General features: G+C 37.0%; 3 protein-coding genes across 4 annotated transcripts; 1 reads left to right on the forward strand and 2 right to left on the reverse strand.

Moving 5' to 3' along the window:
• Nucleotides 1-8,920: 8,920 nt before the first annotated feature.
• On the reverse strand, nucleotides 8,921-13,426 carry DNAJB9 (DnaJ heat shock protein family (Hsp40) member B9). 2 transcript variants are annotated; one of them, XM_057550498.1, is made up of 3 exons: nucleotides 13,276-13,426; nucleotides 11,379-11,605; nucleotides 8,921-10,430 (listed from the first exon to the last, which is right to left on the reverse strand). In XM_057550498.1, exons 2-3 carry the CDS (start codon nucleotides 11,593-11,595, stop codon nucleotides 9,976-9,978), a joined length of 672 nt encoding a protein of 223 aa, XP_057406481.1. In that variant the 5' UTR covers nucleotides 11,596-11,605; nucleotides 13,276-13,426; the 3' UTR covers nucleotides 8,921-9,975. The 2 variants fall into 2 exon arrangements, with proteins under 2 accessions (XP_057406481.1, XP_057406482.1); XM_057550499.1 differs by lacking the exon at nucleotides 13,276-13,426 and adding an exon at nucleotides 13,129-13,269.
• A 145-nt stretch (nucleotides 13,427-13,571) lies between these two features.
• THAP5 (THAP domain containing 5) lies at nucleotides 13,572-21,301 on the forward strand. The gene is made up of 3 exons (XM_007195086.2): nucleotides 13,572-13,746; nucleotides 17,254-17,446; nucleotides 17,970-21,301. The coding sequence occupies exons 1-3, from the start codon at nucleotides 13,667-13,669 to the stop codon at nucleotides 18,882-18,884; spliced, it is 1,188 nt and encodes a 395-aa protein (XP_007195148.2). The 5' UTR covers nucleotides 13,572-13,666; the 3' UTR covers nucleotides 18,885-21,301.
• Nucleotides 21,302-53,708: 32,407 nt separating this feature from the next.
• GPR141 (G protein-coupled receptor 141) lies at nucleotides 53,709-54,620 on the reverse strand. Its single transcript, XM_007195133.1, has one exon. It carries the CDS (start codon nucleotides 54,618-54,620, stop codon nucleotides 53,709-53,711), a length of 912 nt encoding a protein of 303 aa, XP_007195195.1.
• Between the last annotated feature and the right edge of the window lie 17,469 nt (nucleotides 54,621-72,089).

Here is a 72,089-nt window from a genome sequence, read left to right on the forward strand (position 1 = left end):
CCCAAATAGTTGAAACCATAAACATTAAGCCTACCAATGCCAAGATTCTAGAATATTTAAGGTGGGGTTGGTTCCTAACTGAAACAAAAACTCAGCTATCATTTAGGGGTACAAAGAGAAAAGCCCAATCCTCTTTAAAAACATCTAATGGTGAAGAATAAATTATAAAGGAAGTAAAAACATTCAAGACCACTGAAGTCTTTTTTTTAAGTTTAAATATTCAATTGCTTGTAATATATACATCCTTCCCGTCCATCCTCTTAAGTCCTCTCTAATAAAGCACCTTTTTCTCCAGGTATCAATACTTTTCCAGGAGACCATGAGTTGTAGGGGAGAATATCTGCAGCCCCAGCATGTGGTCTTGACTAGCCCAAACCAAGCATGGTGGTCATATTCTCCTTGTTAACAACCGGCTTAGGTGTGAACATGTAACAGTATGGAACATTTCTGGCCAATAAGATGGGAGGGAAAATTTTTTTGAGGGCATTCAAGAGAAGGTTGCATGGCTCATAACAGCCATCAGGATGAAGCCAACACAGAGATCAGAGCCCAGACAGCTATGAAAAAGCAAAACCAGATTCCTGCAGCTGCCTGACCCCTGGACTCCTTGTTAAAGAAGAGAATAAGCTTTGTATTGCTTGAGTAAATTTAATTTAGGGGTTTCCTGTTAGTTGCAGGCATCCTGATACACCAGGCTTTTTTTCTTTAAAAATATACTAATGTAGAAAAAAATGCATTCACAAACAATTGAAACACAACAGGTTGATATAAAATGCAAAGTAAGTCTTCCCTGACCTCCCAGTACTACTCCTCAGAAATTATCACGTAACCAGTGTCTATTAGCAGATCTTTTGGTGGTTGTCATTTCAAATTGAAAATAATATACCTAATCATGGTCTTTATCAACTTTAGAGAGAATCAACCACCTACCGTGAAAGATTATAGAATTAGTACACTAAGCCTTTTCCCCTCCTTTTTTCTTCTATTCCCCAATGTGAGGTACATTTTACATCATTAACCAATAAATGTAATTAAATCTTTTGTGTACTGTTTATAGATTGATTGAAAAACATTTATATTATATAAACAAATTCGTTGTAATTTGAGTAATAAAAGAAACAATATCAGTTTTCCAAATGAGAAATTCCCAAGTGTCAAATTCTAATGTATGCTCTCAATTTCTTTTTAGCTTTATTTTTTCATGAGTGTATATCCTCAGCCACATTGTCTAGTTTCCCATGTTGTAACCCTTCTTGTACATTGTAATTCAGAGTAAAAAACCAGTAGTTTTTTTCATAAAGGGTATGTGGATGGTAATCTTTGAGTTCTTGCATTTCTAAAATGTCTTTATTTTGGGTTCACCCTCTATTAATATTTATTTGGTTACAAAGTTCAAAAGCATTTTTCCCTCAGATATTTGGAGACACTACTCCATTCCACTTCAGCATCTATTATTTTCCCCCATGTCTGTGAAGCGAATTCTTGCTACTTTGTAGGAAACTTCTTTTCACTCCACTTTCCCCACCAATTACTGCCCATTTCTCTGCAACTCTTCCCCAAAAAACTCTACACACTGCTTTTCTAGACTTGGTATCTTCAGCTCCTCCCCTTCCATTCTCCTTCTCTCTCTCCCTCCCTGTCGACCTTTTGTAATAATTTATTTTTTGGTGTGGTCGGGGTTGGGCGAGAAAAGGATGCTTTATGGCCCCCCACAAGATGAGACCATCTCACCAGAAGTTTACCGTAGAAGTTTACATTAGGAATAAGACCAGTAATTTTTTAAATTTAGGCATATTTGCAGAGTAAAAAAGAATAGATGATTCTTGAAAGACTGTGACAAACTACTCACTTATATTAGTATTTTGATCTGTTTCCATGTACCCCATTATTTTGCAGACATAATACTAGTCCAAAAGTAAACAGATGAGACTATAAGAATCATTCGCTCTTTATCCACTTTGACTCTTCTGTCCTCAAATACTGTCTTATTTTTAAAATACAATATAGAAACAATAATGACTAGTTTTTACTTTCTTGGAAGAATAATAAAGGAGCTTTTCATTTACATAAATTGACCTGTCATTATTTGCTTGATGACGGCTTTTGTAGGTATAAAATAGTTCTGAATAAACAATGTTATTCTGAGTGGTGATCAAAAGAAGAAAAGCATGTTGATGAAATGTAAGCTACACTAAATAAAATCATAATGGGTTTGATGGATAATCTTTTTCAGGTCATATTTAGTTCAAACAGATGAGACAGAAAGAGAAAGGGAGGGGGAGAATGGGAGCACAAGCATAATATATGCTATCATCCTTGCTCTACTTGAAGTACTATTTAATACGTGTTCATGCACATGTTCTAAAAATTCATTATGATTTGTTATTCAGTTTTATTTAGGCCAGTATTCACCAAACTTTTGCTGTGGCACACTTGGATTTGGTACTCAATAAAAATGATTCTACGGTCCAAACAATACTTATTATCTCTACTGGAGATTCACAATATAGGTTAGCTTACTAAAAACTCTGAGAAGCCCAATAAATGGGTATTCAAGGACCCAAGTTTCCAACATGTTTTAGGGAGGTTTTCCCCCCACACCACCAAGTAATGCTCCTAACACCAGGTGGGTGTGCTACAATTCAACTCAATTTTGACACTGTCTGGAGACAGGGTCAGATCCCACAGGTTAAGGGCTCAGTCCTACAAGACTATTTTTCACTTCAGATGCCAACCGCAAGCCCAGATTGTCACCTGTGCTTCTGACCAACTGGCCACAGACTGGAGGTTCCCCGGACTCCTTCCTCAGGTTCTATTAATTTGCTAGAGAGGCTCACAGAACTCAGAGAAACACTTTACTTACTTTATTATAAAAGTATATGACTAAGAACAGCCAAATGGAAGGGGTGAATAGAGCATGATATGTGGAAAGGGCACCAAGTTTCCACACCCTCTCCAGGTGCACCACTCTCCCTAATCTCCATGTGTTCACCAATTTGGAAGCTCTCCAAACCCTTTCCTTTTTTTTTTTTTGGTTTTTATAGAGGCTTCATTACAGAGGCAGGATTGATTAAATCATTGGTTACCAATTCAATCTTCAGCTCCTCTCCCTTCCCAAAAGCCTAGGGGTGGGACTGAAAGTTCCAACCCTCTAACCACTTCTAGCAACCAGCCCCCATCCTTAGGTATGGTCCAAAAGTCACATTGTTAGTATAACAAGAGACACTGCTTTGCTGTCATCACAGGAAATTCCAAAGGTTTTGGGAACTGGGAACTGAATGAAAGCCAAGTTGCTAACCCTTCAACAACACGGGTGTTAGGGGCACTGACCTCATGCAGTGGAAGATCTGAGTATAACTTTATAGTCAGCCTGTTTTATCCACAGTTCCAAAACCACAGATTCAACCAACAACAGATTGTGTAGTACTTAAAATAAATTTTAAGTATTTATTGAAAAAAATCTGGGTATAAGTGGACCTGTGTAGTTCAAACTTGTATTGTTTGAGGGTCAACTGTATACATGAAAAATGTATTCTGATCATCTAAATGACCAAGCATATATTTCTTATAAATCACAATACTGAACGCCCTTATAAAGAAACACTTAACAAGATTCAAAGCTTAATCTGTATTTCACAAATCTATTTGAATATGATTTTTTTTTCACAGCATATTTATTATCATCCTGTAGAACCTCATTCTGAAGAGCAAGCTATTTGCTACACGTATGGAGTCATAATTGAAACTCTAGTAAAATATCCATGTTAAAAATTCTGTCCAAAAATGTATTCAGTATAAATTCTTTTCCAAATTTCTTTAAAAGCACTTAGTTTTGCTGCCATTCTCTCTAAACCTGCTCCAATGAGGCACACCCCCACCACTTGATAAAAATTAGTCTTGCCAAGTTCATTTCTGAGCTCTATATTGCTAGAAAGAACAATGGCTACTTCTCAGGCATCTTCTTACTGGACTCAGTGGCAGCATTTTACAAAGTTGACTACTTTCTACTTCTTGATAAACTTTGTTTCACTTTCTCTCAAGACACAAAACTCCTAACTCATTGGCTGCTTCTTCTCAGATACCTTTGTGGGTTCCTCATTTTCTCCTTGTACTTTTAGAGCACCTGAGGGTTCAGTTCTTGGATTGTTTCTTTTTATATCTATAAATATTCCCTTGGTGATTTCATTTACACTCATGGTTTAAAATATTCCCTCTATTTTGACAATTCCAAAATACATATCTTCAGCTCCACTCTCTCCAAATTCCAGGCCTATCTCCAACCCTCTACACATTGTCGCTAAGTTGGTATGTCCAAACTGAATTTCCCATCTTCCCTCTTAAATGTCTTCTGGCAACTTTCCCCATCTTAGTTAACGGCAACTATCCTTCTGGTTCTCTATAAACGCTAAACTTGGAATCATCCTTTTCTCCTCTTTCACGTCTATATCCAATCAGTAAGCAATTCCTACTGGCAACCACTTCCCACCATTGCCACCGCTACCCTCCTGGTGTAATGTGTGAGCTGCATCAATTTCTCATCCTGGAATACTGAAATAGACTAACTGGCCTCTCTATTCCACTGCTGCCCCTCTGTAGTCTATTAACAACACAGCAGCCAGTATGATCCTTTTAAAACGTATAGAAGATAAAGTCATTTATTTGCTCGAAACTCAGCTATCACATCACATTCCAATGCCAAACCCTTTACAAAAGCTGACAAAGCCCTACATGATCTGTCCTGCCCCTTACCCCACTATCTTTATAAACTCATCTCCAACTACTCCCCCCGTGTCACTGACCTCCAGCTACACTGGCTTCTTTGCTTTTCCTAGAACTTGTCACACATTTCCATCTTCCATACAAATAACTCAAGCCTGCAAATTCACCTTCTCAATGAAGCCTACACAGACCATCCGGTTGAAAATTGCAACATGTTTTTGACCTGCCTGCCCTGACAATATCCTTCCCCTGTATTACACTTTCTTTTGTAGAGTGTATCACCTTACATAGTAAAGTAAAAAATTAATAAACAGAAATCTCAATTATTTAAATAGAGTTGGTAGACCAGAATGGGAGCTCTCACACCTTACCACCATAGCAGAGCCCGACAGGAAGAAGAAAGACTTCCTCTCTTTCCTGACAAGAGCTGGGCTGAGACTGTCACAACTCAGCCAATGAAAAGCCATGGACTCTTTACTATAACCCTCTCGGCTTCCTTTTCCCCTCTATGAAATAATTCTCCTCTCCATTTTTGCTGGGGAATTGGATGTGGTTTGCCATGGTTACAGACCCTGAAAGGCAACTCTTTGTTGATCCCAAATAAACCCATTTTTGCTGGAGAAATTACTGGCAGTCTATTTAAGTCAATGGTAATTATTTTATTATGGTTATTACCGATCTCCTTTCAAGAGAATGTAAGCACCTGCACCCCATACTCCTTACATTATGAATGACAATAAATAAAATTGCATAGCAAGTTATCTAGTGTAGAGGAGTAAAAATTATTTTTCCTCTACCCTCCTAGAGGGTCCTCCTCTTTGCTGAGGAACCCCCCCACCTCCGCCCAGGTAATAAAAGACAGATTAGCAAGAGAAAAACAAAAAGAAGTTTAATAACGTGTACCTCCTGTATATATGGGAGATAGACAGGAAAACTGAGTAACACTCAGGAATGGCCCAAGCCTTCACCTACGGAAAGACACAAAAAGATGAAAAAGATGATTGGAGTCGGGGGCAGTTATGGGAGATTTTCAGGCAAAGCACAATAAGCAAGGATATGGTTGTTGTGTCGATTTAAGCCCATGCCTTCCCCACTGCTAAGAGTTCCTAGAGATTTAGTCATCCTCCTCTTCCCTGTCCAGAGAAGGAGACACACTTAAAAATGAAGATTTCCTTATAAATGTAAACGTCTCTTATAGAAGGGTACCATTTACTTGGTTTTCTGAGCTTCTCCTACGATTTTGTTTGTTTACAATAATCAGTGTAAGATAATCCTTATGCCAAAGAGGCATATTTTTGGGGTGGCAAATTCTGCTCCCCTTCACTGGGTAGTTCAACCACAGGGCAAGGAATGAAGAGAAGTTGGAGACTGGTTTGAGTAGCAAAGTTGAGCTAAGAGGAAGAATCTGAATTTCGCAGAAGATAGTCAAAATAAGGCCTGCATGGTAGCGTGAAAAATAAGACAAGAGGCCCAAAACGGAGTTGTTTCTGCTAAGCCCCGCAACATCTAACCAAGGCTTAAGTACTGTTTCAGCTCTCCCAGAAATGGAATCTTAACCCAATAAGGAACTACCTGATGGGCACTAGTGACGTAATCTGCCTGATAGACCCCTGCCATCCCCTAAAGGAAAGTGACCTTGCGACAACTTTTTGCTGGTATAACTTCCTTGTCCTGCTTCTTCCTGCCTGTAAGTCTTTCATGTTGTTTAGTTCCTCAGAGCTCCTTTCTATCAGCTAGGTGGAAAGCTGCCTGACACATGAATCGTTGAATAAAGCCAGTAAGATCTTTAAAATTTACTCATGTGAATTTTGTTTTTTAACAATAGGGAACATACACACTGCACATCTGCTGTTATCTTCCACTGACTTTGGCTGTGGTTGATGTAAATGTAAACTAAATGTGGATTCATACTGTTTCATCTAATCCTGTCTGACACCATCACCACATGGAAGGAAACCTTGGTGTAAGCAGGTTAGGTAAGATAAGGACCTATGCCTGATTCATTGATGCATGTCAGTAAATACAGGGTTGGATGTTAGGGTTTCTCTTCCTTACTGTTGGTTTTCCTTAAATGTCTGAATTCCTTGGGCATCTGTTATGTGTTTATGAAGGACTTACATCAACTTGCACAGATAGATGAGAAAAGCAGTTTCTTCAGCAGTTACGTATGCCCGTGTTAAAGCTCCTTTTTGAATAGGAGCTATGGTTTCTTGTAAGTTGTCAGGGTATTTCAACCTGCAGGCAACTGCAGGTGAGTATGTGGTCAGCACGCAGAAGTTACTATTCCCTACACATGCCAAAGTAAGACGGCTTTATTTACTCTGGGAGTGGAGGGCTGCTATTACTCACCAGCACCCACTCCATCACCAAGTGAAAATTCACTTCACCTCTTCTCTTTTTTTGGCATCTCATTACCCTCAAATGGGGAGCCTGCCCAGGGATAATCTCTTTCTTCGAAGAGTTATCCTAAGTTCCTGACCTGAAGAAAAAGCTGTCAACAGTTTACCTGAAGGGGAGAGAAAAGGGCAAGGGTTCCCCATGAAGTTCTACTTTGGCCCATTCTTTCACTTTGCTTCCCCCTGCCCCAACCCCCTAAAAATCTGAGACTTAAAAGCTTCTCCAGGACACCTTGACTGTGGTTCTCTGATTTCCCTCTCAATTCAATTTTTTCTGTTTTATACCTTTTCCTTTATATCATGCCTCAAAACTTCTGTATGTTGTTTTACAGCATGTTTACAACTTCATTATTATATTTTCTGTCATTGGGACCAAAAGGGGAAACAATCATGACTGATTTTATTCAAACTGTCACCTGGAACTAAAGATGCCAGCATTAACATGAAAAATTAAAACCTTAGAGACCTACTGCTGATACCAATCTCTTCTTTATTCTGTTTGGCAATGGTCTCATTTTCCTCTAGTGTGTTTTTATTTGCTTTTACTTCAAAAAAATTAGAATAACTACCCCAGGATTGTACAAATTCTTAATTGACCTTGGGCAACCTAAATTTTCACGGAACTAATCTCAGAATTGGACCTGAAATTTAGAGCACGAAACTACCTACCAATCTGCAGCACCAAAAGAATTTCATGCCTACCCCATGCACTATAGCATCCAATGCAAGACATACTCAATCCAGAAAACTTGAATAATTACAGAAATTAGTTCAAGAAAAAGATTAAGTCATGTTATGAATATTACTATTTTACACCGAAGAAAAGAAGTGATAAATTTCATGTGTTGACTTGTGTAGGGAGTGTAGATTAAGCTACTGTCTTGGTCATTTCATAACTACAGGAGTTTACCATTCTCCCTGTGCATTCAACCTGTATAAACTATAAAGAAGAAAAATTTTAAATTACTGAGCAAACTTTCATGTTGATTACTGGTCTAATTTCTAGTTGCTTATATAACTAACTACTCACACACACATACCTGTAGATTACCTAAGCGTCTTTATATTTAGTTTGTATCATAAGAGTTATGATTCATGGCACATTTTTCCTTGCAAAAAGTATGCCAAAGAGCCAAATGGGAGGTTAAAAAAAAAGAAGGGGTTCAAATAAATGTTTAAAATGGGAAAAACAAGAAAGATAATCAAGGGTACAGATGCTAACAATATTAAAATAATCCTTGAAGTTCATCGTCATTTGAAAAAAAAATTTTTTTTTTTGCTTCATTTGTTCTGTTTAATAGGCCACAGATAATCCTCAGACCAAAATACAACGTATGGCTATTTTCTTATTATCAAACAAAATTAGTAGATATAACTTTCAGGAAATAATTAAGGTACATAAATATAATAGAATAAATTCATTTTCTTCACAGATTTCAAATGAAAGATGATCACTAACAAATACAGCTTCATGCAAAGTCTGCTTTTTCCCAACCAGGCCTAAAAAGGAAAGCAGCAGGGGCAAGAATACTTGCTCCTAGCAAGCAAATACACCAAAATTATAATTAACAAAATCTTCAAGCTACCAAAATCTGTGAGGGAAGGAGGATGGACGACGCTAAGAAAGCAAGAGAAGTTACTAAACGGCAATCTAACAAGGTCACCTCAGGGTTTCAGGTTAGTGAAAAGTAACTTCTAGAATATGGTCTACAATCAGTATAAGCAGCCCAATTGCTTATATACCCTCCCTGTCTCCAGAATTGCTGAATAAACTTTTAACAATAAAATGACAACAGAGAACATCATATTGTAAATATTATATTTCTCTCACTCACAAAGGTGTATGAGATATTTACTAGTTTTAATATGTATCCATAGGATTAATACTCATGTGGAGTATAACACGGAAAAGTGCGGAACTAAAGAAATAAGTCTATCTGAAAACAAAAGCACACATTTCTTAGGATTTAAAAATATTGCACATAATAAGGTTGCACAGAAATTACTGGCTGTTTTTATAAACAGAATGAGGTATTAGTCAATCTCTAAAGATGAGGGCAAAGAAGAAAAACCACACACACACAAAAATACGTAAATCCATACTAAGACCTAAAGCGTCAACAATTAAGAAAGAAATGTGAAAAGATGTGTAAAATAGCTATGATTTCAACGCTACAAAATCATTCGCCAGGGACCAAACACGTAACAAACTCTGGGCAATGTTAAGTTTTCAACTTTCTTTGAGTCTAAATGACTATGAGCAATACAATCATTTCCTTTACTCAAATTCTTCTGCATGGTTCTCTGATAAATATTAAACCATACCTTTCTGAAGCTTTCAGTGGAAATTAACCAAGATACTGCTTGCTGTCCTTTGCTGAACGACTCAATTATACAGTTTCACATACATTTTGCGACCCAAGTCAGAGATGCTACAGAGCATGCAATTTTAAATTAGCAAAGGTTTCACTGCAAAAAAATCATTCAAGTTCACACAATTTAAATCTACAATAACTTTTAAAATTTAACCTTTAAATATTTATCAGGCAAATTCATTTTTTCCTTGGTAATAAAACTGGTCATGTTAATAAGCCCAAGGGCAGGTAGAGAAAAAAGACCAGGCAGAATTATAATATTTTTTAAAGAACCTTGCCTAATCAGGGAAATTAATAATTAGCTATTTCTCTACTAACTGAATGTTGCTGAATTTCTCAAAAACAGTTTAAATATATTTGATAGCTATATCAAGTTAAGTGAAATCATGCACTTGTCAAAATAGTTCACAAAAAATTGGTTCTGCATCAAAGATATTGAAGAAGAGTCAACTAGTTGGGTTTAAAGAGAACAGAAAAAGGACAAACTACTGCCCTGAACAGTCAGTGTATGTAGTAACCATATTTCCTTTTCGTTGAGTGACAGTCCTACAGTGCTTGCTAGATCCATGGAAGCTATTTTCAGTCTGTACTGTATGTCGATTGGTGGTGGTGTCAAAACCACTAAAAGAAAACATTTTCTCCATATCTTCAAACATGTCATCAAACAACCCACCTCCAAAAGAAAACTCCTGGAAATGGTGCCTTTGTCTACTGGAACCATCCTGGTGTGCCTGGAAGTGATTTTCAAAATGCTTCTTGGACCGAGTGTTTTGGTTTTGACCAAAAAAACCAAAGTCTTTAAATAAGTCATCAAAATTGAAGTTAAACGACTGCTCAAAAGGACTTCCACTAGCTCTTTGTCCTTTACCATTAGTAAAAGCACTATGTCCAAGCGTATCATATTCTTTTCGCCTATTAGCATCTGAGAGTGTTTCATATGCTGAAAGAAATAAAAATATTTTAGTAACTGAAAGTAATCAAAATTACATATACCCAAACCTCTTAAATTTATTTTATGAAAGTATTTCACATCACAAATAAAACCAAATGCTACTAACCTAAGAGAAAAGTTATAAGTCACAAAAGGCAGAGACTTTGTCTTATCCACTGCATACTATTAGCAGTTAGCACAATGCCTGCCTCTAGTAAATAACCAATAAATATTTGTTAAATAAATGCTACTATTGATACAAATAAATATGGGGCAACAATTTCAGAGTTATTCTTATTATTTGCGCAAAATCATCACTTGTATGAAAGAATTTAATGAACAAATTCAGAGGAATTCACATTTTTCACTTACTAGTTGAAGTAAATGTTTAACTCCAACTCCCTACTCAGTTACCTCCACCCACGATTAATTACTAAATGCTCAGGAGATGCAATTTGTTTTAGAATTAGTCTTAAGTCAAAACTTGTTTCGTACTTTTCCTTTAAAGACAAATGTGGCTTTCAGATGTAGACCAAGTGAGGAAGAAAAAAAACCAAGGCATTTTAGAGTCTATTTAATTTTTTTATGCTTAATATTTTTATATTTAATCTCCATAATTCATAAAAACTTTCTTCAATTAATTCATAAGTTTTGGGTATCTAAAATTCCTTTTGACATAGAAACAATAACCAACTTTATAAATAACAAAAGAATGAAATAATACATTTTCAACATTTTCAGATCTGAATGCCAATGAAAGTATATACTTCCACACATCCAGGATCAAAATATGTTATAAGAGAAGAGCCTTGAGAATCTCACTCTCACTATATTCATGTGTAGATCCCACTCTCCCTCCCACCTCCACAAAACCTTCAAATGCATACAAACTTCTTAGGTATCATTCTCCTTTACTAGTTAATACCTGTGAGACCTTGGAGATAGTCATTTACGTACCTTCTGCAATCTCTCTGAATTTTGCTTCAGCATCAGGACTCTTATTTTTATCAGGATGGTACTTCATGGCCAACTTGTGAAAGGCCTTCTTGATTTGGCGCTCTGATGCTGACTTTGGCACACCTAAGATATCATAGTAACTTTTTGAGGCCAAAATTAATTCGGTTATCATTAAAATGCAGATTGCAAAGATGAAAACTGACTGGGGAGTAGCCATTTCTAATATCCTAAAAAAGAAAAGAAAAAAAAAATATTATCCATGGAACTAATCTTAAGATTTTTCTTTTAAAAGAAACTGAATGAGCTTTTAGGATTCAAAGTATACTAATGCAGTATCAAAATGTTAAGCATATACAGTGCATCTTGTATCTATTTCCATGTTATTTCATTTATACAGGCCGCACTACCCCTAAATTGGTTGTAATCTTCTTGAGAGCAAATATAATTCAACCAAATTAAGAAAAATCTTTCTTGGCTTTGCCTTTCCACTAATACTCTGGCCATAAACACAGTAGTTACAAAAATATAGCTTAAAATGATCTCAGTATCTCAATCTTCCCTTCTAGAATTCATATTCTAAAGGGATTTTTAAAAAATTTTAACTTATTGGGAAAAAAGTACATTACCAAGGTAATCATCCCAGTATGTCTAAATTAGCAGTAATCTTCCCTCCCTAAGAAACTTTCAGTTTTCATTTCAGCAAGGTGAGCCAAGGATTGCACACAGAGAATCTCAATATCACATAATACTGACAACGCAACACAACAGAACGTAATCTCTTTTTTAAAAAAACTGTAAGATCCCAAATATTTAACAAAAAAGCATGGATAAACGAGTTTTGTTAAAAACTCATAATTAATAGAATTTAAGATTTCTGCGAAGGCTGCCAGACAAATGAACTTCCATAGTTTGTACTTTAGATAAGGTAAATTCTTACTTTCTAGCTTCTCAGAAGTCGTTAAAATGTTTCTCTAACCTTAAAGAAGTTTGAACCTAGAATTCAACTTAGAATTCTTGAGAGCACAGATTAAATGACTTGGGATTCAAGCGACCCTGTTTGTTGAACACCGTACCACAGGAGTCCTTAAGAACCTAGGATGACATAACACAGCGGACGAAAGACGCTCTGGTTTGTGCAAAGTGCCTGCGCTCCTCTCCTGCTTGCCCGTTCGGAGCGTAATTAGCAGATGGATTACTTCTTCCCAGAGAGTTACCCACAATCACGGGAACCAAGGATCAAGTACGAACTCTTGGTTTAAAGAACACAAACCGAGCGCGTACTGTGACGGATCCCTAGTCAAAGGGCGGGTCTAAAACTGACAGGGAGGCATCTTCCCAGTTTCATAAACCGTACTCCACAGTTTCAAGTTGAATATACCATACTCTCCTAAAAGACGGACTTTTGCGTTATACTGACTCCTCATTCCCAAAAGAGACCCGGCGGACGGCAAGCCTGGGCCTTACTCCCCAGAGCCAGGGGCTGGTTGGGCTGGACTCGCCCTGTCAGACCTTGCGCCGCCGTCCGGTTGTCCGCGGCTCGAGGTCCGGCCCTGGGAGGAGCTGCCCGACACCCGAGAAAGCCAGCGGCAGAACCCCCCAAAACACCGCACTACACCGTGCTTCGACCATCTCCTTTCTCCTATTCTCTTCCTCAAGAACACCAGGCAGCCCGAAGCCCTAGCGGCGACCGTGGCGGACACCGAGGCCTAAACCCCCTCCCGGAGACCTCGGCCTCATCCCTCATTCGCACCCTCCAGCTGCAGCTGCTCCTTCAGAGACCGGAGGCGCCGGCGATGCTGACCAGCTACTCCACAAGGCTGCGCGTCTCGGCCCCCCTAACCCCGGCCTCCGTGGCCTCCGGGAGCTGGTGCGCACCCACTGCCGCCTGTCCACCGACCTCACACTCCTGCCGTCGCCGCCGCGTCCCCTCACAGCCAGCTCCCCACAGGCGGGCCGGCCGCTGCTCGCGCCACCACCTCAGGAGAAGACCTACACGAAACGCTTTCCTATTGGCTCCCGCCTTCCCACCTGACCCTGGCGCCCTACGCGCACGTGGAAAACTGTTGTTGCTGCTCGGCCTGTGCGTCACTTCCGGCCCCAACCCCCGAAAGGGCCGTACTGAAGCCGGCAGAAGCGGAAGTGAGTCGAGGGTTGCACCGTCTTTCCGTTCCGCCCAGCCTGGCGCAGGCGCGGTGGCCCCGGCGGCCTGGATCTGCGGCCCCGCCTCAGCGAGGAAGGCCCGCCTGCGCCCCTCGGCGGCCTGGGTCTCCTGTGTCCTCGCCGCAGTGATGCCCCGCTATTGCGCAGCGATTTGCTGTAAGAACCGCCGGGGACGAAACAGTAAAGACCGGAAGCTGAGTTTTTACCCGTAAGTTGTCCCTAACGCAGAAGCGTCAGCTTGCCTTTGGGTCGCAGTCCTGTGGCGTTTGGGGTTGGGGTTTGGCGTATCTCCTGTCAGCTCTATAAATTCGTCCTTGGTTCTGCGGCCGTGTTCGGCTCCTCCGCGGGAGGAGGGCGCGAAGGCTCGAGTTCAGTTTACCTGGAAATGTTCTGACATTTCTAGGGAGGTCGCTGGGCGTGTGGCGAGGCGTTGGGGCCTGTTGGAGTGTTCATAGGGTGCCTAAAGCAGTCACGTTTGCGCGATGCTCCGTGGTTTTCAGAGCGTTTCCCCACCTCCCCGGGCCTCATTTCATTGACGACCTTAACCACCACTTCAGGTGCATCAAATGTGCCAAGTGGGAAGGTGCACTTAAAGTTAACGTACACTTGCAGTGAGTTAGGTCGCATAGTTGTTATTTAATTCCACTTTCTCCTGACGAAACTGAGGCCTTTGAGAAAGGTTAGGTAAGTGACCTTGAAAGTTTTGTGGCAGAGCCAGAATTACAACCTGTCTCCTGCTCAGGGCTCTAGATACTCTCCATTCGTTCGGAGAGCAGGGTAAGTAAGGGCTAACAGGTTTTCCCCGCTCTCCCAACGTAGAGCGTTACTCTGAAACCTTTCCTAAGCGAGGAAGCAGTTGCTTTTTTTTTTTTTTTTTTTCTCCTCTCTGTAAAAGCGAAAATCTTGTTCGGGCATCAGTACCTGTTAGACCTAACTCTCCTAAAAGTGAAGTGGCAGAAAGCGAACTTTGGAGACGTGGGGAATACCTGTATTCCAAATTACTGCGGCCACGAAATATTTTCGTGGAACCCGAGAAGTACCCATTTTTATCTGGAAGAATAGTGAAGCAGTATTGTATAATAAGTAAGAGGCCAGACTCCAAAGCCAGACTTAGGTTCAAATACTGGCTCCACTACTTTGTAGCTGAATAACCTTACGTAAATTATTTAACCTTTCTAGCTAAGACCTCCCATCTGTAAAGTGGAGGCACTAATAATACCTAATTCACACGTAGTGTGTGAAGACGTAAAATGGCGTTTGGCACTCATAACGTGCTTAGTGTTTATGAAAGTCAACGTATTTAGAATATTCTATTTCCTGTATTTAAAAATAATTAATTTAGCCCTAACCTGGTTGTCTTTAACTTTCTTTGAATTTTCACTAGCTATTTTGTGAAGCTTATTTGACTTTAGACCTAAAGCTTTCTGTTCACTAATAACTCAGCTGCTTTCCATTATCTTAACTAATGAAAAAAACTGATAAGTCCAAATAAATCACACCATGTGGCAATATTTCCAGGATTATCTTTATCGAAGCCCTTCCACAAGTTGCAAAGAGAGATTTTAGGGGGAGAAATATATGCTAGTATATTAATGGCTTTGGCTCTGAGGAGGTTTGTAGCAAAGGATCATGTTGAGCTTGATTTAACCCCATATTTTCCATATTTACTTGGCCTTGGATTTGGGGGTGTCATAACCTCAGACTAAAAATTCTTTAATCTTTGTGGACTGCATAGTTACTATTTTTAAGGAGGGAAAAATAATAATGCCAGAGGAAGTCAATTATAAAGAATTTTTTCCTCAAAATGAATTTACTGAAAGTGGAGTTTTTAAATGAGTTTTTGAAATTTCATGTGTAATCAGCGAACTAAAAATTGAATTAGTTTTATTCCTCTAATAGCACCAAACTTGAAGAATTGAATTTTCTCATACTAACACTATAGCAAGCTGCAAAATAAATTTATACTAATTTGAGAATTAAGTGAATATATACATATGGTGACCAGTTTATACCAGTGATTATTTTATGTTTTGGGGAGAATTAATAAGACAGAGAAACAAAATTACCAGTCAAACAAACTGAACCAATGTAGAGATACTAAGTTGTTCCAGAAACATATTCTAGGAGAGTTCTTAGAGATTTACCTGTTAAGAAAGCATTGCAATACAATTACCAATAAAGATATTCACAAAGTGTATTTTTTTAATTGTTTGATAACTCAGCATATAGGTACAATAGAAATAATTTACAAAGGGCATCCGTATACATGAAATAACATTTAAAAAAAATTTTTGTAAAAGGCATATTCTCATTTTAGCTATAACAGAAAAGGTATAAACTTATCTGTGGCTAGTAGAGTTCCAAGTCCTCTGAAAAGAAAATTCTTTTTGCCATTAAATGCCTTTTCTCGTTAGGCCTATCATACTTATAACCTAAGTCATTTATATATGTAAGGTTAAAAATTTTTCAAACCATGTATGAATATTATATCTATGGTAAAAACTTCCAAAGGCAGATAATCTGAGTTTTCCACGGAAGGATATCAGGGTTAAAAATTATTTCCTACAAAGTACCCAGACTCTTTTCATCTAACATCTTACAAAGTTATCAATATTTATTTTAAAAAATCGTGCTACTACGAAGCATAAATGGTTGTGATTGGGAGGAATGTATAACAGCTGCTTTTTGTATGAGAACCTTCTATGTTACTGTTTTTTAAAAATAGGAAATTATTATGTAGTATATGTGTCTTGGACTGTGTTCTTGTAAAATCTTCAAAAGAAGTATAAATCACTGTTGTTTAATACAGTTTAACTCAAACCTGATTAGACTGGTAGAATAAAGTTTTCTGTCAAATTCTGCCATTAGTCCAGTTTTACCCATAAAACACATTGTAGTACGTTAGAGCCAACTCTAAAAATCCAGGCTACTCAGTACAGGAACAACACGTATAAAGAGCTGTTTTACCTTTCTCTATCTTTTCTATTTGTTTCATATTATAAAATATCTGAGTCTGTCCTTTAACATGTTTAGTTCTTGTGTCAATTTCTCTTTCAGAACTTGAATACTTGAATTTTAGAGTTCCCAATCTACCCAAGCTGTAGAAGACTAGAAATATTGGACTAAGTTACAAATGGGTAGAATTGAGGCTGATTCCAGTGAAGAGAATGGAGGATTAGAAGTTTTATAAGATTGAGTACTCATTTTATGTCAGCTAAACCATTTGTTTGAATTAATGTCTCCATATTTTAAAAATACTAATGTAAGAGCTTGAAGTTTAATACTTCTTGAATTATAGACAAGAAACCGTTTGACTTGTTATATTACTATGAAATATATTTGAATAGGACTTTGTAGTTACAAAACTCTTCACTAGTTCTAGGCAAACTACACAACAGAATGAAAAAGAAATGTAATCCATAGCAAATATGAATAGATTTTATCCTCTGTAGTAGCATAGGTTTTACTTGAAGGGACTCTGAGTTATGTTCTACAAGCCACTCTTCTCAGACAAAAGCTTTGGCTACACATCTCATATCTTAGTCCTCTTTGCTGCAGAGATGATATGGTAGTAGTTGTCATGAAGATGCTATTGTATGGTAGGAGTGGTTGTCTTGCTTTTGTGGCACTTGACCCATAGGTTACCTATATGTGCAGGCCTGGAATCTGGCAAACTTGTTAAAATATAGCAAAGTTTTCCTTTTTTTACTTTCAGGTTTCCTCTACATGACAAAGAAAGACTTGAAAAATGGTTAAAGAATATGAAACGAGATTCATGGGTTCCCAGTAAATACCAGTTCCTGTGTAGTGACCATTTTACTCCTGACTCTCTTGACATCAGATGGGGTATTCGCTATTTGAAACAAACTGCAATTCCAACAATATTTTCTTTGCCTGAAGACAATCAGGTATTGGAGGCAGGGAGTAGGGGAGAAGGGGATAATGCTGAGCATGGTGGCAGATTGCAGGGTGGCAGGTAATCAGGTAGAGGGGATGAGAGGGAAAGATAACTGCTGGGAAAACACATATTTGAGAAAGAAAAACTAATTTGTGCTTTTACTGAATGTGTAATAATTTTTTAAAGATTTAAACCGTTTTGAAGCATAGCTTCAGAGGAGCCAAGGATAACACATACATAAATTATCAGGTTAAGTTATTAATGTAAATTAATGATCTAGATTTTTTACTGGTCTTGTGAGTGATCTCAGATTTTTCCCCATTATATTGATATATTGATTATGCGTAATGTTTTTTAAAAAATGCTTTCAAGTATATTTTGAGCTGTTATATACTGGAAACATTTTTTTAACTGAATAAAATTGCTTGGCCAGTATACTGCTCATAGTTGTACTGAAATAGTCAGCACTAACTAATAAGGGAACAAGCCTAGTGAGGACATCTTTATTAGAATTTGAAAATATTATTTTATAGGAGAAAGACCCTTCCAAAAAAAAATCTCAGAAGAAAAAATTGAAAGATGATAAAGAAATATGCCTAAAAGCCAAGTCAGAAGAGTCATTTTCATCAAATGAGCCAAAGAAGAATACAGTTGACACAGATGTCGTCCCTGAACATGCAGAATTACTTGATTCATCTGCCTTGGTAAAGCCACCAGATCCAAAAACAGAAAGTGTACAAAATAATGTATTAACTTTTAATCTGCTTAAACAAGATGCCAGAAAATCAGAACCTACCTTGGAAACATCAGTTAATCAAGACATAGGTATAGGTGGTTTTCACACATCTTTTGAGAATCTAAATTCTACAACTATTACTTTGACAACTTCAAATTCAGAAGGTATTCAGCAGTCTTTGGAAGCCCAAGAAGTGCTTGAAATAACTACCAATCATCTTGCTAACCCACATTTTACAAATAATTCTGTGGAAATTAAGTCAGCACAGGAAAATCCATTCTTGTTCAGCACAATTACTCAAAGAGTTGAAGAATTAAACACAAATAAAGAATCTGTTATTGCCATTTTTGTACCTACAGAAAATTCCAAACCTACAATTAATTCTTTTATACCTGCCCCCAAAGAAAAGGTGGAAATGGAAGAAGACATAGATGTTGAAGACTCATATAAGGATGTAGACTATGAGATGGAAGTTTTACAGATTGAGCATTCTTACTGCAGACAAGATGTAAGTAAGGAACATCTTTGGCAGAAAGTCTCTAAACTACATTCAAAGATAACTCTCCTTGAGTTACAAGAACAACAAACTCTAGGAAGATTGAAGTCTTTGGAAGCTCTTATAAGGCAGCTAAAACAGGAAAACCGGCTATCTGAAGAAAATGTCAAGATTATAGAAAACCATTTCACAACGTATGAAGTTACTATGATATAGATTAAAGAGGTTTTAAAGCTGTCACTTTTATGTAAGCTTTTTGTTTTTGCCAAACCAAATTATATGTAAAGCGAACCTTTTCCTGTGTAAAGTTCTTACCTTAATGAAGCTAAGCAAGTGCTCTAATGTTATGAACTGCATCCTGTTCTTATAATGCTCATTTTTGAGAAAAACTAGAGAGTTGTTGGGTAGAAGAAGTTTCATTACTTGTTACTTTTCCAAATTTGAAGTTAAAATGTAGTGAATAAATAATATGATTAAGTCGTAAAATGAGAGAACACGGATATGGTAAACAAGAGCCCAGAATAGAAATCAGGCTCAGGAATCAGTCTTGGTTCTACCGTTGACATGTGACTTGGACAACTTACTTATCAAGATTCTCAGTCTCTAATCTGTAAAAAGAGGGCACTTAACTAGATCTCTAACATAGTCTGTTTCTTTATAATTTCTTCCCTTTCTAGTTAGATACTTTTAATAGAACAAGTTTTCTATATGATAATCTTATACTTACATAAAACTAGATGCTGGCTAGCATTTGATATTATTAACTGTTGGATTCTTCTCAATATTTATTAAATTATGTGTTGCTTGGCCTTTGGGCTATAGTTTTCTATGTTATAAAGGAAAATACTCCAGTTACAGTTTTATTCCAATTGAACTAAAATAAGGAATCAACCATTAGCCCAGTTCTTAGGAGAGGTACTTTAAACTTGAAAGAATATGTACCTTATATGTGGCAGACCATCATAATACACAGTCATTTAAGTTTCTTGACACCTTGTATTTAAGGTTATATTTATAAACCAAAAATTTCAATGGGGTTAATTTTTTTAATACTTTTTAAAAATTATGGTTTTTATCTATTTAATATGTGTAACTTTTTAAAATGTGTGCATATGTCATTTTAAAATTCCAGAATGATAGAGTAATACTTAATGTTACACCTTCCCACTTACATGTATTTTAGTAAAAGAAATTATAGATAGGTGGTGATGACCTTGGAGAGACAAGTAGGAAAGAGAAATAATGGTGATAGAAATAAAATGAAACGTAAAAGTGGAGACATAGTCGTAACAACACAAATGTGAAAAATAGATGATCCCTTAGAATTGGCAGTTAATATAATTAAATATGTTACTCTTTATGGTGTTAAGCAAATTCCTGTCAGCCTGATTCTTAGTTTTCTCATCTGTTATATAAAAAATACTGTTACCTATCTTGAAGGATGGTTTTTTGAATTCTGTAAGGTAGTAAATGTGTTTTTGGTGCCAGAAAATAGGAGGTGCTCAATAAATATTAGTTGACTACACAGCAAATAGTATTTTGTAAATAGTGTTTTGTAAATGGATGATTATTTGGGGCCATATGTCACTTAGTTTTTTTAGGCTAATAAAATTAATTAGTATTATATGAATGTGTGTCAGCTAATTATAAAAAGTTGATTAGAGGTGTCCTTATTGTGTGACTGGGGGGCAAAAATCCTTAAAAATTTTGCATAAATAATGTGTATATAATTGGTAAAGTTGATGTGATGTTATTTTTAAGTTGCATTTTGCTGGTATTTAAAATAAATAATATAGATGTAAATAGCCTTTTTAAGTCATTATAAAATATGTTGTACGTTGTAGTTATTTTCTATTTAAAGTTATAGTTTACTCAGGAATAATTTAAACTAGTTGTGTTTCTTTAAACTACTAAATTATAAGTATTTAAGATACTTTCTTGGCTTTTCTATATTCAGTTCAGAATGTTCCCAGTCTAACTCAGTTCACCAATAAATTTTATTTGGGGGTTCTGACCAACTTTATTTCTTTCTTATATTCTTGCAGGAGCCTCTTAACTAATAGTACCTATATTTTCAATCTCCTGCTTCCATATCTTCCTGGACTCTGCTATCAGCTTTTTACCTAACCTATAGATCTAGCTGTATCACCTGCACACCACCTAACTTTCCTAGCTCAGAAATCTGTAATCACTCTTTAATACCTACAGAGTAAAGCAAAACTTGTTACTATCATGTATATGATCCATCCGTGATTCTGTTCATCCTGTGTTCTAGCCACACTGGACTTCTTAGCATTTCTCAAACATGCTAGACAGGTACTTGTTTTTGTGTCTTCTTATTTTATTCCCTAAATTCAACCAGTCTGTTAAAATTGTATTTCGGTTTTGTTGGAATGTCATCCCTTCTTACCAGTCAAAATTGTTTTTTCTCTGTTCCTACAGGGCTTTGTCTTATAACACTGAGCTTTGTTTTATAACACTGTAACAGTGTTTATACTGTTTGTATATCATGATGTTATCCATGGCTTTCTCTTCGACTGGACTGTATGCTTTTTGAAAGCAGAATTTTTATTCACTTTGTTTCTTTGACAATGTAATATTAACTCAATAAATGTTTGGATGAATATTTTGAATTTGCCTACTTAGAATTTCTTGGTTCTGGTCACCTAAAATCAAGAACCTTCTTAACAAATATATCCTTGATACCTTGAGAATGATTAGGGAAGGATATAGATCTTCATATAATCTTCAAAACATTCCATGTTTCCAATGGACAGTACCATTTACCAGTTATCTTCTATGCCACCTATTAACTGATTTTTGTTGTAGAAGGCTATCCCCACCACAGACTATTTCCTACTTTCTATCTGATAGTTAAAAAGGAAATAAGTCTAAGGAAGCTGTTTATGCCTACATGTTAGGGAGATTGGTTAAGTCAAATTTAGAAAGACTTCATCATATAAATAATATGTGACGTTGATCTAAACATCAAGCAGGTTTTGGCAAGGGGCAGTGGTGGTTTTTGGTTTTTTGGCTATGCATTTCAAAAATTTTGACGTTTTAAGGATGCTTATACATAAGGCATGAATACCACTTTGTTCTTGGTTTGTAAATTAACTTTTATAAACTTTCTTTTTTATACATAAAACCAAGGGTTTTTTTGTTTTCGTTTATTTATTTATTTATTTTAGGCTGTGTTGGGTCTTCTTTTCTGTGCGAGGGCTTTCTCTAGTTGTGGCAAGCAGGGGCTACTCTTCATTGCAGTGCACGGGCCTCTCACTGTCGCGGCCTCTCTTGTTGTGGAGCACAGGCTCCAGACGCGCAGGCTCAGTAGTTGTGGCTCACGGGCCTAGTTGCTCCGCGGCATGTGGGATCTTCCCAGACCAGGGCTCGAACCCGTGTCCCCTGCACTGGCAGGTGGATTCTCAACCACTGCGCCACCAGGGAAGCCCCAAAACCAAGTTTCTTAAGGCTACCTTTGTATTCTCTCCTGTACCTCTTGAGCCTTGAACTTTGACCCCTGCAGCAATAAAGCAGCACTTCTGTGACACACACAAGGTCATTTTTTTTTAAGAAAAAGAATGCACAGAGTTGTTACATTTTTAAGTGCTGCATTCAAAAGATACAGTTACTCAGAATTCTCTAGTTTGAATACATTCTTGCAGAGTATCCCTACTGTAATTTGTGATATGATGCTGTGCCCTAAAATGTATTTCCTTTACTAATGGACAGTTTATTATGGCACATCAGCACGATTTCTTTGGATGATACACCACTACATTCTGTTAATCATTAGGTGTGACTGAATTTCTTTTGCAGTTATTAAAAAAAAAAATCTCAACTTTCTAAATATGCAGAATAAATCTTTTTAAAATAAATAAAAACATCAAGCAGGGAACTTTTCTACATATTTTCGATCTTGAAAAAAAATCAGCCATGTATTAAGAGTTGGAATATTAATGTGCAGATAAATTTTTCTGTTTCTAGCTAAATTGAACAGTTCTGCCAACTAATTTGGTGTTCAGGTACATCTTTCTTTTTTAGATTATGCTATTTTGTATTTTTGTGGGTGAGGTGGGTGGGTAGAAACACTCGTTCACAATTGTCAGAGGGAAAAAGCTACAGAGAAGGTTGGGGGGTGGGGGTGGGAGACAAGATGTATCTGTATAAGACATAAGTTCCTTCAAGGAAGGGTCTTTGTTTCATTTATCATTTTAACCAATTCTCCACCCTCTGGCTTTTTGGTTACTTGACCACCTTATCTCCAGTGAACTTTTCCTCCATTCCTCTTCAGCCACCTCATTTCTGTGGTCAGTGGTAGACCTTTGTCATCACCAGTACTTGCATCCCATTGAAAAATGTCAACTTCAAGCTCCTCATTCTGACCACCACCTTCTATTGTTTAGCACAGTTATGGGAACAACTCACACTGCAACCAACCACTCTTCCACAGTCTATCATCCCTGTAGTAGGTTCTATTTTCCAAATAATGGCTACAAAATATATCTCATCCTGTATTCTCTTCCGCAGTGTATGACCTTGCCACTCCCTTATCAAGAGGTGGAGTTTATTTCTCTACCTTTTTTTTTTTTAGTAAATATTTTATTTACTTTTGGCTGTGTTGGGTCTCTGTTGCTGCACGTGGGCTTTCTCTAGTTGAGGCAAGCGGGGCTACTCTTCGTTGTGGTGCGCGGGCTTCTCATTGCAGTGGTTTCTCTTGTTGCAGAGCACAGGCTCTAGGCACGCAAGCTTCAGTAGTTGCGGCATGTGGGCTCAGTAGTTGTGGCTCTCGGGCTGTAGAACACAGGCTCAGTAGTTGTGGTGCATAGGCTTAGTTGCTCCATGGCATGTGGGATCTTCCCGGACCAGGGCTCGAACCCATGTCCCCTGCATTGGCAGGTGGATTCTTAACCACTGCGCCACCAGGGAAGCTCTCTCTACCTTTTTTTAATCTGGAGGAGCGTGTGACTGCTTTGATCAGTAGAATACAGTGAAAGTGACACTGCCAGTTCCAGACTCAGCCCTTAATGGGCGTGGCAGCTTTCACATCCTCTTTGGAGCTTTTGCTTCCTCTTGGAATGCCAGGTGCCATGTAAGATGTGTGATTACCCTGAGATCATGCTGGAAAAGCAAAGTCACATGGAGAAACTCTGGAGAATGAGATATCAGACGCACGAAGAAGCCACCTTGGAAATTGATTCTCCAGCCCCAGTGACTGGAGACTCAAAATGCAGCAAATGCAGCCACCTAGCTAAGCTCTTCCTGAATTCCTTAATCACAAAATTGTAAGCAAAATGTTTCTTTTGGGGTGGATTTTTAGGCAGTGTTTAGGCTGTGTTTTCCAGAGAAACACGCTGTTGTTCATGCTGAGATATTCCAAGGTCTGCAGTTGGCAAGCTAGGGACCCAGGAGAGCCATTGGTGTAGTTGTAGTCCAAGTCTGAAAGCCTAAGAACCAGGAGAGCTGATTGTGTAGTTCTAGTTCTATCTCCAGTTCAGTTCTCCCTTGTGCTGCTCCCTTCCCCTCCTACTACCCCTTCCTCCTCCCCCAAGCTAAGGATCTCATCACATGATTCACTGAAAAAAAAAAAATTATAAACACCTCTATAAACCAAAACAATAGAATATTATACAGTAGTTAACATGAATGAACTAGATTTACATGCATCAACATGAATAAATACCCAAACTATGTGAAAAAAGGTAAGTTACAAAAGGTTTGGTAACAGTCTACTACTTAATTAAAATTTTAAAATACACCAAACAGTAATACATGTTGCTTATATTTACATTCCTATGTAAAGGATAAAAACACACCAACTTCAGGATAATGATTACCTCAGGAGGCAAGAAGGGGTGACGGTGGAGAGATTTTATGTGTCACTTCTTTAAAAAAAAAAGTGAGCTAAATAAAGATTACAAAATATTATCTATTTAATAGGTAGAGGTTTGCTTTACTATTTTTAAAATGTTTCAGAATTTAAAATTACATATTTTAGTTGAAATGACAAAAGAGCGTGTTAGGCTTATTAAAGTCACTCTAAAGGTCAACTCTGATTAGACATCATTCTTATAGTTTTTTTTTTTTAAATTTTTATTTATTTATTTATTTTTGGCTGTGTTGGGTCTTCGTTTCTGTGCGAGGGCTTTCTCTAGTTGCGGCAAGTGGGGGCCACTCCTCATCGCGGCGCGCGGGCCTCTCACCATCGCGGCCTCTCCCGTTGTGGAGCACAGGCTCCAGACGCACAGGCTCAGCAACCGTGGCCCACGGGCCTAGCTGCTCCGTGGCACGCGGGATCCTCCCAGACCAGGGCTCGAACCCATGTCCCCTGCATTGGCAGGCAGATTCTCAACCACTGCGCCACCAGGGAAGCCCCTATAGTTTTGTTTTGATTGCTCTTTGTTTTAAGAACATTTGAGGGGGAGTGGGGATTTACAGTGAAAGACTTGATGATTTGGATTCAATAAACTTGGGTTTGAAGTTAGGCACTATGGTAGGCAGAAGAATGCTCCTCTAACTCACTAAAACTCTGAAAAGGGGCAATTTCCCTTTTAATAAGTGGTTGAAGTGGCGTGGAGTGGGGTGCGGGCAGGCAGAGCAGCTAACTGACTTCTTTAGTTCTCTGCAGCAGTAAAATGTGAGCCAAATGAGGATGACATTTTGCATATCATTTTCCCACTTGCTAGCAAATTCTAGTTTCATCTCTCTCCTCTGAGCTTGTAATGACGCACTGGCCCACTTCTCTACTCCCAGAGAAAATAAGAACCAGGCAGTACTGGAGAGGATAACATAAAACCTTTACAGGCGTGAGAGTAAGTTTAACTCTAATATGAACTAATCAACTAAATTGTTCTAATATAAATTTAGAGCTATTTCCATCCCCAATTTTGAAATAACCTAGGTTTAATTAATATATATATTTAATACTTTAATAAAAGAAGCTTTAACATAATAATCTCACTTTACTCACAATCTCAGGGAAACCCTAAGGACAGCCCATCATTAATCATCATTAATCTGTCACCAGCACCTCAGTGGTTTTGTTCCAAGGTTCAGGTTTTTGATAGTCTTCTCTATGGCATGTATATAAATAGTATGCATTGTGTAATTAAATATGGTGACCTATTCTGCATCACTAGTAAACTTAATCACCTATTCCCTCTCTGTAAATTCTACACCTTCTGGATAATGGAAAAGAAACATTTTCTTATATTTTATACTAGAGAGAATTCATTCCCTCAAATGGACATTCCTTTTCAGACTCTCCTTCTGTCTCCCACACTCTAATATGTACTAATCAACTAAATTGTTTTAATATAAATTTAAAGCTATTTCCATCCCCAATTTTGAAATAAATAACCTAGGTTATTAATTAATATGACATTATACAAATTTAATACTTTAATAAAAGAAGCTTTAAAATAGTCTCACTTTACTCACAATCTCAGAGAAACCCTAAGGACAACCCATCATTAATCTGTCACCAACACCTCAGTGGTTTTGTTCCAAGGTTCAGGTTTTTAATAGTCTTCTCTATGGCATGTATATAAATAGTATGCAGTGTCTAATTAAATATGGTGACCTATTGTTCTGCATCACTAGTGAACTTAATCACCTGTTCCCTCTCTGTAAATTCTACACCTTCTAGATAATGGAAAAGAAACATTTTCTTATATTTTCATACTAGAGAGAATTCATTCCCTCAAATGGACATTCCTTTTCAGACTCCCCCTCTGTGTCCCCCACACTTATGCCAAGGGCTCCAGATTGCCCTGGATCCCAGAGTCTTGGGCCATGGTATCGACGATCTCATGTATCTGTGCCATTAGTTTTATTAGTGTTAGCTTTTCCATTCACGACTGTGTTTTGTCTTCTCTTCAGGCATTGTAATATAGTGTTGTATTTTTGTCAGGTGTAAGATCATTGAATGACCCTATGTTTTAGAAAGGCTTGATTACATACATTCAGGTAATGGAAATGTGATGAATATTCACTATTGGAACTGGAACCTACAGATTCTAAAATATATGAGATTTTTTTTTAATTTTATTTATTTATTTTTGGGCCACACCATGTGGCATGCGGGATCTTAGTTCCCCAACCAGGGATTGAACCCATGCCCCCTGCAGTGGAAGCGTGGAGTCCTAACCACTGGACTGCCAGGGAATTCCCAGAAATGTATTTTAAATGTTCTTATAGATGTCTTTTAAATTAAGAAATTTTAACTTAAATAGTCTAACAAATTAGCAAAATATCTTATGTTGGGTGAACTATTAACGTATTCTTCTCTTGAGTTATTTTTAGTAAAATATATTACCTAAGGGGATAAAAATATTAAAACTACTTTTTAATTCTCTGATAATCACACAGGGATGCTATATTAATAAACACATATTTAGATTTTTCTGTATATTTGAAATGTATGCTTTATTTGATATTTAAGAGAAAATATATGATAAATAATTTTATTGATTATTATATATTGATTATAAAGTGGATTTTTCACAATGTGCTGGATTAAGAGTGATGTGGATTTTGCCCCCAAAACAACATTCTGCCCTTAGAAATGACTTAAATGTGATTATTTTCATCTTAGGCGTTAAAATGTATGCCACTTTTTCCTTTGAAAGAAGATGTTAAAGAATCTGTTGTTCCTAAATAATCAATAAATTTGACTGTTTTTAATGGTCACTGATTAGCATTTTGGTACTATAACTCAGGTAGTCATGCTTTAACAATGCCAGTATTATATGTACCAATAATCCAATAAAATCTATAGTGAAAATTTCTAAATGATGAATGAATGTATATGTGGATTAAAGGTAAAAATAAAGCCTGGAGAAGTTATGGAGCAAAAATGAAATGGAATTTCATCATGTATTAAGTATTAAGTTCAAAGCAATTTATTATTTTTGAATCTTTCTATTCCACTTTGTCTTGATAAATATAGCTAAAGAGTAAAAGGAAAGTTCTGAAAGGGAGGATATATACTAGGAACAGACTAGGATGGTCAAGAATGAGGAGGTTAGGTATGGAAATAAAGAGAAAAAGAAGTTGATTTCTGTGAATCACAAATGAAAAAGTGACAGTAAACTTCAAATAAACAAGTCCAGTGTTATGGGCTAAATTGTGTCCCCTACCCCTGAATTCAGATGTTGAAGCATTAAAAAACAGTACCTTAGACTGGGACTGTATTTGGAGATAGGGCCTTTAAAGAGGTGATTTAGTTAAATAAAATGAGGCCATTAGATTGGGCCCTAATCCAATCTGACTGGAGTCTTTATAGGAAGAGGAAATTTCAACACACACAGAAACACCAGGAATTTGAGAGCACAGAAAGACCACGTGAGTTACACAGTGAGAAGGCAGTCTGCTGCAAACGAAGAGGAGAAGCCTCAGGAGAAACCAAACCTGCTGATACCTTGGTCATGCCTCCAAAACTGTGAGAAAATAAATTTCTGTTGTTTAAGCCACTCAGTCTCTGGTATTTTATCATGGCAGTCCTAGAAAACTAATACATATAGGAAGTTGGTTATCCAAATAATAGTCATTTAAAAAATTCATAACAAAGGAAATAGTAAAAGAAATAGTACAAGAAAATCTTCTAGAATTGAACATGTATTTCCAGATAGAAAGACCCGTCATGTGCTGAAAACAGTGGATGAAAATAGATACACCAAGGCAGATTATTTGTAAAGGTCAGAACTTTAGACACAAAATGAGGACTTTCAGCAAGAAAGCACATGCAACACAAAAGTTCAAGAATAGAACAGCTTCAAACCCCTGAATGGCTACCCTGGAAGCAAGAAGACAAGAGATCAATGATTTGAAAACTATGAGGAAAAAAGTTCTAAGATCAAATTCTATATCCAAATTCTCAAAATATTGCCTCCTCTGTACCCTTTCCAAGGACGCTATTGGAAAATATGTCCTAGGGAAATAAGGCCATAAAAGAAAATCAAGAGAATGGTTAATCTAGAATGATTTAATTTATCATTAAACTGATCAAGAGATTAAAAGTAGGAAAAAGGAAATTCAAATCAAGAAAGAAACAAAGGAAATCCCGAGTTGGTGGTGAAGGGCAGTCCCAACATGACAGCTGGACTACAGATCTAGAGAGCCAGCAGTCCAAATTGTAGTAGATCAGATAGCTCAGGGATAGAGTTCTTCAAGAAGATGAACATTGATAGAATGACTAATGTGTTGAACATCTTCAGAGGAAACTTACATATCTAGGGTAGAATTTAGAGTTGAGTTAATATTAAGTACAGAGAAAACTATCCAGACAGACAAATATTGAGGCAAAATGTATAGGAAAGTTCAAGCCATCATATCTTAGTACATAACTGCATTTACATGGTCAAAATATTGTAAATACAACATAAGCACTGACAGAATGGGAAGATGAGGTATGGCATGGGAGGGATGTGTGTATGTGTGCATATGTTTATGCTAAGGCCAGGAACAAGGGGTTGGAAGATGAGGTAATTAAAGAGAGCAAAATCCTCATCGACCATAGTAGGATATCAAAAGATAATGCCTGAATGCAAAAACTTTAAAATGCAAATTAAGTGTGTTATTTTGAGGTAATACACAAAGAATCTGCATTTATCATTGGAAGGGGTTGACTCCAGGGAGCAGGTAATGAAGGACAGCAGTTTTTGTAACAAGACTCATAGAATGCTGACATTTTAAGCACATGTGTAAGAGATATGGGCTAGCTCCTATTCATCCTTCAGGACTGACCTGTTCATTATTTTATTTAGAAAGCCTTCATTTGCCCTTCCAGATGCCCTTCTTATTTACTCTATTTGCTGCCTTTACTTACCCTGTCATAATACCTATCATCTAGTATCATTATTGCTCTTTACTTGTTTTCATACCCCCAATGTAAGTTTTCATACCCTTAACGTGTGTTTATTTTACAAGCTTTTTACCTTCATTGCCTAGCACAATTCTTAGTACGTAATAGGAGTTCCATAAATATTTGTCAAGTGAATAATAGCACCTACTAAACCGTATTTCAGGAACTATTTGCTGGGTCTAATTCTGGCTCCACATTGAGACAGCCACCAAATAAATTAACCAATTTGCAGCTCCATGAGTATATTATTGCCCCATTATTCAGGTAGGCTCTGTTAAATCATTAACGTGAATTGTAATGTAAATAATGCTACTTTAAATCTTTTATGGCATGCCATAAACAGTACCTAGTAAAGGTGAAGTAGCATTCCTTCTAGACTAGTGTTTTGTAACTTGGAGGTCTTTGGGAAGCCTCTAGGAATGTCACTGGATGCCCTAAAATTTAATGCAAAATTTTGTGTGCAGGAATTTTTCTGGAAAGAGAACCCATAATTTCTGTTAAATTAGGAAAGGGACAAATGATTCCAAAAAATTTAAACAGCACTGGTCAGGGCAATATTGCCTTACATTTCACATTGTGCCATTTTTTAGAGAGGCATAGAGCTCTTTACCTATTTTATTCTCTAAAAACCTTGAAACATAGAGAGGGGAAAGCTACTATCCTAGATTTGAGTACACAAAAACCACCAATTCAGTTTTGTGATTTTTATTCATCGGGAGTAAAACTAGGACTGAAAAAAAATTGACCCATATCCAAAAGCAGGCTGGGTAAATTCTACACGAGAATTCTTATGAGTTTTAGACCAGTGTTGTTTCACATTTTATGGAAAATAAATTTTTATGTTCAAATTACTATATAGAATGTCAGAAAATTTATTTCAGATATTAAATATTATTTTTAATTATTAGAAAATACTGTGTAAGTTCAATTCATTTGTTTCTTGGTTGCTGAAATATAATTCGAAATGAGAAGCAATGGAGCAGGAGCCAAATTCAGAGCAAGCCTAATTTTTTTTTTTTTTCAGTGCATGGTTTAGGATTTCCATTAATAAAAAGGCATGGTGTTTAAATATGCACAGTGGACTAGAACATCATAAATGTGAAATGAGGTTAATTTTATTGAGATTTCAACCTTGCTTAGTCTAGGTAAAAATGAATTCACTGTTATGAGACTAGAACATATCTAAACCACAGATGAAAAAGAAGTCAGTCAGTTCAATGATGTGGTATTAAACTATGAGAAGAAATTTTTGAGAGAGTGAGGAGGGAAGGGCAAAAAGACACCATTCCAATTATTCAAATAATTCCCAGAAGGTCATTAAATAAGAAAGCATGCATCTATTTCTCTTTGGAACATCAAGTAATATGTTAAAGAGATGTTTATTTTGCCGTGTTAAAATTTGGTGATTTGGAGGTTTGAAACATCCTTCAGCATATCAACTTTCAGTTCACCTGATTAGTTTCATTAATTTGGGAAATGATAAAATGCAAAGGGAAATAATGTAGTGGGATATAGGAGAGGCACAGAGGTAGGACTCAGAAGACCTGAAAAATCCAGTTTCCTGAGTAATAAAATTCTAGTCTTCTTTGTCAGTAGGCAGAAGCGCATTAGTGGAAAAACCACGGAAATGCATTTCTGAAAAAAAGAAGTACTGTAAACAAAGCCTTTTAATGAGGGAAAAAAAGACAAAAAGCCAGTCCAAGGCACAATGAGGTAAACTGCTCCTTTGTAAGCAACAGCAAAATACTGAAGGTCAAGAGATGCCGCTGCTAATACTATTGAATGGAGGACCCTGGTTTTAACACATAGTGTTTGGCATGGGAGAAATTGCTTCCAACTTAGACAAAATGGTACCACACATCTCATCTGTCTTTCATCTTCATTTTGTTAATCTGGAAAGAACTGAACCAGAACTTCCTGGGGGTTGGTTGGTCCTATGTATCACTGAGGAACAGGTTTAAATGTTACCTCTTCCAAGAGGTAACAACACACACAGACACACACACACACTGATGCACACACACAGATATTCGTACCAGTCAGTTATTCACTCTGTCTTCGCAGACTCTATTCATATCATTAATATAACTAAATCATTCTTTGTCATAGCTACCTCCTTATGTATCAGTCTCTGTTTAGACTGCAAGTTCCTAAGAGGTGGGGACCAAAACTTATCTTTGTCAGTGTGAGGGAGAAGAAATCCTTATACCCTCTACCATCCGACATACACATGGGAGAACTCACTGTGATGGGTAACTCAAAGGTATGGGCAGAACTTGGGGCTTATATGGTTTCTTAGCAAGGAAAAGTGACAAGACAAAGGAAAAGGGGTTTAGGTCTTTAGAGGCAGCAAACTGGGGAAAGGTGAATATATGGTGCTGGGGGAGGGAATGAATGGCAGATAAAGGCTCTTTAAGTGAGTTTTGTTACGTAGATTTCTGTGGTGCTGATAAGAGTCTGGGGTTGTCACTGGTGGTTAAGAATCTTCCTGTCCTTCCTAGCAGAAAGAAAGAGGACAGACAGTTTTTTATGTATCTGCATCCTCTCAATTGCCTGCAGCTCAAAACAGTCCTTAGTCAAAGTGGTATATTTTGGGGTATCATACTTTGAATGCCTTAAGCACCTAGTAAGCCCTCAATTAAGTTGTGGAAAAACCTAATAATATGCTATATCTAGTGGCGGTATTTGAATGATAGATGATTTTTTTTTCTTTTTTATACCAGGATCTTATTAGTCATCCATTATATACACATCAGTGTATACATGTCAGTCCCAATCTCCCAATTCATCCCACCACCACCCCACCCCCACTTTCCCTCCTTGGTGTCCATAACTTTGTTCTCTACATCTGTGTCTCTATTTCTACCCTGAAAACTGGTTCATCTGTACCATTTTTCTAGGTTCCACATATACGTGTTAATATACGATATTTGTTTTTCTCTTTCTGACTTACTTCACTCTGTATGACAGTCTCTAGATCCATCCATTTCTCTACAATTGACCCAATTTCGTTCCTTTTTATGGCTGAGTAATATTCCATTGTATACATGTACCACCTCTTCTTTATCCATTCGTCTGTCGATGGGCATTTAGGTTGCTTCCATGACCTGGCTATTGTAAATAGTGCTGCAGTGAACATTGGGGTGCATGTGTCTTTTTGAATTACGGTTTTCTCTGGTATATGCCCAGTAGTGGGATTCCTGGGTCATATGTTAATTCTATTTTTAGTTTTTTAAGGAACCTCCCTACTGTTCTCCATAGTGGCTGTATCAATTTACATTCCCACCAACAGTGCAAGAGGGTTCCCTTTTCTCCACACCCTCTCCAGCATTTGTTGTTTGTAGATTTTCTGATGATGCCCATTCTAACTGGTGTGAGGTGATACCTCATGGTAGTTTTGATTTGCATTTCTCTAATAATTAGGGATGTTGAGCAGCTTTTCATGTGCTTCATGACCATCTGTATGTCTTCTTTGGAGAAATGTCTATTTAGGTCTTCTGCCCATTTTTGGATTGAGTTGTTTGTTTTTTTAATATTGAGCTGTTTATATATTTTGGAGATTAATCCTTTGTCTGATGATTCATTTGCAAATATTTTCTCCCATTTGAGGGTTGTCTTTTCATCTTGTTTGTAGTTTCCTTTGCTGTGCAAAAGCTTTGAAGTTTCATTAGGTCCCATTTGTTTATTTTTGTTTTTATTTCCATTACTCTAGGAGGTGGATCAAAAAAGATCTTGCTGTGATTTATGTCAAAGAGTGTTCTTCCTATGTTTTCCTCTAAGAGTTTTACAGTGTCTGGTCCTGCATTTAGGTCTCTAATCCATTTGGAGTTTATTTTTCTATATGGTGTTAGGGAGTGTTCTAATTTCATTTTTATACATGTAGCTGTCCAGTTTTCGCAGCACCACTTATTGAAGAGACTGTCTTTTCTCCATTGTATATCCTTGCCTCCTTTGTCATAGATTAGTTGACCATAGTTGTGTGGGTTTCTCTCTGGGCTTTCTATCTTGTTCCATTGATCTATATTTCTGTTTTTGTGCCAGTACCATATTGTCTTGATTACTGTAGCTTTGTAGTATAGGCTGAAGTCAGGGAGCCTGATTCCTCCAGCTCCGTTTTTTTCCCTCAAGACTGCTTTGGCTATTCGGGGTCTTTTGTGTCTCCATACAAATTTTAAGATTTTTTGTTGTAGTTCTGTAAAATATGCCATTGGTAATTTGATAGGGATTGCATTGAATCTGTAGATTGCTTTGGGTAGTAGAGTCATTATCACAATATTGATTCTTCCAATCCAAGAACATGGTACATCTCTCCATCTGTTGGTATCATCTTTAATTTCTTTCATCAGTGTCTTACAGTTTTCTGCACACAGGTCTTTTGTCTCCCTAGGTAGGTTTATTCCTAGATATTTTATTCTTTTTGTTGCAATGGTAAATGGGAGTGTTTCCTTAATTTCTCTTTCAGATTTTTCATCATTAGTGTATAGGAATGCAAGAGATTTCTGTGCATTAATTTTGTATCCTGAAACTTTACCAAATTCATTGATTAGCTCTAGTAGTTTTCTGGTGGCATCTTTAGGATTCCCTATGTATAGTATCATGTCATCTGCAAACAATGACAGTTTTACTTCTTCTTTTCCAATTTGTATTCCTTTTATTTCTTTTTCTTCTCTGATTGCCGTGGTTAGGACTTCCAAAACTATGTTGAATAATAGTGGTGAGAGTGGACATCCTTGTCTTGTTCCTGATCTTAGAGGAAATGCTTTCAGTTTTTCACCATTGAGAATAATGTTTGCTGTGGGTTTGTCGTATATAGCCTTTATTATGTTGAGGTAGGTTCCCTCTATGCCCACTTTCTGGAGAGTTTTTATCATAAATGGGTGTTGAATTTTGTCAAAAGCTTTTTCTGCATCTATTGAGTTGATCATATGGTTTTTATTCTTCAATTTGTTAATATGGTGTATCACATTGATTGATCTGCATATATTGAAGAATCCTTGCATCCCTGGGATAAATCCCACTTGGTCATGGTGTATGATCCTTTTAATGTGTTGTTGGATTCTGTTTGCTAGTATTTTGTTGAGGATTTTTGCATCTATATTCATGAGAGATATTGGTCTGTAATTTTCTTTTTTTGTAGTATCTTTGTCTGGTTTTGGTATCAGGGTGATGGTGGCCTCACAGAATGAGTTTGGCAGTGTTGCTTGCTGCACAATTTCTTGGAAGAGTTTGAGAAGGATGGGTGTTACCTCTTTTCTAAATATTTGATAGAATTCACCTGTGAAGCCGTCTGGTCCTGGACTTTTGTTTTTTGGAAGAGTTTTAATCACAGTTTCAATTTCATTGCTTGTGATTGGTCTGTTCATATTTTCTATTTCTTCCTGGTTCAGTCTTGGAAGCTTATACCTTTCTAAGAATTTGGCCATTTCTTCCAGGTTGTCCATTTTATTGGCATAGAGTTGCTTGTAGTAGTCTCTTAGGATGCTTTGTATTTCTGCTGTGTCTGTTGTAACTTCTCCTTTTTCATTTCTAATTTTATTGATTTGAGTCCTCTCTTTTTCTTGATGCGTCTGGCTAATGGTTTATCAATTTTGTTTATCTTTTCAAAGAACCAGCTTTTAGTTTTATTGATCTTTGCTTTTGTTTTCTTTGTTTCTATTTCATTTATTTCTGCTCTGATTTTTATGATTTCTTTCCTTCTACTAACTTTGGGTTTTGTTTATTCTTCTTTCTCTAGTTCCTTTAGGTGTAAGGTTAGATTGTTTATTTGAGATTTTTCTTGTTTCTTGAGGTAGGCTTGTATAGCTATAAACTTCTCTCTTAGAACTGCTTTTGCTGCATCCCATAGGTTTTGGATCGTCATGTTTTCATTGTCATTTGTGTCTAGGTATTTTTTGATTTCCTCTTTGATTTCTTTAGTGATTTCTTGGTTATTTAGTAACATATTGTTTAGCCTCCATGTGTTTGTGTTTTTTACATTGTTTTCCCTGTAATTCATATCTAATCTCATAGCGTTGTGGTCAGAAAAGATGCTTGATATGATTTCAGTTTTCTTAAATGTACTGAGGCTTGATTTGTGACCCAAGATGTGATCTGTCCTGGAGAATGTTCCGTGTGCACTTGAGAAGAAAGTGTAATCTGCTGTTTTTGGATGGAATGTCCTATAAATATCAAATCTATCTGGTCTATTGTGTCATTTAAAGCTTCTGTTTCCTTATTTATTTTCATTTTGGATGATCTGTCCATTGGTGTAAGTGAAGTGTTAAAGTCCCCGACTGTTATTGTGTTACTGTCGACTTCCTCTTTTATAGCTGTTAGCAGTTGCCTTATGTATTGAGGTGCTCCTCTGTTGGGTGCATATATATTTATAATTGTTATATGTTCTTGGATTGATCCCCTGATCATTATGTAGTGTCCTTCCTTGTCTCTTGTAACATTCTTTATTTTAAAGTCTATTTTATCTGATATGAGTATTTCTACTCCAGCTTTCTTTTGATTTCCATTTGCATGGAATATCTTTTTCCATCCCCTCATTTTCAGTCTGTATGTGTCCCTAGGTCTGAAATGGGTCTCTTGTAGACAGCATATATATGGGTCTTGTTTCTGTATCCATTCAGCCAGCCTGTGTCTTTTGGTTGGAGCATTTAATCCATTCACGTTTAAGGTAATTATTGATATGTTTGTTCCTATTACCATTTTCTTAACTGTTTTGAGTTTGTTTTTGTAGGTCCTTTCCTTCTCTTGTGTTTCCCACTTAGAGAAGTTCCTTTAGCATTTGTTGTAGAGCTGGTTTGGTGGTGCTGAATTCTCTTAGCTTTTGCTTGTCTGTAAAGCTTTTGATTTCTCCATCGAATCTGAATGAGATCCTTGCCAGGTACAGTAGTCTTGGTTGTAGTTTCTTCCCTTTCATCACTTTAAGTATATCATGCCACTCCCTTCTGGCTTGTAGAGTTTCTGCTGAGAAATCAGCTGTTAACCTTATGGGAGTTCCCTTGTATTTTATTTGTCGTTTTTCCCTTGCTGCTTTCAATAATTTTTCTTTGTCTTTAATTTTTGCCAATTTGATTACTATGTGTCTTGGCATGTTTCTCCTTGGGTTTATCCTGTATGGGACTCTATGAGCTTCCTCAACTTCGGTGGCTATTTCCTTTCCCATCTTAGGGAAGTTTTCGATTATAATCTCTTCAAATATTTTCTCTGGTCCTTTCTCTCTCTCTTCTCCTTCTGGAACCCCTATAATGTGAATGTTTTTGCATTTAATGTTGTCCCAAAAGGCTCTTAGGCTGTCTTCATTTCTTTTCATTCTTTTTTCTTCATTCTGTTCCACGGCAGTGAATTCCACCATTCTGTCGTCCAGGTCACTTACCCGTTTTTCTGCCTCAGTTATTCTGCTGTTGATTCCTTCTAGTGTCGTTTTCCTTTCAGTTTTTATATTGTTCATTCCTGTTTTTTTGTTCTTTAATTCTTCTAGGTCTTTGTTAAACATTTCTTGCATCTTCTTGATCTTTGCCTCCATTCTTTTTCCGAGGTTCTGGATCATCTTCACTATCATTATTCTGAAATCTTTTTCTGGAAGGTTGCCTATCTCCACTTCATTTAGTTGTTTTTCTGGGGTTTTATCTTGTTCGTTCATCTGGTACATAGCCCTCTGCCTTTTCATCTTGTCCATCTTTCTGTGAATGTGGTTTTTGTTCCACAGGCTGCAGGATTGTAGTTCTTCTTGCTTCTGGTCTCTGCCCTCTGGTGGATGAGGCTATCTAAGAGGCTTGTGTAAGTTTCCTTATGGGAGGGACTGGTGGTGGGTAGAGCTGACTGTTGCTCTGGTGGGCAGAGCTCAGTAAAACTTTAATCCATTTGACTGTTGATGGGTGGGGCTGTGTTCCCTCCCTGTTGGTTGTTTGGCCTGAGGCAACCCAATACTGGACCCTATCTGGGCTCTTTGGTGAGGCTAATGACAGACTCTGGGAGGGCTCATGCCAAGGAGTCCTTCCCAGAACTTCTGCTGCCAGTGTTCTTGTCCCCACGGTGAGCCACAGCCACCCCCCGCCTCTGCAGGAGACCCTCCAACACTAGTAGGTATGTCTGGTTCAGTCTCCCCTGGGGTCACTGCTCCTTCCCCTGGGTCCCAACACGCACACTACTTTGTGCCCTCCAAGAGTGGAGTCTCTGTTTCCCCCAGTTCTGTTGAAGTCCTGCAATCAAATCCCACTAGCCTTCAAAGTCTGAATCTCTAGGAATTCCTCCTCCCATTGCCGGACCCCCAGGTTGGGAAGCCTGACGTGGGGCTCAGAACCTTCACTCCAGTGGGTACACTTCTGTGGTATAAGTGTTCTCCAGTCTGTGAGTCACCCACCCAGCAGTTATGGGATTTGATTTTACTGTGATTCTGCCCCTCCTACGGTCTCATTATGGCTTCTCCTTTGTCTTTGGATGTGGGGTATCTTTTTTGGTGAGTTCCAGTGTCTTCCTGTCGATGCTTGTCCAGCAGCTAGTTGTGATTCTGGTGTTCTCGCAAGAGGGAGTGAGAGCACGTCCTTCTACTCTGCCATCTTGGTTCCAATCTCCTCAGCTGTTAACCTTATGGGAGTTCCCTTGTATGTTATTCGTCATTTTTCCCTTGCTGCTTTCAATAATTTTTCTTTGTCTTTAATTTTTTCCTATTTGATTACTATGTGTCTCAGCGTGATTATCCTTGTGTTTATGCTGTATGGGACTCTCTGCCCTTCCTGGACTTGGGAGGCTATTTCCTTTTCCATGTTAGGGAAGTTTCCGACCATAGTCTCTTCAAATATTTTCTCGGGTCCTTTCTTTCTCTCTTCTCCTTCTGGGACCTCTGTAATGCAAATGTTATTGCGTTTAATGTTGTCCCAGAGGTCTCTTAGGCTGTCTTCATTTCTTTTCATTCTTTTTTCTTTAGTCTGTTCCACAGCAGTGAATTCCACCATTCTGTCTTCCAGGTCACTTACCCGTTCTTCTGCCTCAGTTATTCTGCTGTTGATTCCTTCTAGTGTAGTTTTCATTTCAGTTATTGTATTGTTCATCTCTGTTTGTTTGCTCTTTAATTCTTCTAGGTCTTTGTTAAACATTTCTTGAATCTTCTCAACCTTTGCCTCCATTCTTTTTCCGAGGTCCTGGATCATCTTCACTATCATTATTCTGAATTCTTTTTCTGGAAGGTTTCCTAGCTCCACTTCATTTAGTTGTTTTTCTGGGGTTTTGTCTTGTTCCTTCATCTGGTACATAGCCCTCTGCCTTTCATCTTGTCTGTATTTCTGTAAATGTGGTTTTTGTTCCACAGGCTGCAGGATTGTAGTTCTTCTTGCTTCTGCTCTCTGCCCTCTGGTGAATGATAGATGATTGATAAAGTATATTGCATTATGCTTAGATCTAGTTAGTTTTAAATGCTGTAGAACTTAATAGAAATTTTATGTTGTTCAGTCTCACAGCCTATTTGGTAACTGTGCTGGCTTTATTTTTTGCTGAAATGTGTATCTCCGATTTACCTGTTAACAGCAAATAGAGAAGAAGCCATAGAAGTTATAACATCAAAAGAGATGAAAACCTTAGAAAAGATTTAAATGGGGCAAAGAAGGTTAAGATAGTTAAAAATATGCATATCACTCTTTTCAATTTGAGGCATCCCTCAGAAAGTCACAAAATATTTACTCCAAGACTTCTGTTTTCAATTGCAATATATGTAATATTTACAAAATAAATAAAACTTTAAAAATCTAAAACCCAATAATACTATAGGTGACTTATTGGCTACTCCTAAATCTTCCTTATGTTGGACTTATCTAAATTCTAAATTGAAATATTTTTTTTGGCCTTAACGCGCAGCTTGCGGAATCCTAGTTCCCTCACCAGGGATTGAACCTGGGCCACGGCAGTGAAAGCCCTGTGTCCTAATCACTGGACTGCCAGGGAACTCCCTAAAGTGTAATTTTTAAGGCAAGCCTTTGATATTTTTCTAGACAATTATCTTCATCTTGAGTGATTTATCTCTTGATTTGGATTTTATTTTATGAAGTTTATACTCCACCTACATTTTATTCTATATCTTCACAGATATATTATTCCTAGAATTGTTTGTAAATATTTCAGTTAGTCACAATTTTCATGATTGAACTGAGAGCAAAATAAGTATACTCTGAGACTTAGAAACTGTCCTTCAATCTTATTGCCATAAGATGTTTGCTGCTAACTCCTCTGAGGTGACACATATTTACTGTTTATGATTGTTCTGGGAACCATACTCATGTATTTAGACATGAAAAGTCATTTTCACTACACTTTAACACAATATGGATATTCTTAATGCCACATCATAACATGAATAATGCTATGCTTCATTTACTGATCTTCCTAAATCTTTTATCAATTAATTTTATAGAGTAATTCAAATCAATTTTGTCTTTCTTAGCAGTATGCCTATTTTTTAAGATAGCATCAAATTCCACATAAACTATGGCAATTTATATTTTTTTAAGTAAGACAAAATGAAACAAAATATATTTTGGAACTGTTTTTTCTGAGACATGTTTCTAGCAATTTTTTTTTTTTGATTATCTCTTCCTCCTAAACTTGTTTTACTGCATTTACAATGTGGGATTTAAAGAGAACCTATGGAAAGTTTGTTTCACACTCATTTGTAAACCCTCGTTTTTATTTTGTTTTGTTTTAACCCATTCTATGTCAATGTCCTTTATTTAGAAGATTGTTGATCATTTTGACCATGGATTATCTCATTTTCTTCCTTAAATGTTTAGTAGACTTTACCAGCAAAATAACCTGGGCCTGGAGTTTTCTTTGTGGAAAAGTTTTTGAAAACAAATTCAATTTTTTAAATAGAAACAAGACTATTCAGATTTTCTTTGTGATCTTGTACTAGTCTTGGTAAATTGTGTTTTTCAAAGACTTTGTTAATTTCATCTAAGTTGTCAAATTTATTGGCATATAGGTGTTCATTACAATTATTACCTTTTTAAAGTCTGTAGACTCTGTAATCATAGCTATTCCCTCTTTTGTTCCTGTTATTAAGTGACCCCTGAGTTAAATACCATCTTTAATCCCCTTTTCATGTGGGAAAATAAGGCCCCAGTGATAAAGTTTATATCTTGCTGGCTCAAGATGGCATGATTTACTGTTAACTTCTGATTTGCAATGTGCTCTGTTTTCCCATGTGTACGTTTACCTGGAATATCTTACAAAATTTTATTTGACAAAGGATCAAAACTATCACTGGGATAAAAAATACTACTAATGAAAATCCAGGCCATATAGGTCTTGGATATTTTGGGCTGGAATAATTCAGTATCAAAATTACTAACTATCAAAAATATTAGGAGATATTTCAGGCCTAGAATTGAAAATTAAAGATCATAGCTGTTACAGATTGCAGTATTTAAAAGATACTTCTTTTTTGTAAAGTAATCATTTGGAGATGGACTGCTTGGTGTTGGTCCACAGTCATCATGATTCCAGTACCATCGTGATGGTGGAGGGCTACTATCAATTTCTTCCTTCCCTGTACAAGCATGCCATACTCCCATCAGGAGACAGAAGAAAGAGCCCGTTCCTTTTCTTCTTTGAATCTGGGCTAGCTTTAGTGACTTGCTTGATGAATAAAATGTGGCAGAAGTGATGTTCTGGAACTTCCAAAGCTAGATCATAAAAAGCCCTGCTTCTGCCTGGGCCTTTTGCAACACTCATTCTTGGGGAAACAAGTTGCCATGTAGGAAGGCAGATTTCTCTGTGCTCATCATGCCCTAGAAGCCATGTGAAGGTGCTCCAGTCAATAGTTTGAGCCTATGTTCTAGCCATACCCATCAAGGCACCAGACATGAAGTCAAGTCATCTTGAACCCTCCAGATCAGCCCATCTACCAGCTGAATGCCACTAAGTGACTTAAGTCAATGCCATATGGAACAGAAGTTAAGCCATGCCCAAATACCTGACCAATGAAATTGTGAAATATAATAAAGTGCTTGTTGTTTTAAACCACTAAGTTCTGGATTGTGACACAGAAGAAGATAACCAGAACAATGACTATTATGTAAATGAAGGCAAACATCCCTATTATCTGGCCTTTTAATTTGCTTAATTTAATTTTTATTTTTTTTTGGCCACATTGGATCTTTGTTGCTGCGTGCGGGCTTTCTCTAGTTGCGGTGAGCAGGTCTACTCTTCGTCCTCAGGCTACAGGCTCAAAGGGTTCAGCAGTTGTGGCTCGCGGGCTGTAGAGCACAGGCTCAGTAGTTGTGGCGCACAGGCTTAGATGCTCCGCGGCATGTGGGATCTTCCCGGACCGGGGCTCGAACCCATGTCCCCTGCATTGGCAGGCGGATTCTTAACCACTGCGCCACCAGGGAAGCCCTGGCCTTTTAAATACAGCTGTAGTATTTCAGATTATTTGAGAGAGGATCTGGAAAAATGCCACCACCAAATCTGTCATGCTAAGTAGTATATCCTAGGCAACTTCATGCCTCTCCACAGTGCAAGGATGGGATTATAATTTCTAAAAATTATAAAAGTTCTTGCCAACACAGTTATTTCAGTTTAAGATGATTGACTCTTTCTGGTCTTCAGCCAATTCTGACTTATTTTTATGTTCAAGGTGCTATAATGAACAGGACTTTTAGATTATTCAGTATTATCTTGAAGAGAAAATAAAAACGTCTTCATGTATAAGGAAATGTTTGAGTAGTGATGCAAGGGTAGGGCTGTGAGGTTTTGGCTGGTAAACATACTGGGCTTGTTCAGATTTCCGACTGCTTTGAAACATATCTTTGTGGTTGAATGAATCTGTGATAGGGGATTTGCCTCCTGAGAGAATTCTCTCTTACTGGAGTGTTAAAAAGGCTTTGTGTTGGGTACATGTGGAGCCCTCTGTAACTTAAAAGTTACTCTGAGCTTTGCAAACTGCTTTAGCCAAGAGGATCATAAGCTATACAACAAAGGTGAACATATAAATAAAAATATCTGTTAAATTTAATCAAATCTCTAGTGCTTTAAAAATAACATCCTGGATCATAAATTACTTTTAGTAAAAGCCTAATACCTAATTTGGCTTGGTGAGAACTTAATTGGAAGTGTATGTAAAATAATTGAATATGTTTATTGTGAGTCTTTAATATTCCTTTTTATTCTTTAATGAAGAATAATTGTATAGCAACAGAAAACACAGTCAATATCTAAAGTCCCTGATTCCTTTCCTGCTCAAGCAAGGATCATTCTCATTAAACAAAAATAATGTAGAGAAATAGTTGCCATTAAAGAATCACCTCCTTGGGGCATATTAAAAATTATTTTAAGCCTCATATGGATACCATGCTTCTATAAAGTGAGCTCTTTTTATTTAGCTTTAAAGCGGTACTATCAAAATTGTTCAGATTACCGAAGAAAATAAAGAGAAGGTGAACTGGCTCATATGCCCACTGAAAGGAAACTGAGTTGAATGACTTAAACTTCCAGCCTTGTTTTTAGCTCAGAAGGGCAATTTTTCAAGTATTTTTCTGTGGTCTTAACAAAAGCCATTAACTACTGAGCAGACTTTTTAAAGAAAATGGCTTATAAACACTAAATTATACCTATCCCAAAGCTCGATAGCTAGATAAATTCATAAATCAGTTAATAATAATGACTATTTTAGAAAGTGTTGATTTCTCTGGATATACAAAGTCCTATGTCAGTAGTAGAGTGGCTTGTATTTGGCAACCATTGTTGGGAAATGAGTAGAAAATCTATCTTTTGAGTTACTAAAATATAAAAAATATTTTACTCATTGAGCAGACCAAATTGTTTTGTGACATGATTACATTGTAATTCAATAAAAACCATAATTTAAAAGCTGTTATTTTTGGTTATTTATGTATATATCAAAAGGTATATTGTGGATTATTCCTATGCATTGCAAAAGCTCTTGCTTCCTCCTGTACTCTAGAGGATTCATTAATTCATTCATTCCTTTATTAACAGGTACTTAATGAGCATCTATTGCTAAGAACTATTCTGTGTTCTGAATTTGCAATGGTAAACAAACCAGGAAAAAATATTCCTTCCCTCTTGAGGCTTACGTTCAATTTGAAGAGAGAAGAATAAACTAGTGGTTACCAGTGGGGGATCGGGGAAGGGGAGGGGAGGGAGAGGTACAAACTACTGGGTGTAAGATAGGCTCAAGGATGTACAACATGGGTAATATAGCCAATATTTTGTAATAACTGTAAATGAAAAGTAACCTTTAAAACTGTATAAAAATTTAGAAACATTTTTTAAGTTAAAAAGTCTTTTTAATTAAAAAAAATTTTAAAAAGCAATTTGAAGGGAGAAAATTGATTTTAAAATTTCAAATAAGCATATAATATAATGTCAGAGAGTAAAAATTAACGTGAAGAAAAATAAAGCAAGGTATGGAATAGAGTATAATAAGTATATTTTTGATGGGATGATCAGGGAACTTCTCTCTGAGGAGGTGACATTTTCATCTCTGTAATGAAATGCAAATGAAACAGAGGGAAAAACCATGGGAATATCTGGGGAGAGAATGTTCCAGGCAGGAACAACAAGTGACCTTGAGAAGAATGGTTGGCAATGACGATGGAGAGATGGCCAGTAGCTTTGGATTTTATTGTGTGATGAGAAGCCTTTAAAGAATTTTGAGCAGAGAAATAAGGGATCCCTTTAACTCCTTCTTAAGTGACAATAGAGGCAAGAGAGAAAGCTCTGAGAACAATTAGGAGCAGTTAGGAGGCTCTGGCAAGAGAAGATAGCGCCTTGGACTAGGGTGTGTGCTGGATATTTTCTGTTTGCCTCTCCAGATCCCTTTCTATCCTTCACGGGTGTTTTGTGCCCAGAAGGCTGGTTTGATTCAGCCAGTAGGAGATACTGGCAGAAACTGGAGAACAGGAGGAGAGTTAGGAGGGTACTTATTCTCCCGGCTCACTCCCTGCAGGGTCACAGGAGTTGGTCCATTCCTCTACCATAGCTTATCCTGGGCAGCCCCTGTCCAAACATCTGTTCTCTCCCGGTTCTATAACATCTCCCATCAGTTGCCCCTTTAAACCTATAATGATACGGCTTTGTGCTTTGGTAACCCCAAGATTTTATACTATCCCTTGTTGAGTTTCCAAAACTCTACTCATACCTTTAAACAATCCCTTCAATATAGCCTCCTCAAATTACCTGGTTTTAATGAGCCACCTGTTTCTTGCTGGACCTTGAATGGCACAGGATGATAATAGTGAAGATGATAAGAAGTAGTTGGATTCAGGATATATTTTGACAAGATCTGGTGAAAGACTGGATGTTTACGTATAGCATAAGATATGGAGAAGGGATACAACTCGCTTTTTTTTCCCCTTAATAATATGGAAGTCTTCTAAGTTAAAACATATACCTGTATTTATTTTCACCCAATTCAAAGAATTCCAGAACATGGATATACCATAGCTTATTAATTAATCACCCCACTTGAAGTGATTTAGGTCCTTTCTGACTTTTTGCTAATACAAATAATGCTGCAGTGTACACTCGTGAACATACATCTTTGTGCATGTGTGGATTTCTTTTTTCTTTTTTCCTTTTTTTTTTTTGGCCTCGCCACTTAGCTTGTGGGATCTTAGTTCCCCTACCAGGGATCGAACCTGGGCCCATGGCAGTGAAAGCACCAAGTCTTAACCACTGGACTGCCAGGGAATTCCCAACAGTCCATTTCTGTGGATTTCTTAAGGACCAACATATAGAAATAGAATTACTATACCAAGAAATATATACCTTTAAAACTTATTTTATTATTTCCAAATTGTACTCCAGAAAGCAGTACTAATATCACTTCTAACAATATTGCCTTTCACCCTTACCATTAAGAGATTTTTCTCAAACTTTTAAAAAATCTTATGATAAAAATGTTTGTTATCTTCTTTGCTTTTACTTGAATGCTAGTGATAGTAAGCATATTTTCATGATAGCTGGCCAATGTTTGATGAGGCATAGGATTAAACATAGCTTCAAAATAACTTTCCACAAAATACTTAATTACAAAGAGAAAAAAACCCCTCACAGTGGGGAAATCTGATACCACCTTAATTAAGTGACCAAAGTGAATGTCATCAGTAATGAGACAAGTTAAAATTGTGGACCACCTCATGGCAATGAGATATAATGAGAAAACAGCATCACCTCTGTGATATTACTACCAAAGATAGATAATCTGACTCTAATCATGAAGCAAACCCAAACTGAGGGACAAACTACAAAAAAATCTAGTTTGTGTTAAGTTCATGGAAGGCAAGGAAGGACTTAAGAACTGTTCCAGAGTGAAAGAGACTGAAGAAATATGACAATTAAATGGCATCTGTGGATTAGATGGTAGTCTTGAATCAACATTAATTTCCCAGTTTTGGAGGTTGTATAATGACTTGTAGGAGACACGGGTCTTGTTTGTGGGAAATTCACACTAAAATATTAGGAAGTGATGGGGCATCAGGTCAGCAACTTACCGTGAAATGGTTCAGATAAAGAAGTTATTTGTGTTCTATGTGTAATTGTTATGAAAGCTTGAGATTATTAAAGCAACAACAACCAAGTTTTTCACATTGGTAATCTTCTGAACACTTCACTCTCCTTGGCACGCAATGGACACCACATATTCAACCTTGTGACAGAGAGGATAAATCTTAACTTGCTTTCTCTTTCCTAGTTTTTTTTTTTTTTTTTTTTTGGCTGATATAGGTTTCAGCAGTCATAAATCATATAGCATAGTAGTTGGAGAAATATTTCATCACACTATCTACAAGTCAGAAGAATAAGTTTCTCTGAGCTAATCAAAGGCTGTCTGTCATTGAAGGGGAAACCTCAGTAAGGTACTGGCTTGTTCCTCATATACTCCAGCCTTTTCAGGATTTAAGATGTAGAGAAGTCTCCCGAAATCCTGTGTTAAAGGCATTCAAATGTTATGCAAATTGCAGACATTAAAAAATGATAATAATAGGTCACCTAAATCTCAATTCTCTACAAAAACAACTGTGTTCTCTACAAATTATTTGCAAGAATCAACATAATTTGGGTTCAAAAATTGGTTGCAGCTACTGTTATTGAAATAAAGCATGAAAATCTCTAAATATGACCTAAGCCAAAATATTTGCTTTCAGAATTATTTTTGCCCTTATAACTAAAGAGTTATATTTTAACAATATCTTCTCAATTGACTTCACACAGGAAGAGTTACTATGAAATATCCCTTTTAAGGAAAAAAAAAAAACCCTGAGAATCTAGTGCAGAGTTTCGAAAACAATATGATTGTTATTATTATTTCATTTTCTTTTTTTCTCTATCCCACCCCCTTTTTTAAATAAATTAAGCTTAAAACTCAAGTAACAAGCTTTGAAAACAGATACAATTGTTACTTTGGGCTGCCATCTAGTGTTAAAATAAAGAACACATTTGCCTTTTCTTTTGAAAACTTGTATTGATAGTATTTTCAATATGACAGAAGTTAGAAGCTAATACTATGGTTAAAATATTTTTTAAATAAAAGTTAAATATATTTAAGGTATATAACATGCAATTTGATATATTGGGTTGGCCAAAAAGTGCCTTCGTTTTTTAAGTAAAAATAAAAGACACATTTTTCATTTTCACCGAGAACTTTATTGAACAACGTATTCACCCTTTTGTTTCACTACCTTCTGCCATTTTTCAGGCAACTTCATAATTCCATCTTCCCAAAATTTTTTATCTTTTTGAGCAAAGGACTGTTCCAGGTGCCTTTTACAGTCTTCCAGGGAATTGAAATTTTTTTCCATTAAGAGAATTTTGTGAAGACCGAAATAAGTGGAAATCCAAAGGTGCAATGTCTGGTGAATATGGTGGATGAATCAGAACTTCCCAGCCAAGCTGTAACAGATCTTGCCTAGTCGTCAAAGAAATATGCAGTCTTGAGTTATCCTGATGGAAGGTTATGCATTTTCTGTTGACTAATTCTGGATGCTTTTCATCAAGTGCTGCTTTCAGTTGGTCTAATTGGGAGCAGTACTTGTTGGAATTAATCGTTTGGTTTTTCAGAAGGAGCTCATAATAGAGGACTCCCTTCCAATCCCACCATATACACAACATCACCTTTGGATGAAGACGGGCCTTTGGTGGGGTTGGTGGTGGTTCATTTCGCTTGCCCCACGATCTCTTCTGTTCCACATTGTTGTAGAGTATCCACTTTTCATCACCCGTCACAATTTGTTTAAAAATGGAACGTTTTCATTACATTTCAGTAGAGAATTGCATGTGGAAATATGGTCAAGAAGGTTTTGTCCGCTTAACTTATGTGGAACCCAAACATCAAATCAATTCATATAACCAAGCTGGTGCAAATGATTTCCAACGCTTGATTTGGATATTTTGAGTATGTCAGCTATCTCCTGCGTGGTATAATGTTGATTGTTCTCAATTATTGTTTTGATTTAATCGCTATCAACTTTAACTGGTCTACCCGACCATGGAGCATTGTCCAGTGAGAAATCTCCAGCACGGGAATTTCACAAACCACTTTTGACACATTTGATCAGTCACAGCACCTTCTCCATACACTGCACAAATCTTTTTTTACATTTCAGTTGTGTTTTTACCTTTCTTGAAATAATAAAGCATAATATTCCGAAAATGTTGCTTTTTTTCTTCCATCTTCAATATTAAAATGTCTACACAAAAATTCACCAATTTTAATAAGTCTTTTTTAAATGCACACGGATATGAGAGCTGTCACATATAATCTAGCAAAAATGTTTCAAATGAAGTTAAAGACAACTAAGTGCTACTAGAGCCATCTTATGGAAAAAAACAAATGAACCTTATGGCCAACCCAATACATATACATAGTGAAATGATTACTACGGTCAAGTTAGTTAATATATTCTTTCTTTACATAGTTACCATGTTTTGTTGGTGACAAGTGCACCTGAAATTTATACTCAGCATATTTCCTCTGTTTAATACAGTATTTTTTTTTAAGTTTAATTTATTTTTGGCTGCGTTGGGTCTTCATTGCTGTGCGCAGGCTTTCTCTAGTTGTGGCGACCGGGGGCTACTCTTCGTTGCGGTGCACGGGCTTCTTCTTGTGGTGGCTTCTCGTTGCGGAGCACAGGCTCTAGGCGCACAGGCTTCAGTAGTTGTGGCACATGGGCTCAGTAGTTGTGGCTCGTGGGCTCTAGAGTGCAGGCTCAGTAGTTGTGGCGCACAGGCTTAGTTGCTCCACGGTATGTAGAATCTTCCTGGACCAGGGCTTGAACCCGTGTACCCTGCATTGACAGGCGGATTCTTACCCACTGAACTACCAGGGAAGTCCCCAGTGCAGTATTAAGTATAGTCATCATGCCTGTACATTGGGTCTTTAAACTTATTCATACTCACATAACTATAAATGTGTACCCTTTTACCAACATCTCTCCAATTCCCCCACCATCCCAGCCCCTGGTAACTATCCTACTCTCTACAACTATAACTTTGATTTTTTTTTTAGATTCCACATACCATATATGGAATTTTATATATATATATATTAAATTATATATATATGATATATATATATATCATATGATACATCTTTATCCATTCATATGTTGGTGGACACTTAGGTTGTTTCATATCTTGGCTATTGTTGAACAATGCTGCAATAAACATGGGAGTATAGATATCTCTTTGATATCTTGTTTTCAATTTCTTTAGCTATTGAAATCCAGAAATTGGATTGCTGCATAATATGATAGTTTTATTTTTAATTTTGAAGGAAACTTCATACTGTTTTCCATAGTGGATGTACCACTTTACATTCCCATCAACAGTGCACAAGGTTCTCTTTTCTCCACATCCTTAACAACATTTGTTATTTTTTTGATGTTAGCCATTCTAACAGTGTGAGTTAATATTTCACTGTGGTTTTGGTTGCATTTCCCTGATAATTAATGATGCTGAGAATTTTTTCATAGATCTGATAGCCATTTGTATGTCTCCTTTGGAAAAATGTCTATTCAGTTCCTCTGCTCATTTTTTAATTGAATCGTTGTGGGGTTTGCTATTGACCTGTGTGAGTACTTTGTATATTTTGGATATTAACCCCTTATTAGATATATGATTTGCAAATATTTTCTCCATTCTGTAAGTTTTGATTTTGTTGCTGGTTTCCTTCTCGGTACAGAAGCTTTTAAGTTTTGATGAAGTCTCACTTGTTTATTTTTGCTTTTGTTGCCTTTGCCTTTGGTGTCAAATCCAAAAAGCTTTGCCAAGACAACTGTCGAGGATCTTGCTCCCTATATTTTCCTCTAGGAGTTTTACAGTTTCAGATCTTGAATCTGTTTTTAATTCATTTTGTGTTGGTTTTTACATATGGTACAAGATAGGGGTCCCATCTCATTCTGTTGCATGTGATTGTCCAGTTTTCCCAACACCATTTATTGAGGAGACTATTCTTTCCCCATTGTATATTCTTGGCACCTAGTCATAAACTAATTTATATGCATTTGTTTATTTGGGGGCTCTTTATTCTCTTCCATTGATCTATGTGTCTGTTTTTAATGCTGACATTATGCTGTTTTGATTACTATAGCTATTACAATATGTCTCGTATTGAAGCCTACATCAGGTACATTTTGACATTGGGGCCCAGCTCCTGTCTCTGGAAGTTCCAGTCCATGTGTGTATCCCTTCAGGAAATAGAACTTGCTCATTTTTCTGAGTTTTGTCTTGGTAAATGCCTAACATTCTCGTTCTATCACAGAAATAGGGCTCAGCCATGCCCAAGACCAAAATCAGGTTCCCTGCCTGATGCCTGGTTTCTGATATCTATAGATGCCCTTTGGCCTCCTGAGATTTCTCAGCATTTATTCAAGTAAATCCACCATTACCATGCCCCTTTACCATAGGGTTTTTGTTTACCAACTATTTTCAAAATGTTTTAGTCAGCCCCTATTACAAGGAGAGTTTCCTTGTTCTTATCAGCCCCAATAGGTATAAGAGTCCTTGGTCTATGCCTTATCTTATTAGAGGTTAAGTGGGCAAAATCTACCAAATCTAAGAAATGGCAGTTTCACAAAGGTTTACCTCATTGTCTTCATGCTCAAGAGCTAATGACTGGAGTGGATTGGACTGCTGCTCTCCTTCAGAAGAAGTGCCATATTAACCTAGGAATGCAGTTTTAATGGCAGTCCCATTAAGAAGGATTTGGGGAAGATTTGGGGATTTTCAACACTTCTTGAATCATTTCGTTCAAAGCTCATTTCATTAAAAAAAAAATTGCCATTATCTGTGGCTTCAAAATCTGGTAGATATTGACCAAGAGCCAACCTGGGAGTTGTGAGGCTCAGGGAAATACCTTTGTCTTATCAAAAAGGAAAAATGCATACATATTCTTTTTGTATTTTCCTAAAAGTTACATTTATTCTTTTAATCACTACAGTAATGAAAGAAATAATTTAGAATTGAATCACACTGAGGTTAAGTATTCCCAAAATATAGGAATATTTTTCCAGTCCATAATGTCATAACTGGCAATTCTCCCTTTTAAACTGACCCTGTTTTGTGGTAGCTCAGTGGTTCTCAATCCTTGCAGACCCAATGCCTTATTTTTTATTGCAAATATTTGGCAACATTTTTACCATTCTAAAATAAAATTCATAGATAATACAACCCTTCCATACATGTAATGTTCTAACTGTAATATAAATGAGTAGTGAAAGAGAAAGTTATTTATAATAAAATACATGTATTTCTGTGTAAATGCTCAGACATGATCACAAAAGGAGACAAAATGAGGCAGTCTGATGTTGGCACCTATATCTAATATCAACCTGAATACAACAACTACAAATATTGTTTACAGGTGTGTTGTGTTGTTTGCTAATGTCACAGATGATATTGCCATTGACAATGTGATTTTCCAAAGGAATGAACAATTCTTGTTAAAGTTCTGAGGAAAACAGAGTAAAATCTTTCCTCAATATCTATGGTAGCTACATTTCTGGAAATTTCAGAAAATTAAAACCATACCAAGAAAATACTATGTGTTTATGAAAACTGAATAAAACCTAACTAACTGCTCTGATTATTATGAGAATATGTTTCAATTCACAAATGTCTGGAAGAACATTCAAAAACAGAGCAAGACCTGATAATTTCTAATTGTGTGCAAGGCAGGGTGTCTAGCCTCTGACCCCAGCCATCAAATGCCAGTGGTACTCTCTTATAATAGTGATATCCAAAGTGGCCTGAGAGGCCAGTGTCACCCCCACTCCTGTGTAAGATTCACTTGTAAAGCAAATAGAGAAAAAAACTGGCAAATTGAATTTTTTTGTTCATTCTGTAAATATTAATGAATAAGATATTTTATATATTGCATTTCTATATTTGGGATAGTATTTCTTATAGGTCCACAAAAATAGGCCCTTTATTATAATATCTGATAATACAGAGAAAAGCATAATTGCCAGATGGCAACACAATTTAAAGTCTGGAAGAGTAATACAATCTATAAGCTAACAGATATTATGACAGTAAGATATGGATATATAAGAAGAGAAATGATGTAATTCTCATAAATAATTTTTAAATTTTTAAAATATTTTACTATAATTATTTTCTTACACATTTTATGGGTGTAACAAATTTTCTCACAACTTTTTTGGGTCTTAGAAATTTTCTTACAAATATTATGGGTCAAATGAGAAGGAAGAAACTAAGAAAAGATGGGAAAAGAAGACAAATAAGAAATTTAAAAACTGTAACTATACCTTAAAAAGAAAGATGAATAAGTGAAAATTTAAAGCAGGAAAAAATTTGGATAAGTCATGTATGTATGTTGTTGCTTTTTCTTCCTCAAAATTAATTTCTATGACTCAGCAATTTTAATGATCATAAAACCTCCAGGGGTATTTCTTATTCATCTGATGAATTTGTGGATGTATAGAGTATAACAAACAAAGAAAAATCTTTAAATCCTGAACATTTATCTTGCTGGGGAAAGAAAAAAGTTACCTTAATTCATTCCGTTCTTTTCTTCCTACCATGAATTGCTTCAGGTTCTGAAGGCTCAAATATGAAACTGGATCAGTTCTTTGGAAAGTTTCAAGATTGCGAAACTTTGAGGGAAATAGTAGAAATATGGGCACAAGGGAAAAAAAATCCATAAGCCTATGCTTCAATTTAGCAGCCCAATCTCATAGCCTAAATTAATGGTTTTCCTATATATTTCTCGAAAGTTCTTTTTTTTTCTTTTTAGAATATTGTTTTTAATTAATTGAAGACACATAACTTTAAGGGTGGGAGGGAACTCTTAAGGTTTCAGTATAACTTTGTCTGCAAGGGAAATCTAAATTGTGGCCCAGGATATCTAGAAATCCTTCAAAAAACAGAAAGGGGGAAAATTAAATCACTTCCCTTGGGAACTCATTTTAATGCCTAGCAGCATATTGGTCAGGAATATTGTCTAAGTTACAGTTTCACCATTATTTAGATATACTCAGTAAGCTTTTAAATGATTTTTGGAGATATTGAGGGAGTTGATCCCATGTCCTTAAACCTAACCTTTCAAAGGACAAATCTAGAAAATTATTATAGCAGAAGGCCACAAAGTTATCTGTTTCTCTTGATGTCTAGATAAGTGACTTCCCACCAAAGTTATGGTAATCTAAAAAAGTTTTTTACTACTCTCCCCCCTTATCTGTTTTTTGTGAGGGTGTGAGTTGAATAGTCATCTCATCTGGTTAGCCAAATAGAGTTTGTGTCTTTGAAGCGACCATGACCAGGATTAATTTACCTAAGGTTAAGTGGAATGAAAAGAACTAGAGGGCTGAGTCCAGTCCAAAGCCTAAGAAAAGACCATGTTTCAAACTGAGGAAACTAAAATAAGCTAGTAAAGCTCAGAAACCATTAGACCATGGTACCTGGATGGGCCAAGTAGATATTTTATATTGGAAAATAATGCAGTATTGCAACTCCAGGTAAATTGAACATTACTAGTCTTTGTATATGTATCATTCAGAGATGGTAAGAATTAAATAAGGGCTGAAATGAATGCTCTGACATTTTATAGTCCTTTTATTTGGCTGTATTAAGGCATGGTTTTAATCAAGTAATGAAATAACCATTCCTATTTTCACTCTCAATATTAAGGAAGTAATTCTGAATACTATACTTTGTGGTTAACGGCACAAAAGGCAATTCCATAGGTCAATTATCTTTTGCTTAAACCAATGGCTTCCCCCAAGAACAAAGAGCAGCAAATCAAAGCAGCTAATCGCTGTTACACTCAAGAAGATTTCATTATAAAATGCAACATTGTCATTACAGTCACTTGAATGTGCCACAGTGTACAAGTAATAGATCCTAAAGAACTGGTAGGGAAGGAAGCAAATAAGAATGACCCCTATAAAAAGCAGGTTTTTCAACTGGGCCCAGAACTCCTGATGGGATAGTAAGGAGTGGCGTAGCTTCCGCGCCATCAACACAATGATGATGCTCTGGAGGACCAAGAGAATCACTGCAATAACTATGACAATAATGACTATCAAATAGTTGATGACTTGCACATATGCGTGAGCAAGTTCTTTGTGGAATTTAAAACAGTGGTATTTGTCATAACCCTCATGAATTCCATACTGAGAAACAACCAGGGGCACCACAATGATAATCACCAGTAGCCACAGGGCAGTACTGGCAGCCACAGCATGCAGTTTTCTGTAGAATTCCACTTTGTCCTTGTGCTTGAAGAAGATGAGGTACCTGATGACTAGGATCACAACGTAGAACAGGAATGTGAGGTACATGTGGATGTGCAGCATGGCACTCACAAATTTGCAGAAGGGCAACCCAAATGTCCAAGTGTGCTTGATGAGGTAGGTCAAGCGAAAAGGCACTGTCAGGAGAAAAACACTGTGGACCACCACCAGGTTAATGACTGCTGTGGTGGTCACAGACCGGGTGTTCATTTTCACCAGTAGGAACAAAATGGAGATGATGCCCACCAGTCCTCCAAAGAGCACTATGAAGTAGAGCCTGGTTAAATGGGGTGACCTTATAGGGTTATTGCAGGAGGAACTATTGTGGTCAGCCATACTTCAGGAGTCACCTGGAAGAGATAAAGCACCAGTGTAACTAACAAAATTCCAGGATTTTGTTCATATTTTGTTCACATTGCACTGGCAATGTGACTTTGTCACTTATCTGTTTACATGACGTAAGCTTTATGTGCCTTAAGAATGAAGATGATTGTCATATGCATTTCTGTGTACTCTACACTGAAAACACAGTTAAGTCATTGATTCTTGACCTTTAATGGTTAAAGACCTCATCAAGAGGTCTGTATATCTACACAGTCAAAACTATTTGCATAAAACTGATTGCAGACCATTTGAAGCTGATACATGGATACTACTACTGTAGCAAACACTGGGGGAAAAAAAAAATCTTAAGATGGACAGAAAGCTGAGTGGATGCATTAAATTCACGGAATACTTTTTTTCTTTTATGTATCATTATAATTCTCTAATTCCTTCCAGCTCATCAGCAAATGATCCAAGAATATTTATGCTTAATTCCTTTAGGATACTGATGAGTTTGGCTAAAAAACTGGCTAAATCAAGGCAGCAGCAGGCAATAGGAGGGTATATCTGAATTTCTCATCACAGTTATATTATCATCTAAAAGTGAGACCTTGGCTAAGCTAAGTTCTTATCATGGGCCCCACTGAGAATATAGCATGTCTCCTAATTCTCCCGTTCCCCCACCCTTAAATTCATAAAAGAACCACTATCATTTTTCCTCCTGGACTCCTGAAAGATCCTTTTCCTATACAGTCTTGGTCCCTTCTAATTATTATCCACATTCTAATTTATTATTTACTAATTAATAAATATAGTAAATAATAAAGACGTATTAATCTAAATACTTATTAATCTTTACTTACTCTAATCAGGTCACCTCACTTTCTTATTTAAATTCCTTCAATGGCCTCCCATTTCTTCTAAGGTAAAAATCAAAATTCTTGCATGTTTAGAATGTTTTGAGTTGTGGCAAAATCTGATCCCTTGAGACCAGATTCAAGAAATAATCTAGAGATGAAATTGACAGGATTTGACATGAGTTGTATATTGGGAAATGAAGGGAGAGGAGGTGTCTCAGTCACTCTCGGATTTCTTACTTGAACAACGGGGTGATAAGAGGTCTGTTTACTGATACCAGGGAAACTGAGGCTCAAATTTAAGGAAGAGCAGTAGTTGAATTATGCACTTCATAATTATGCACTTTGTAACACGTTTGCAATTATTCTTATTCTTTTTTTAATATCTCTTCATACAATCAAACTTACCTAGCAATAAAAATGAACCAACTACTGATAAAATACTGATGAATAGAAAAAGCATTATACTAAATCATGTATTCTCAATAGGGTAATATTGCCCCCAAGGGGGCAAACGTTTGTTCTGGAGGTGTGAAAAATCTTACTTTTACTGTATAAAATACAGATATACATATAGTACATAAACAGACAAACAGTATATCTGTGGTATTAAAATTTCATAAGAGGGAGAGAGATAATTAGGGAAATAGGTCTAAAAAGGCTCTTTAGAAGGGCAATAATAAAGTTGAGAACACTATACTAAATAAAAGATGCCAGCCACAAAAGACTACATGCCGAATGATTTCTTTTTCTAAAAAATCACAACTAATGTGACAGATCAGTGTAGCTCAGGGCCCAGGTTGCAGGGGAAGGGATTAACTTCAAAGGGGCTTGGGGGAATTTATGGGATGATGGGATGTTTTATATTGTGCTGGTTACAATTGTAGTTATTTGTCAAAGTTCATTGAATTGTACACTTAAAATTGGTGAATTTTCTTGCATAGAACTTATACCTCAATAAGACTAATTAAAAAATAATAATAACCTGGCCCCAGAGAGCCTTTACTTTCCTGGGTATGGAATAGAATTTCCATGCAGCCGACCTTAAAGCTTGCCTCATGTTATACTGATTCTGTGTGATGTGTAACCTCTGTACTTGCCTTTTATTTTTCTCTGTAGAAAAGTAGTTCCATCAGGTAAATGTGAAATTATACTGTGTTCGTATCTGAACCAAGCATGAACGTGCCACCATAAGTCCTGCTCATCATTTTTTCAGCTATTTACCTAGAAGGACCAGCTTCTAAAAGAAGAAGAAAATATGATCAGTTGCATATCATCTGTCTCAAGTCCTCCTTTCTTATCACCAACTGCCATGGTCTCTCTCTTTCAGATATAAGAAGCTCATGTTAAATCTCTTCTATGCACCAGGTACTACATGAGATGCTTGCCTGAACATAGTCTCATTTGACCCTCAAAGCAGTCCTGTGTATTGTATATGTATCACTATACTGATTTTCAAATGAAGAAACTGAGCCCCAGTCTGGATATCATTTGCCAAGTTCTCCAAAGTCTCACACACACACACGCACGCACTCATGCATGCACACACACTCCTTATTGTAAGTCATGGAGAAGCACGTTGTGCATCTCCTAAGCCCAAGCTCCTAAATCTTAACATAAGAAGGGGGGAGGCCATGAAGAAATTTGGTTCTACTCAGATAGCTGTATGCCAGTATATCTTAAAAGCTGCTTTTCCTTCTTTTTTTTTTTTTGGCCGTGCCATGTGGCATGTGGGATCCTAGTTTCCCCGACCAGGGATCAAACCTGCTCCCCCTGCACTGGAATCACTGGACCGCCAGGGAAGTCCCTGTTCTTCCTTCTTTTTGGATTTCTTATTTTCTTATTCCCTTTACTTAGTTTACAGCAGACCCCATAAGTTAGCTCATTCAACATCCATTCTAACCTCTTCTGGTCTGCCAGAAAACTTCTGTACAGATTTTTTGCAGTTATAGTGCTTGTATGTGACCTAGTTTCTGCTAGTTTGTTGCACTACTGCAAAACTTGGAGGCAAACTGAAGGATATCAATGTGTAGAGAGTTCAGATCATTTGGCAAGACAGTAGTGGAAATGTCTGGTTGCTCTGGGACAGCAATGGCACAGGTATCCAGAACTATACATCATGGATTTCAGGAAGCAATAGTTAGTCAGTGATGTTTCTGCTATGAATCCCATGGTAGTATTGAATATTTTTCTCTACATGGAGCATGTCTTTGTAGCAGCCAAGCCTGGTTCCCAGACATTCCATGATATTCTGTAAACTGTTACCTTCTAATAAACACCTTCTGCTTAAACCAGCTAAAGTGGGTTCTATTGTCTGCAATTAACAACCCTGATATACCCGGTTAATTCCTATGATCTTTTAAGAATCAACTGAGGCATCATTTCTCCCAGGAAGCCTTTCCTAATATGCATTCTCAATTCAGGTTGGATGTCATTCCTCTTTTGTCCCATGGAATACACCAACCACACTTACCTCTATTATGGCACTTATCACACAGACCATAATTCAGTTCTGCATTCCAAACAAGACAGAGCAAGGAAGAATCGAGTTTTCCTTTGTATTCATAGAATCTAATGAAGTTATTTAAATTAGTGTAAATATTATTATTGAAAACTAACATACTTATAGTACAGTGCCCCAATATAAGTATACAGTTCAATGAATTTTAACATAATAAACATACCCTCACTGAAGGTAATCACTATCCTGACAACTAAAACCACATAGTAGGTTTGTCTACTTTGAATTTTATATAAACTCAGTGTCGTTTTTTTGTGTGTATCTAGTTTAATTCACTCAACAATATGCTTTAAGATTCATCCATGTGTATGGTTTTATCTTATTTAGTATATTGTATCATTGTATAAATATTTCACAATTTATCCTATCTATTGTTGATGGACAATAGTGTTATTTCCACTTATAGGACTATTATAAATAATGCTATAAACCGTAAGCAAAACAAAAAGACAACCTACAGAATGGGAGAAAATATTTGTAAACAATGTGACCCACAAGGGATTAATCTCCAAAGTATACAAACAGCTCATGCAGCTCAATATCAAAAAGACAAACAACCCGATCAAAAAATGGGTAGAAGATCTAAATATTTCTCCAAAGAAGACATACAGTTGGCCAAAAAGCACATGAAAAGATGCTCAGCATTGCTAATTATTAGAGAAATGCAAATCAAAGCTACAGTGAGCTATCACCTCACACCAGTCAGAATGGCCATCATGAAAAAGTCTACAATCAGTAAATACTGGAGAGGGTGTGGAGAAAAGGGAACCCTCCTACACTGTTGGTGGGAATGTAAATTGGTACAGCCACTATGGAGAACAATATGGAGGTTCCTTAAAAAACTAAAAATAGAACTACCATACGACCCAGCAATCCCACTCCTGGGCGTAGATCCAGAGAAAACCATACTTCAAAAAGACACATGCACCCCAATGTTCACTGCAGCACTATTTGCAATAGCCAAGACATGGAAGTAACCTAAATGTTCGTCGACAGATGAATGGATAAAGAAGATGTGGTACATATATACAATGGAATATTATCAGCCATAAAAAAGAGTGAATTAATGCCATTTGCAGCAACATGGATGGACCTAGAGATTATCATACTAAGTGAAGTAAGTCAGACAGAGAAAGACAAATGTCATATGATTTCACTTATATGCGAAATCTAAAAAACGAACTTATTTACAAAACAGAAACAGACTCACAGACTTAGAACTAACAAACTTATGGTTACCAAAGGGGAAAGGATAAATTAGGAGTTTGGGATTAACATATACACACTACTATATAAAAAATAGATAATCAACAAAGACCTACTCTATAGCACGGGGATTTCTACTCAATACTCTGTAATAACCTATATGGGAAAAGAATCTGAAAAAAGTAAATATATGTATATGTATAACTAAATCACTTTGCTGTGCACCCAAAGCTAACACAACATTGTAAATCAACTATACTCCAATATAAAATAAAAATGAAAAAAAAATAATGCTACTCTGAACATTCTTTTTTTTTTTAATTAATTTATTTATTTATCTTTGGCTGCATTGGGTCTTTGCTGCTGTGCTCGGGCTTTCTCTAGTTGCGGCAAGTGGAGGCTACTCTTTGATGCGGTGTGCGGGCTTCTCACTGTGGTGGCTTCTCTTGTTGCAGAGCATGGGCTCTAGGTGCGTGGGCTTCAGTAGTTGCAGCATGCGGGCTCAGTAGTTGTAGCTCTCAGGCTCTAGAGCGCAGGCTCAGTAGTTGTGGCACACGGGCTTAGTTGCTCCTCGGCATGTGAGATCTTCCCGGCCCAGGGATCGAACCCGTGTCCCCTGCATTGGCAGGCAGATTCTTAACCACTGCGCCATCAGGGAAGCCCTGAACATTCTTATAAATATCTTTTGTGAAAATAAGCATTTCTGTTGGGAATTTACCTAAATGTGAAATTGATGGATTGTAGGGTATGTATATGTTCAGTTTCAGTGAAAACCGCAGTTTCTGATATAAATTTCCACTAACAGTAGATGAGAGTTTCAGTTGTTCCACAACCTTGAGAACATTCAGAATTTTCTGTCCTTTCCGTTTTTGCCATTGTAGTTGATATAGTTGTATTGCATTGTGGTTTTAATCTGCATTTACCTAATGAATAATAAAGATGAGCACATTCATATATATCTTTTGGACACTTGCATATCCTGTTTTGTGAAGTACCTTTTGAAAGTCTTTCACCATATTTCTATTTGGTTGTCTGCCTTTTTCTTATTGATCAGTAGTAGTTCTTTATGTAGCCTAGATATTACTCCTTTGTTGGAGATATGTATTGTAAATGTCTTCTTCTACTTTCCTTTCATTCCTTAATTGGTATCTTTTGATGAACAGAGCATCTAATTTTTGGTATTACCAATTTGTCAAATTTTCCTTCAGAGTCAGCACTTTCATGTTCTTTTAAGGAATCTGCCTACTCAAAAGTATTAAAGATAGTATACTGTGTTTTCTTCTTTTTAACTTTATTTTTTTTTAATTTTTAGATATACAATTCATAGAGAATTGATTTTTTTAAATATAAAGTAAGGTAGGAGACCATGATTATTTTTTCCCATATAGATAACCAATTGACTCGGAATTGGAAATACCATCCTCACCCCCACTAAACTGTGTCATAAATCAGGTGACCACATATGAGTCAATTTAGCCCATTTTTAGGTCTCCAGTATGTTCCGCTGGTTTATTGATCTATACATGTGTGAATACCGCACTGTCTAAATCACTATTGCAATATAGTAAGTTTTCATATCAGGTAGTGCAATTTTTTTAGCTTTCTTTTCCTTAAGATCACCTGAGCTATACTTGACCTTCTGCATTTCCATATAAGTTCTGGAATCTGCTTTAAAAAAGTCTAGTGTTTTTAATGGATTTTCATTAAAATTGTAGATACCGATAACTTCAGATAGATAGTAATAGCTTTTCAATATGTCTTCTAATCACTGAACATAATATATCCCTCCATGTTCTTTTTTTTTCTAATTTTTTAATTATATTTTTTGAATTTTATTTATTTTTTCATTCAGCAGGTTCTTATTAGTTATCCATTTTATACATATTAGTGTATATATGTCAATCCCAATCTCCCAGTTAATCCCACCACCACCCTGCCGCCATTTTCCCCCCTTGGTGTCCATACGCTTGTTCTCTACATCTGTGTCTCAATTTCTGCCCTGCAAACTGGTTCATCTGTACCATTTTTCTAGGTTCCACATATATGCGTTAATACACGATATTTGTTTTTCTCTTTCTGACTTACTTCACTCTGTATGACAGTCTCTAGATCATCCACATCTCTGCAAACGACCCAATTTCATTCCTTTTTATGGCTGAGTAATATTCCATTGTATATAGGTACCACATCTTCTTTATCCATTCATCTGTCACTGGACATTTAGGTTGCTTCCATGACCTGGCTATTGTAAATAGTGGCTGTATCAATTTACATTCCCACCAACAGTGCAAGAGGGTTCCCTTTTCTCACACCCTCTCCAGCATTTGTTGTTTGTAGATTTTCTGATGATGCCCATTCTAACTGGTGTGAGGTGATACCTCATGGTAGTTTTGATTTACATTTCTCTAATAATTAGTGATGTTGAGTAGCTTTTCATGTTCTTCTTGGCCATCTGTATGTCTTCTTTGGAGAAAAGTCTATTTACATCTTCTGCCCATTTTTAGATTGGGTTGTTTGTTTTTTTAATATTGAGCAGCATGAGCTGTTTATATATTTTGGAGATTAATCCTTTGTCCGTTGATTCATTTACAAATATTTTCTCCCATTCTGAGGATTGTCTTTTCGTCTTGTTTGTAGTTTCCTCTGCTTTGCAAAAGCTTTGAAGTTTCATTAGGTCCCATTTGTTTATTTTTGTTTTTATTTCCATTACTCTAGGAGGTGGATCAAAAAAGATCTTGCTGTGATTTATGTCAAAGAGTGTTTTTCCTATGTTTTCCTCTAAGAGTATTATAGTGTCCGGTCTTACATTTAGGTCTCTAATCCATTTGGAGTTTATTTTTGTGTATGGTGTTAGGGAGTGTTCTAATTTCATTCTTTTACATGTAGCTGTCCAGTTTTCCCAGCACCACTTATTGAAGAGACTGTCTTTTCTCCATTGTATATCCTTGCTTCTTTTGTCATAGATTAGTTGACCATAGGTGCGTGTGTTTATCTCTGGGCTTTCTATCCTGTTCCATTGATCTATATTTCTGATGGTCTCCTTTGCTCTGCAGAAGCTTTTTAGTGTAATATAATCCCACTTGTCTGTTTTTGCTTTTGTTGCCTATGCTTTTGATGTCACATCCAAGAATTCATTTCCAAGGCCAATGTCAAGAGGTTTTTCCCCTATGTTTTCTTCTAGGAGTTTTGTGGTTTCAGGTTTACAATTAAGTCTTTAATCCATTTTGAGTTAACTTTTGTGTGTAGTGTAAGATGAGACTCCAATTTCATTCTTTTGCCTCCAGTTTTCCCAAGACCATTTATTAAAGAGACTACCCTTTCCTCATTGTGTATCCTTGTCAAAGATCAGTTGACATATATGCATGGGTTTATTTCTAGGTCTCTATTCTGTTCCATTGGTCTATGTGTCTGTTTATATGCCAATGCCATACAATTTGCATTACTTTGTAATGTATTTTGTATTACAGCTTTGTATGGTAGCTTTGTAATATGTTTTGAAATCAGAAAGTGTGATGGCTCCAGCTTTGTTCTTCTTGCTCAAAATTGCTTGGGTATTCAGAGTCTTTTGTTGTTCCACGTGAGTTTTAAGATTTTTTTCTCTTTCTGTAAAAAATGTCATTGAGATTTTGACAGGGATTATATTAAATCTGCAGATCACTTATGCTAGTATGGATTACTATGAGTAGTAATTATAACAATATTAATTCTTTCAATCCATGAGTACAGAGTATTTCCACTTATTTCTGTGTTTTAATTTCTTTCATCAGTGTTTTATAGTTTTCAGTGTATAAGTCTTTTACCTCCTTGGTTAAGTTTATTCCTGAGTGTTTTATTCTATTTTATTCTCCTATTGTTAATGGGTTTGTTTCCTTAATTTCTGTTTCAGATAGTTTATTGTTAGCTTATAGAAATGCAACTGATTTTTGTATGTTAATTTTGTATAGTGCAACTTTGATGAATTCATTGATTAGTTCTAACAGGTTTTTTTGTAGAGTCTTTAAGGTTTTCTACATATTAGATAACATTATCTGCAAATAGACATAATTTTGCTTCTTTCTTTCCAGTTTGGATGCTTTTTATTTCTTTTTCTTGCTCTTTTTATTTCTTTTTAATTGCTCTTTTAATTTCTTTTTAATTTCAGTACCGTGATGAATAGAAACAGCAAGAATGGGCATCCTTGCCTTGTTCCAGATCTTAGAGGAAGAGATTTCAGTTTTTCTCCATTGATTCTGATGTTACCTATGGATTTTTCATATACAGAGTTTATTGTGTTGAGGTAAGTTCCCTCTATACATAATTTTTTGAGAGCTTTTATCATGAAACAGTGTTGAATTTTATCACATGCTTTTTCTGCATCTATTTACATGATCGTGTGACTTCTATCATTCATTCTGTTAATGAGGTGTATCACATTGATTGGTTTATGTATATTGAACCATTCTTGCATATAGGGATAAATTTCACTTGGTCATGATGTATGATTTTTTTTAATGTGCCATTGAATTTGGTTTATTAATATTTTGTCAAGAATTTTTGCATACATGTTCATCAGGGTTACTGTGCAGACTCCCAGATGGTCTGCCTTAAATCCCAGCTGCTGCATTCTGTCTTATCTTTTGGCTAAGCTGTGCCATGCAGTCTCTCAGCCTGCCTGCAGGGGGCACACTCTCACATCACTCCCAAGGAAACCATCTCCACTGTGGCCTAGGTAACACAATGAGAAAAGAGAGGTTAAAAAGGCTCTTTCTTCCTAGAGGGGGTTCCTTTTTCAAAAACTCTCTTCCTCTTTGCCTCCTTCTACATGGCACTTTCTCTTTTTCGTTCTCTTAAAGACTGCTCCATTCCACACAACTGTCCTCCTCTACCAAGATGGCTCATCAGCTTTTGAAAGCCAAACAGAACTAGAATGCAGCCTAGAGGAAGAAGACAATGAAGCAGTAAAGACTTTTGAGAGTCATAGGTAGTAAGGGAGATCAGATAGGGATTTGGGCCCAATTTCTTCCCAGTGAAAAAAATGAAAAAAAAAAAAAATGTGTGTCCAAGAAGTATTCCTCTGCATGTGGGATATGACTCCAGTGACTAATAGAAGTTTTTAATTAGTTGGCATAAAAATTTCATTTCTCCTCTCCTTCATTTTTTCTCAGAGAAACACTTAATTCTCCTACATACATGACTTGCTTGTAGCCGTGACTGTGTATGTCCAATACCACACTATCAGTCACTTTCCCACCTGTGTAGGGACGGGGCATTGCAGCATGTTCACAACATCCTGATACTTGAGAAGAGATGGGCACATGGATGAATAGCATTATTTTATCAATATTACCTTAGACAATTATATTCTCCAAATTGAAGTTGAAACTTTGAAATCTGAAGACAATTCTCATTTGAGTTATGAGCAATGTCATGTTTTTCTTACTGTCAAATTTCTTTATACAGTGGTTTACTTCAGTGACAATAGCAACATCAATTCAACCAAAGTAAACGGATTTGTTTGAACCTAGATGGTTAAATGTTTCCTAACCTATTACTTTATGTGTTAGAGTTGGACACCCACAAAGAATAGGGGATATCTCAAGTTTTTGCACAAAATTGGAATTTCAAAGCTTAAAATCTTGGAAAGAAATGCCTTCATTTCAAAAACTTTGAACCACACAAAAATAGTAAATGCCATTCAGAAATGCTTCCAGTGCATCACTGCAGAATAATAGCTTGCTAATGAGAACAGTCCTACACTGGGAAAACCGAGAGGATGTCTGAGAGAAGCAGTAAGCTGTGTGACAGACAGGCCTGGGAGACAAACACCACAGGCAGGACCTGGGGACCTGAAACAATTGAGCCACCACCCACAGTCATAGCACTCAAGGGCAAGCTCAGCTGAGGGCTTTGACATGTGTTATATACAGAACTTGCCAAGTGTGAGGTTCAGTAAACACTTGCAGATAATATATATTTGCTTATTAAACGAGAAGTTCTCTTTCTTCCCCTGGATGTCAAGTTTAGATGCTGTGTGTTTGGATTTTTTAATATTCAGGCTCAGGTTTGGAAATTTGCCCTGTGCTTTGGGACAAAGACATTTTGAAGAGGAAAAAGCCTGAAACTTAGAAGACACCTGGATCGAATGTTTGAGACACACTAGTTATTATTATTTAAAGACTCCACCTCACACCCAATTTTTGTAGAAAAAAATAATGTTAGCACTAGCCCAATATTTACTGCATGGTAAGTGGCTAGTATATCTGTAATGACTGAATGAGAGAGAAATCAAGAAAAAGGGGGATGGAAAGATAGAGAAGGGAGAGGAAAAAAGAAACGAATAAGGAGAAGGAGGGAGAGGGGGAGAAGAAGAAGAAAGAAGAGGAAGACAGGCTCTAAGGTTTCCAGCCAGCCATGCTGTCATCACTTGCAGGCCTTGAGCTGACTAATATCTTCCTGGCATCAAAGCCTTTGTACCTGGAAATAATACAAATATATTTATTTACCCACTTGATTGTCTAATATAATATGAACTTTTTGCAAAAGAGTGCAGCTGACCTCTGTAAGACCTGAAGGTAAGGGCTATAGTTTCTGCTTCCAGGGAGATGATGCATTATGAATACAAGGAGCCAGGGAATTTTTTATTTTGTTTATTTATTTATTTATTTTTTAATTTTTAAATTAAATTTAATTTATTTTTTTATACAGGTTCTTAGGAGTCATCAATTATATACACATCAGTTTATACATGTCAATCCCAATCTCCCAATTCATCACACCACCCCCAACCCCTGCCGCTTTCCCCGCTTGGTGTCCATACGTTTGTTTTCTACATCTGTGTCTCAATTTCTGCCCTGCAAACCAGTTCATCTGTACCATTTCTCTAGGTTCCACATAAATGCATTAATATACGATATTTGTTTTTCTCTTTCTGACTTACTTCACTCTGTATGACAGTCTCTAGATCCAACTACGTCTCAACAAATGACCCAATGTCGTTCCTTTTTATGGCTGAGTAATATTCCATTGTATATATGTACCACCTCTTCTTTATCCATTCGTCTGTCGATGGGCATTTAGGTTGCTTCCATGACCTGGCTATTGTAAATAGTGCTGCAATGAGCATTGGGGTGCATGTGTCTTTTTGAATTATGGTTTTCTCTGGTATATGCCCAGTAGTGGGATTCCTGGGTCATATGGTAATTCTATTTTTAGTTTTTTAAGGAACCTCCATACTGTTCTCCATAGTGGCTGTATCAATTTACATTCCCACCAACAGTGCAAGAGGGTTCCCTTTTCTCCACATCCTCTCCAGCATTTGTTGTTCGTAGATTTTCTGATGATGCCCATTCTAACTGGTGTGAGGTGATACCTCATGGTAGTTTTGATTTGCATTTCTCTAATAATTAGGGATGTTGAGCAGCTTTTCATGTGCTTCATGACCATCTGTATGTCTTCTTTGGAGAAATGTCTATTTAGGTCTTCTGCCCATTTTTGGATTGAGTTGTTTGTTTTTTTAATATCGAGCTGCATGAGCTGTTTATATATTTTGGAGATTAATCCTTTGTCTGATGATTCATTTGCAAATATTTTCTCCCATTTGAGGGTTGTCTTTTCATCTTGTTTGTAGTTTCCTTTGCTGTGCAAAAGCTTTGAAGTTTCATTAGGTCCCATTTGTTTATTTTTGTTTTTATTTCCATTACTCTAGGAGATGGATCAAAAAAGATCTTGCTGTGATTTATGTCAAAGAGTGTTCTTCCTATGTTTTCCTCTAAGAGTTTTACAGTATCCGGTCTTACATTTAGGTCTCTAATCCATTTGGAGTTTATTTTTGTGTATGGTGTTTGGGAGTGTTCTAATTTCATTATTTTACATGTAGCTGTCCAGTTTTCTCAGCACCACTTATTGAAGAGACTGTCTTTTCTCCATTGTATATCCTTGCTTCCTTTGTCATAGATTAGTTGACCATAGGTGTGTGGGTTTATCTCTGGGCTTTCTCTCTTGTTCCATTGATCTATGTTTCTGTTTTTTGTGCCAGTACCATATTGTCTTGATTACTGTAGCTTTATAGTATAGTCTGAAGTCAGGGAGTCTGATTCCTCCAGCTCCATTTTTTTCCCTCAAGACTGCTTTGGCTATTCGGGGTCTTTTGTGTCTCCATACAAATTTTAAGATTTTTTGTTGTAGTTCTGTAAAATATGCCATTGGTAATTAGATAGGGATTGCATTGAATCTGTAGATTGCTTTGGGTAGTAGAGTCATTTTCACAATTTTGATTCTTCCAGTCCGAGAACATGGTATATCTCTCCATCTGTTGGTATCATCTTTAATTTCTTTCTTCAGTGTCTTATAGTTTTCTGCACACAGGTCTTTTGTCTCCCTAGATAGGTTTATTCCTAGGTATTTTATTCTTTTGGTTGCAATGGTAAATGGGAGCGTTTCCTTAATTTCTCTTTCAGATTTTTCATCATTAGTGTATAGGAATGCCAGAGATTTCTGTGCATTAATTTTGTATCCTGCTACTTTACCAAATTCATTGATTAGCTCTAGTAGTTTTCTGGTAGCATCTTTAGGATTCTCTATGTATAGTATCATGTCATCTGCAAACAGTGACAGTTTTACTTCTTCTTTTCCAATTTGTATTCCTTTTATTTCTTTTCTTCTCTGATTGCTGTGGCTAGGACTTCCAAAACTAAGTTGAATAATAGTGGTGAGAGTGGACATCCTTGTCTTGTTCCTGTTCTTAGAGGAAATGCTTTCAGTTTTTCATCATTGAGAATGATGTTTGCTGTGGGTTTGTCGTATATAGCCTTTATTATGTTGAGGTAGGTTCCCTCTATGCCCACTTTCTGGAGAGTTTTTATCATAAATGGGTGTTGAATTTTGTCAAAAGCTTTTTCTGCATCTATTGAGATGATCATATGGTTTTTATTCTTCAATTTGTTAATATGGTGTATCACATTGATTGATTTGCATATATTGAAGAATCCTTGCATCCCTGGGATAAATCCCACTTGATCATGGTGTATGATCCTTGCTTGGGCAATTTTAAGTAAAGTTATAGATCTGCAGCCTCACGAATGAAAAAATTCAGTTTCAACAAACAACAGCATTCTGGGTTTGAGCTATTATTTTTGCAATCACTTGAGGAGTTAAACCTTGTCCTGACTTGATAATTTCTGGTGACCCATAAGGAAATGAAAGCTGAGGTCAGATCCCCATAAGGGTGAAACTCAGAGCCTTTGTGTTTGTACAGAGTAAGAGCCACACTGCCCTGCAAGCCACCTCAGCACACTATTTCACCACCTACTTTCTCCAAAATAAGGAGCAATCTGTTAGTTCTTTCCATTCCCAGGGGGAGCTTTTTTCAGATATCTAGGTCTGTTAGTATTAAAATGTGCTGTGAATTCTGACGCTCGCATATGTCCCTCACCTCCTTACTGGAAATGTTGCTCCAAAGAAATACCTAGTTGCCCAAGGATTGTGTGTTCTCAGAAAATGTTAAACCTGTGGGAGTGTGTTCCTGGAAATCCCCTATGCTCGAGGCTGTAATGGTCTTCTTGCCACCTTCATCACAGGACCTGGCCTACTTAATCCACCCCAGTCCCAAAGACAGAAACAACCTGTCGGGTAACCAGTAAGGGAGGAGGGCTTCCGAGAGACAAAACTCGGTAGTCAGCCATGCTAGTAACTTCCTCGCCTCTAAGCTTGCATATAGCCCAATGAAGAATTGAAATATAACAAAGTAAGGATAGGATATCACTAAAGAGGCTGCTTTTCACATTTTCATTTCATATGATTCACGCTGAGTGTGTTTCATCAAGAGTATCATAAGTAGGCTTTCTTCTTTTCAGCACCACTCTGACCATTTTTGGTGCTTAACTATCTACTTGTTCATCTCCATTTTTTTTCCTTCATAATAACTACAATGGTTTTGTTTCCTTTTCTTTTCTTGGTGTTTCTGTGTTTTATTTTATTACAGAAAGGCAGCAAAACTTAAGAAACTAAAGAAAAATTAGATGAACAGAATTTTTCCACTCTCTTGAATATTTTAGTATATTTTCTGCTAGTATCTTTCTGTTCATCTATGTTAGTGAGATAGATATAATTACATTGTACCTCAATTTTCAACCCATATTTTTCACTAGTGATATATTGAAGGACTTAGCCTTGAAGCTTCTGTACTTTTAAATGACTACGTAACATCCCATCAGGTGGTCATCTTCAAATGCTATTTAACCAAATATTCAGCAATGGGACATTTCCAACTTACTGTTGTTATAAATAACTCTATGATAAACATTTTTGTGAATTAAGCATTTTACATATTTTGGATTATTTCCAGAAGCTGGCATCCAAGAAAAGAGTGGTCGTATGACGTGAAAATATTTATGGATCTAGATTTACAGTGCCAGCAATCTTTATTCGTTGTTCTTGTGGGAGGAATTCTGAAATGAGCAAAACAAGGAACTATGGGTAAAATGCTGTCCTCAAGTAACTCATTGCCCCTTGAAACCATACCCTCAGCCCTCAGCAAACTAAGCCAACAACGAAAGAAAAGTATTCCAGAAGTTCTACAGGTATTCTCCTGTTCAAATCCTGTCTTTGCTTCACATCTAAATAGAGCTCTGGAAAAATCATTGACCTCTGTCTTGGAGCTCAATTTAATCTGCCAACAAGTCAAGATGCCACTGCCAACAGAACATCTAGGGAGGACTGGGAACGGGAAATGACTTTAGAGAATGTTGAGCTTCTTTATTAAGGGAAAGATGGCTTTTCATTTGAGAACTCACCAACATCTATGGTTGGAAGGCACCATACCTCCAAGGCAAATGTGAAATATCTTAGAGCAGTAAGGCTTTCCACAAGTCAAAGCTACTGAGAAATTAGCCAGGCAAATCTGCTGAGGCTCCCCCTTCTCTCATCTTCAGTCCCAGGTGCCTCTGGGTCTGTGCTTTCTCATCAACAGTGGACGTGTCGATTCTAGCACAATTTGTCAATAACAGAGCTGCCACGTTCTCAGTTCTTCCTCATTTTGGAAATGTCACATACGTTACTTATAATCCTCCCAAGAAGTCTAGGAGCTGGGTATTTTTATCCTTAATGAAAAAATTGAGGCTCTGGAAAGCTCAGCAACTTTCCCAGGTTCACTCAGCTAACTAGTGGCAGCACTGAAGCCCAAATGCTGAGTGCCAGTTCACAGAGTTGCAGCAGTACAGAAGTCTTCCTCCTGTGGAAAAAAAGTGGACTTTCCATCCTGCTGCAGCCCTGCTTTCCTCTGAGGTGGGGATTCTCCTAGATAATTGGTCCTTGTTTCTCCACTGCACTTGTTTACACATCTATGACCAGTTACCAGGGTATTTAAAGGCAGTTAATTTGAATACTAGCAGGAGACTTGGAGAAGTAATTAAATAGGCCCACTTGATATTCTCTAAAGTCAATAAATGTTTGAGAAGTGGTTCATCAGGTTGCAAGAGAATAGAAAAACAAAACCACATTAAAGTTTAATTACCAAAATTTGATTTGTCCTGAAGATAAGAGTCCTGAGCCCCTTTCTTAATTCCTTTTCACTTCTTGAACTGTAAGTCCATAATTCCCCCTTTTTGAGATTGGAAATCACACTCAGAGATGGTTAAAGTGGGCCTGACCAGCTGCTCAACCCCAGATGAATCTAGCCCAGAGAGAGCCATGTCTAGCCATCGATGGACACGAGGGGCTGCTCTATGTCAGTGCCTGCTGCCCAGTGCCCAGGGATCCCTGATGAGCAGCTGGGACACAGTCTTCTCCTAAGAATGTCAGGCTGGAGTCATACCACACCTCTCCTCTGACTGCTTTTTGCCTAATTCCTGGTTTTGCTTTCCAGCCCCCTCTTGGTTTTGAGTTTCTCTGAACTCAAAAAACATCTTCACATTCTGCTGCTTCTGTCTTTCACTCCATGCCCTCTTTCACTCCATGCCCTCGCATTAATTTAGATGTGTCCCTCCCAGGACCAGCCAGCCCCTCAAATATTGATTCCAGCCTGGCTCTAAAGTTCTTTAGGGACTCCTTCCTCTGTTATTCATTTTGGCCCCTATTTCCAAGGGCTGCTCCTGCTTCCTTTCATCGTTGCATTATTTCTAATGGAATCTCTGGAAGAATTCAAGCTTTGCCTTATGCTCTTATTCCCTCACCTCTTTCCTTCAAAGTTTATCCCCTATCCCATCCCACAGGGGCTAAAGTAAGTTCTTGCAGAAATCCCAGCGTAGGAGGAGGTGCCACTTATTTCCTCAGTTTCCCATCTAATTCTCAGCTCTCCCCACTCCTTTGTTTTTGATTTGCTTCCCAGCTGCCTCTGAACTGCATATTCTAACCACAGTCAAGGTGAATTCTAAGATTAGATAATTTAGTCCCTTCTTAGAAAAATGACTCAGACTCTCAGATACGTGTGGCAAAGGGTACGTTTCAGTATTTTCAAAGAGAGGAACTAAGTTGCTAGGAGCATTTTGGTCCTCTTTACAGGAAAAGAGGACCATTTTGTCCATTATTAAACACAGGGTGAGATCCATGTTAGAAGTTGAAATGGGTAGAAGAAGCAACTAACCATTAATGCCAGATGAAAGAAGAGGTGCCAGATATTCAAACATGGATTGGAAAACTTCTTGGCAGCTTGTTGTACAGAAAACTCATCACGGAATCTGAAGGTAAGATAAGATGACCAATCCTGAGATTCCATAATTTAACAAAGACAGGGCTTTTGCAGTCCTATCTTAACTCCATCTCTTAGCTCACCCAGACTTCCGCTTTAGGCTCAAACAACAAAACTGCCTTGTGATGGTCTGATTACCAAACAGTCAAAGGCATTTCTTTCTTGGCTCTGATTCACCCTCAGCTTCTTAAAGCTACCAAATACCACTATCAGTACTTCTCTGGATTCTGGCCGCG

Source organism: Balaenoptera acutorostrata, chromosome 7 (genome assembly GCF_949987535.1).
Source record: "Balaenoptera acutorostrata chromosome 7, mBalAcu1.1, whole genome shotgun sequence".
Taxonomy (NCBI): Eukaryota; Metazoa; Chordata; class Mammalia; order Artiodactyla; family Balaenopteridae; genus Balaenoptera; species Balaenoptera acutorostrata.

What these genes read in the sequence shown, in the direction of transcription:
- DNAJB9 (XM_057550498.1), bottom strand. Translation starts at nt 11,595, where the DNA reads ATGGCTACTCCCCAGTCAGTTTTCATCTTTGCAATCTGCATTTTAATG. An exon ending in ATTCAGAGAGATTGCAGAAG is followed by an intron (nt 10,431 to 11,378) that starts GTACGTAAATGA and finishes TATTTCTTTCAG; the next exon opens with CATATGAAACACTCTCAGAT.
- GPR141 (XM_007195133.1), bottom strand. Translation starts at nt 54,620, where the DNA reads ATGGCTGACCACAATAGTTCCTCCTGCAATAACCCTATAAGGTCACCC.
- THAP5 (XM_007195086.2), top strand. Translation starts at nt 13,667, where the DNA reads ATGCCCCGCTATTGCGCAGCGATTTGCTGTAAGAACCGCCGGGGACGA. An exon ending in CGGAAGCTGAGTTTTTACCC is followed by an intron (nt 13,747 to 17,253) that starts GTAAGTTGTCCC and finishes TTTTACTTTCAG; the next exon opens with GTTTCCTCTACATGACAAAG. An exon ending in CTTTGCCTGAAGACAATCAG is followed by an intron (nt 17,447 to 17,969) that starts GTATTGGAGGCA and finishes ATTATTTTATAG; the next exon opens with GAGAAAGACCCTTCCAAAAA.